The sequence below is a fragment of the Lampris incognitus genome, chromosome 6 (assembly GCF_029633865.1).
Source record: "Lampris incognitus isolate fLamInc1 chromosome 6, fLamInc1.hap2, whole genome shotgun sequence".
NCBI lineage: Eukaryota > Metazoa > Chordata > Actinopteri > Lampriformes > Lampridae > Lampris > Lampris incognitus.
Genome location: NC_079216.1, coordinates 84,890 through 142,593, shown reverse-complemented (window position 1 = coordinate 142,593; position 57,704 = coordinate 84,890). Strand labels below are relative to the sequence as shown.

The 57,704-nt window shown below is 41.8% G+C and overlaps 4 non-coding genes and 8 pseudogenes across 4 annotated transcripts; all 12 read left to right on the top strand.

Annotated features, from left to right (window-relative positions):
• Positions 1-16,874: 16,874 nt before the first annotated feature.
• On the top strand, positions 16,875-17,078 carry LOC130114844 (small nucleolar RNA U3; annotated as a pseudogene).
• A 395-nt stretch (positions 17,079-17,473) lies between these two features.
• On the top strand, positions 17,474-17,647 carry LOC130114850 (small nucleolar RNA U3; annotated as a pseudogene).
• A 1,397-nt stretch (positions 17,648-19,044) lies between these two features.
• Positions 19,045-19,218, top strand: LOC130114848 (small nucleolar RNA U3; annotated as a pseudogene).
• A 393-nt stretch (positions 19,219-19,611) lies between these two features.
• LOC130114847 (small nucleolar RNA U3) lies at positions 19,612-19,779 on the top strand (annotated as a pseudogene).
• Positions 19,780-21,031: 1,252 nt separating this feature from the next.
• On the top strand, positions 21,032-21,262 carry LOC130114851 (small nucleolar RNA U3; annotated as a pseudogene).
• A 400-nt stretch (positions 21,263-21,662) lies between these two features.
• Positions 21,663-21,832, top strand: LOC130114846 (small nucleolar RNA U3; annotated as a pseudogene).
• A 1,383-nt stretch (positions 21,833-23,215) lies between these two features.
• On the top strand, positions 23,216-23,402 carry LOC130114852 (small nucleolar RNA U3; annotated as a pseudogene).
• Positions 23,403-26,315: 2,913 nt separating this feature from the next.
• LOC130114833 (small nucleolar RNA U3) lies at positions 26,316-26,527 on the top strand. The gene has a single exon (XR_008810443.1). It is a non-coding gene; the product is annotated as a small nucleolar RNA U3 (small nucleolar RNA).
• A 4,889-nt stretch (positions 26,528-31,416) lies between these two features.
• LOC130114823 (small nucleolar RNA U3) lies at positions 31,417-31,629 on the top strand. The gene has a single exon (XR_008810434.1). It is a non-coding gene; the product is annotated as a small nucleolar RNA U3 (small nucleolar RNA).
• Positions 31,630-34,669: 3,040 nt separating this feature from the next.
• Positions 34,670-34,890, top strand: LOC130114821 (small nucleolar RNA U3). The gene has a single exon (XR_008810432.1). It is a non-coding gene; the product is annotated as a small nucleolar RNA U3 (small nucleolar RNA).
• Positions 34,891-35,906: 1,016 nt separating this feature from the next.
• On the top strand, positions 35,907-36,084 carry LOC130114841 (small nucleolar RNA U3; annotated as a pseudogene).
• Positions 36,085-40,675: 4,591 nt separating this feature from the next.
• LOC130114824 (small nucleolar RNA U3) lies at positions 40,676-40,888 on the top strand. Its single transcript, XR_008810435.1, has one exon. It is a non-coding gene; the product is annotated as a small nucleolar RNA U3 (small nucleolar RNA).
• Positions 40,889-57,704: the final 16,816 nt, after the last annotated feature.

The window sequence follows — 57,704 nt, the reverse complement described above, 5'->3', positions numbered from 1 at the left end:
CTTCCCCAGTTGACTCCGTGCCAGATGAGGTGCATTTTTAGTTGGATGCGGTGATTCAGCCAGTCCAGAGTCCACCTCGCTATGTTCAAGTCGCTACGCAGAAAGCGGTGAAGTCGCGGCGTGATCAATACAAAGCGGAGGGCTATATTACTCCAGTTGGAGCCAACAGATTAGGATTAACAATATGGTGATTGTTAAACGACCTGACAAGCTGCGGGCATGCGTTGATGCCAAGCGCTGGGGCGATCACATTACTTCATGCCCACGCTAGAGGATGTACTCTACAAGCTTCCTAAGGGGAGGGTTCTCACTTTCGTGGACGCCAGGGATGGCTTCCTTCAATGCCAGCTTGAGCCCAGCAGCTACCCGACGACAACTTTTTGGACGCCCTGGGGTCGAACGCTGGTTGACTCTTCCCTTTGGTGTGTCTGTGGCCCCAGAAGTGTGCCAACGGAAATGGTACGAGCTGCTGGTTAGGTTCAATGGGGCGGAGCATATAGCTGACAACGTTCTCGTCGTGGGCTGTGACGAAACGGATGAAAAGGCAGACCGGGACTATAATACCAAGCTGTCGGCCCTAATGGACGGATGCAGGCAGGTCAAGTGGCGACTTGGCTTAAAGCTCCAATTGAAGGTGCCAGAGGTCTGCTTCCATGGGCTTGAAGGTGAAAGCAATTGGAAATGCCACCCCCATCAAATGTGAAGGCTGTGCAGCGGTTTGTTGGATTTGTCACCTACCTCGCCAAATTCCTGCCACCGTTTTCGGAAGTGTGCGAGCCGTTGAGAAGACTGGTGGACAAGGACGCAGTCTGGCACTGGGTCACAAAGCATGATAGCGGTGAGGGATAAAACAACTGATGACAACGCATGTGTTACTACGACGTGGCAAGGGGGTCATTATTCGGAGTGATTCATTAGCATGACCTGGGCTGCTGCCAGATTCAAGAGGGTCGCTCTGTCGCATTTGCTTCGAGGGCCCTCACACTAACAGAGCAGAATTATGCTCCAATCGAAAAGGAGTGCCTCAGCATTGTTTGCGCGCCAGCGTTTTCGCCATTATCAGTATGGACGCTACAGCAGAGACCAATCGCAAGCCCCTCATCGTCATATTCAGCAAGCCCCTTCTGAGTGCCCCAAAGCGTCGGCAGGGTATGCTGCTGGCTCTGCAGAGCTACAACCTCGGGTGGTGTGTATATTGGTTGGCCTGAATAACCATAAATGATTTAACGCAGAAGAGCCTGTAGGAGTGTCTTCTTAACCATAATAACGAAGCTTCTTGTGCCGTTTACTTAAAGAATAAAAGTTACAAGTGAGGCACTCGTGGCTGTCGACTAGGCATGCTATCAGAACTAACCTAACTGTCGCAGTCTGGATGTTAACATTAACTACCTAAAACAATGAACACTGGTAGTTGTGGTCCTCTAACTAAGCTATGACTATGTAGTCATGGCAGGTCCTACAGAGCCATTTAACGTGCATTGATAAGTAGACACGTTGGTCCTTGACTAACGGGTCGGACCCTTTAGTCGACTGGTTAACGTTGTCTCTTGCGGAGTGGGAGACACAGGTTCGGTTCCTGGGCTGCCCCCAAAGTCGCAACAGTACTTTATTCGTGCTCCGCTAGGCACTACGGTAAATCGGTTTATGGTGACCCCTCTGGGGGTCACTGTCGTAATAATGTAAACTAACCTACGACTCACCAGTACAGTGTAGAAGCTGGGACCAGTGATACACGTGAGACCCTCAGAAGAGCCACTGTCAAACGCACGTGCAGGGTCCATGCACAACGATCACACTGTCTAGTTTAGAGACGGTAGCTGGATGTGGAGCTCATCAACCGGGCTGACTACCGCAATGTCACAGATGGGTGACTCGTACAGATCCGGCAACACACGGACAATGACGAGCACCCCACACTGTGAAATCTGACTCTGCGGCTGCCCTGAAAACAGATGAAGCTCCACTTGCAGCAAGGGAATACTGGCATTTAAGGAGGAGCTCGGTAGTCAAAATGGGGTATTATTCAAAGGTGAAAGGCATTACTCCGCCTCCAAATGTTGGCAAGAGTGCGCTCTAGTCACATAGGAGTCGAGGCATTATAGATGCAAGCTTCATAGAAAGCGTTACCGAAAATTCTTATCCAAAAGGTGGAGATATTCGGACACAGCCAAAACTTGTGCATTAAATCTGCCGGGTGGCTTCTACATCGAGGGCATAATTCAATTTATTGTCATTAAAAACAATGTGCAGGCACATGTTAAAAATGAAATGAGGGCTGTGGCTTCACCAAACAGTGCAAGACAGCGAACACAATATAAGATATATATATACACGCACATGAAGACCAAGCTAAAATAAGTTAAAAACAGAGCTGGAGTACAAAATATTTAAAAATATCTACATTCAGTGGGTAGCCAGGTTCAGGTGGGCAACAGCTTGTGGAAAGGAGCGGTTTTTGAGCGTAATAGTGTGGGCTCTGAGGCTCCTGTAGCGGGGGGGAGAAGTCTATGGTTGGGGTGGTTGGGATCTCTGCTGATGCTCAGACCCCTTCGAAGGCAGCGTTTTTGATAAATCTCTTATGGCTGGGTACCGGTGATATGCTGGGCTGCCTTGATGATCTGCATTAAGGCTCAATGTTTGGATAAATCTTTGCCAGTCTAGCATTAGTAAAATGTACTTTGCTAAACATGGCTTAATGCAACTGAAAGTTGTACAGATGTAGGCAATATGTTTATCAAATCTAAAATGGAGTCCCATTGGTCATCAGTTAAAGGTGTTCCAGGCCAGTTTTAAATTTTCCATGGAATGTTAATGAACTCATAAATCTGGGATGTCGTACCTCTATGGTCTAGTTAATTCCAGGAAATGGTCAACGTGTTTTTTTTTAATGGGTTTGTATAGAAATGTCTTTTGTACAAAACTCCTGATCTGTAAATAACGAAAAGTGGTTCTCTGGTAAGTCACAGACTTTGGGTAATTGAGGAAAAGATGAAAATATGTCTTATGGATTGATCTAATTCCTTTGTTAAACCATAAAGTAAATGCAGTGTTTGTACAAGAGGAATGATTAGACTTAATCGGGCAGAGAATAGAAGTTCCTTGCAGCCCAAAAATGCCTTCTAAACTGAGTCCATATTCTTATTGAGTAATTGACTATTATAGTCAAACTCAGGTTATTGCTAAGAAGGGTCAAGGCTGCACCAACCACTGAGCCCAAATGGTGTTGGCATGAGGAGAACTCTAATCATACCCAGTCTGCCTTTCCTGCAATTGGTTTTTCTTCAAACCAGTGAATTATTTTCTGAATATTGCATGCCCAATCATAAAGGAAATTGGGCAAAGCCAGGCCTCCTGAGTGCATTGGTCTTTGGAGATGGGTTTTTTTGATTCGGCAAGACTTATTCCCTCATGAACGACATACTTTTATCAAGGGTTTTTAAAAAAATATTTCTTTTAAATAGGATGTGGATGTTTTGGATGAAATATAAAAAGTTTGGTAATACTGTCATTGTAAGTTGTCAATATTTCAATAGTTCTTATACGACAATCTGTTTTCAAAAAGCTATTAAGAGTGACAATTACAATTGACTTTAAAGCTGGCTCCTACACCAGCAGTCACATCATGGATAATAAACTTTATTTGTATAGCACCTTTCATACATAAAATGCAGCTTAAAGTGCTTCACATTAAAAATAAGGGAAACGATAAAACTCAACAATACAGTTAAGTTAAAAGTAATAAAACGCAGACCAAGGCAAGAAATAAAACCGCAGTATAAGGTAAAAGACATAAGATGGAATTTATTCAAAGCAAGAGCATAAAAATGGGTCTTGAGCTCATTCTTAAAACTATCTATCGACGTTGTTTCTCTTTGTTGGGAGTCTATTCCAAGCTGTCGGTGCATAAAAACAAAATGCTGCTTCGCCATACTTTTTGTAGTTCATTCTAGGGACATTGAGCAGGCCAGCACCAGAGGATCTAAAAGATCGGCTCGGAACATAATCGGATAAGCAGTCAGATAGGTATGAGGGTGCTAAACCATGTAGAGATGCTGGAAGCTAATCAGCAAGATGCTCGACCGCCAATTGGTGACAGAGGTGTCAAAGTCTCCAGCATGGGACATAATGGTTGAGACAACAGACGTGCATCTCTGTCACCAAACAGTTGGGTCTGGTTGTGAGGCAAGTAAAATGTTCAAATATGACCAAACTGATTCATGGTGCAGCTAGAAAGAGTGACAATAGTGTTACTTGGTTTTCTGCAGCTATCTGGGTCCAGATCAGACTGGAACTGTAGTGATCAAGTCAAAGGTGTTGAATGGCTGGAGACGCAGCGACCCGGACAGTCTTAACCATTCTAACCAGCCAGAGGCACTGGTGACATACCTGTCCAATACCGTCTCCCTCAGAGTGGAGTTGAGGGAGATGGTGAGGTGGCATTCATGGTTCTTGATATGTAATCTTTGGTGAAGTGTCTTTAATAAAAAAAAAAAAAACCTCTGCAAGCGATATTGTTGCTGCAACTGCTGATGTGGCGCTTGGTTAAAAATGTTTAATGCAAACCGAGGCCCCCCATTTTAAAATTGGTTAATGTAAACGGATGCCCCCCATTTTATATTTTGTTGTAAATGTACAGAAAAAAAACACATGCTTGTCAAAGTACAGAAATCTGCTCATAAATTTTCGTTGTGTGTTAGTGTAGATAGCGGGACCGAAAACTAAAGCATTTATGATCCTAATTCTTTTTGGAGGTGATGGGTATTGTCTGAGAGTAAGGGAAAAATCCCAGAAAATTAAAATTATGCATTTTTCTAAAAATGGCTAAAAACCGCTTTTCTCAGCATTTCAGATGATTCTGAGCATCTTTTTTTCAGCTATATATATAAAAAAAATTTCTGGGACTTAGAAATGTTTTGGCAATATGCATTTTTGCAAAAATGCACTTATGATCCTAATTTTTTTTGGAGGTATGTATTGTTCCGGAGAGGACCAGAAATTATAATTGTGCAAAATATGCTTTTTCTAAAAATGGCTAAAAACCACTTCTCGGCATTTCAGATGATTCTGAGCATTAGGGGGGAGGGAGTTGGAGTGGGGGGGGGGTTAGGAGCAGGGGGGAGAGGGTTAGCTGGCAGGATGAAGAGGAAGATTTAGACAGTGGATGACCAAACCGCTACATTGTAGCGGGGTTCTTCTAGTTAATGTCATATTATTGGTAACTGATCTACATCGTGTCCTTGCATTATTACTGGTCACTGTGATCAAGGTACGCTTGGCCAACAGAGGGCGCAGTGAGTCTAGTATTCCCGAAGCATCTGTAGGTTGGTGATTCTAGAAGCTTCGTCAGTACGTCATGAGTGCTGAGCCCACGATAGAAAGGTTCAGCGCTCGGGTAATATTTTGTATTCTCCACTTTTCTGCAAGTAGGTTGATCATGATTATCAGTCTAATAGATGTAATGACGTTGTACACTCGAGTGGATAGTAACGGTAATCATTAAGCAAGGAAATGTCGAGTTGGACCGTAGTTTAGCATGACGACGTTAGACTAGCAACAGCAGTAAAATGGCGACCGCTGACGGAGCGAGTCACGTAAATGTTCACAAAAGACGAGATGTCAATATGATGGAAGCCTTTGTGTGTCTTATTATAATCGGTGCGAGATCGCTGAGTAGCTTAATTATCCGAAGACGATTTGTCCTAGCTTAGCTAACCGCTAGCTTGGAGTACAGTAATACACTGCTGTAGCTAGCCTAGTTTACGGTCACCACGAGGTGGGAGACACTGCGCGTGCTATACGTACTGGTGCTAGTAGAATGGCGACTTAATCTTAACATATCGGCAGCTAGCGAATCAGCGTGTCATCTTTAGACTAATGGGGATTAACAATAAATGGAATCTATTAATGTGATAATAGATTGATAATAGATAAAACACGTAATGGATTAATGTGACTGTGTAGTAATGGGTTGATGACCGTAGCCTTTCTAATTCTGAACTACTCCGGACGTTAGTACAACCTCGTTAGAGTGCAGGCATAGTATGGTGTTCATGCAGAAAGAACACGGTGTATCGGATGAAGTAAACACAGCTCTTTTTAAATAGACATGTTATTCTTAAGAGTTTATCTGCTATTCTTAAGAGAAGTATACTGGTTTTCAAAATAAGAATCGTTTGATTGGTAAATGTTGGCGTATGTTTAATCTACCTCTTCAATGCAATAGTACCAACCTAAGATATTTCAGGGTCATGATATGTTGGAACAGTAAAACGGGTATACAGTCTGTAATGAACAATACATTATATATAGATTGTGTGTATGTAACTTTAGAATACTTGTTTTGTAAACTATAGAGTATAAATTGGTTAACAAACAATGAACGTTATTTACCTCAACTTCTAAGGGGAGGGAAACTTAACCTTTATACTCAACTGGAGTCCTGTAAGAAAGATCTTGAAATCTGTAAACGAAATATGGGTTAATAAGGAAATTGTAATTGAAGAGTAGTAAACTTTGTACTAGGAAGGTACAATTGTATAAGTTAAATGATGGTTGGTTGCCTATTGATGTTACTTGATTGTATTGTTTGAGAATCATCAGTAGGTTGCTGATTCTAGAAACTTTGTCAGTACATGATGCGAGTGATAAGACTACTGCAGAAAGATTCAGTGCTCTGATAATATTTTGTATTCTCTACTTTTCTATAGTTTCCCTACTAAATTACATGTGTTAGACCAAACTGAGCCCCAAGCATCATTTTGTGTCTAACACTGAAAGGATAGTAAAGTCTGGCCATCGAATAGATCTCCTAGCTTTGTTAGTGTTTAAAGCATGGTACAGCCAGGGACTATCTTGTTTTCCTTTAAAATAACGTCTTCTGTCCCCCCCCCCCGCCTTTTAATGTTCCATGTAGGGCTGCGACATCTAGTCCTGAGTCAAGCACCACTACTACCCTTCGTATCAACCCTAAAAAAAAATCGGCAAAGGTAGTTCTTGTTGCTACAGGCACCGTTGTTTCATGAAATGTAGAAGATCCACCCAGTAGTGGAGCTAGAGTTTATACAGGGATTGGCCAAGGCTAATTCAGGAGGTCCGCAGACAATGACAGAAAACTAGTGTATAACCCTAACCTGGCATTTAACGAGTATGAATGAATCCTGTGGTTGCTGATTAGAGGTTGAAGTGATAATTCACTTAGCTCGGAGTGCTTCAATGTGGCACATAGTGTGGTCCACTAGGATTACTTCACTAGAATTCTTTAACATACTATGAGTAGCCAGTGTCTCTACCTCCAGAACTGCATCTCAATTTCTTTGTCACACACTCTGTGCTATACTAATATATGAGACTGGGGTCACTCTGTTTTCATGAATATGTAATCTGGGTCTTAAGTGTTGAACATCCAAAATATTTTCATGAAATAAAGCTCAAGCACCAAGGAGATAAGATGGCATTTGTGTGTGACATAATTTGCATAGTTTATTTATGGAAGTAAATTTACAAATAAACACTGCAATTTGATGTACCATGTATGACCAACTTGTACAGACCTCTCTGATTCCCAAGTCAAACAATGTTTTTTGTTTTGTGAAAACACATATGCTTGCACAAAATATTATCAAGCAGAAATGGACTTAGAAAAAGAAAAATAATTTTGGTGCCCATCAAGGTTACAAACTTAAACAATGTTCCCTGCAATTATTGCAAGGTTTGTTTTTATTCAAAAACATAATTTCTCAAGTAGCTATAATTTCCTATACCTTACGATGGCAAACAGGCCATCTGCAAATTGAGATAATGTTAACAGATTGATAATTGTTCGTTTAGAGTTCAAGAACAAAAATCTGTGTTGATGGATTTCAGGTTGCTAAATGTTAACTTGCTGAACACTTGGTTGTATTAATTATCTAAACACTTGTATATTGTAACTTAAAACAGTTCACTGTCTGTGTGATGTGTATTCCTAGCGCAGATGTAAACATAATGTTAGGCTAAACTGGGAACCTAGCTCTTTCAGCTGATTAACTCTGTTTTGCAGTCAAATGGCCAGTATGCATCTACACAGCCACTCAACTTTCATAAAAGTTGTTCAGGAAACCTAAACTCGATGGTAAAGCTTACTTCAAAATGGTGCTTTCGCCGTAGGTCTGCCATAGTTGTCAGTCGCTTGCGTAACTCGTGAGCTGTGGAAATATTTTCTCATCCTCGATTTTTGAAAAGCAGTGTTGGATGTCAAAATAAACACTTCTTTCAAGAAGAGGTGAGATGTCAATCGGCATCAAACTGCAAATGATAGCGAATGAAGTTTTAGGATGGCATCTGGGCTGGCCAATCAGATGTCAGGGGTGTCCAGTGCCACCCCAGACACCCCTCTGGCTCCACCTTGATTGAGTGGAAGTTTTGTGATTGCACAGGAGCAAATTGTTGTCAGATGTCCAATAAACTGGCTAACCGTTTTTTTTATTTGTTGACCTAGCAAGCACTGTGAGCAGCACTCACTACCTGCTAAACATTTTTAAAGTAGTTTCAAGGTTTTATATTTCATCCAACCTGATGCAGCACGCACTGAGAGATCGCTAATATAAATGGCAGGGAAGCAAGGAAAACTTTAATTCTGCTGTGAGTATTGGGGGAGGATGGAGTGCCCTCTGTTGTCCAGAAACGCACACTGTGCTGAAATGTAGTCGATGAGGTTTTCTTGGTGCAATATGTTTCCATCTGAGTGTCAGCCTACCTGGACTAGCAAATTGCTAATGCTCCTGCATAAAGATAGTTGTATTTAATTTGCAGGTGCCGGAATTGAAGGACTCAACACCCTCTCAGAAGCGACAGCCCACAAGAAAGGTAATTAAAAACTGCTCTCTGTATGAATAAATGTTCCTGAGTTTTGAGCTGCAATTGTTCAGTTAAGCGTTTGGTTTTATGATTGTATGGTTGACGTGTGTACAAAAGGGAAGCACTATAAAAATGCCAATGTACATATCTAATTTATAGGCTCCAGCATCCCCGCGACCCTGAGAGCAGGATAAGCGGTTTGGATAATCGATGCATGGATAACAAAAGAATTCATGCATTGACATATACTTGCATTAATGTAAGCCTTGTCTTGTTCCTTGCGATTAGGTCTTGTCAAAACAGGCAGCAAAATATATGGTACATTCTCTTAAAGAACAACTTGGACGGAGGCCCAAAGACCCAGATCCAAACACAGGCCACCTCTTGATGAGGGGCCGTGCCTATAGTCCCCGGGTCCGATATTCCCCGGGTCCTATGTTCCCCGATCGGGGAACATAGGACCCTTTCGAAAAAAAAGGGTCCCATATTCCCCGTTTTTCCCTAAAAAGGTCCTATAATCCCCGTTGCAATAGACACCGGGGAACATAGGACCCTCTTTTGGAAAAAGGGTCCTATATTCCCCGCTGTTTCCAGGGGAACATAGGACCTTTTTCCAAATAAAGGGTCCTATATTCCCCGCTATTGCCAATCGAGGAACAAACCGGGGAACTTAGAACCCTTTTTGCAAATTATTTCCTTAACGGGTCCAAAATAATCAAAACTGGGGTCATGGCTGAGATGTAGGCTACGACAATCTATTCCTCCGCTGATTAAATTAGGCCGTATTACCATTGTTGGCTGTTGTATATCGCAGGCCACCTTGAGTGCGTATCCAAATCGGGCCTAGAGGAGGCTGTAATTTGCTTTATTGTTATTTCTTACCAATATTTACTGCAGTAGGCCTAGTTAGTTGGCTCTCCGGCTCAGCATGGACAGTCGGCAATCAACGCAAGTTTGTCTTGCAGTAGGCCCACCTACCAGTATAACTTAGCCATTTCCACCTTCGCTCAAAGTTCAATTTGCACAGCACTGGACACTTCAGCCACTTTCTTGTTACTTTGCAGATCGTTTTCCATATTAAATCACTTGGCAGACTTTCTTTCAAAAAGACTTTAATGATGAACTTTTTAGGCAGAGAACTTAGACCAGGACTTGAAATTTAGGACCAGCACAAAGTATCCATCAACGGGGGCCGCTTACCTTACACAATAGGCTAATTGCCTAATAATAATAATATGTGCTTCTCAAAAAACTAAAGGCTTGTGGAGGTGCTAAACCAAAAACATGAATCAAAGACGAACATCAAAGGATGTAAGGTAACACTCACCAAATGGTAAAAAAATAACAGAGGCAGTCCTCTATTTCACCATTTTATTGTTTGGCATCAGTCATTAAGGTTTCTGAAGAAGACCACCCGGCCAAGTTAATGACTGATGCCAAACAATGAAATGGTAAAATAGAGAATTGTCTTTTTTTCATTTGATGAGTGCTACCTTACATCCTTTGATGTTCTTCTTTAATAATAGTAATAGTAATAATCTCAATAATAATAATAAATACATAATAATAATAATAATAATAATTACAGCCTAATAATAATGATAATAATAATAATAGCCTAATTATAAAAGAGGCCTAATAACAAATAACAATTGCAGGCATAATACTATAGTAATGCTGATAATAGGCTATTAATAACAAAATGCTTCTAGTAAAAGCTTGGCTGAAAAAGGGTTGGTCTATGGCAGAAGCCCCCCAGAAAAGGCATGGTCTAAAACAAAAATCTCCAAGGCCTAACTAGGCTAACGTTAAGGCTTTTTTCTTCTTCAAAAAATCAAAATGAGTAGTCCTAGTCCATTAGGCTACTCAGCAAAGAGGGGCTAAAACCCTGGATTTGACATTGCCGACGCTGCAGGACCCTTTGCACATTATAGATCCTTCTGATTGGGACTGTTGGCTCCCTCGCAACTTCTGCAACCACCCCCTGTCGGAATTCTGCACGGTGCACCATTTCTCCGTCAGGGGGATGCACGTGTTCCCCAACATCGTGCACAATAATGTTAGCATCCACGTCCTCCACTTCAGATCTATTTGTGATCAGTGGCACTCTACAGTTTCACCTCCAGCACCTCCATCTAATGGTGTCTTGATTGGTGCCGTGCTTCTGATATCTGAAGTTCTCATGTACCAACACTTTGCCCCCTCGATCACCATCCATAACTATCGCCATTGTTTGTCTTCTTGTAGGCTAGTAAGCACATGACAGTGAGTCCACGAGTTATCACCGATAACAACCGATTGTTGCAAGTTGGCGGGCGGTTTAGACATTGGTGAATTTTGATCATGTGCTTTAGAACGCCAGGAAACTTGCGTGCAGATGACCACACATCCTCGACAAGTCTTAAATATTTCCAAACTCGAAATCATGTGTGCATTTGGCTATTTATAAATTATTTTTCGAGCAATATGTGTTTTGTGATTCAGCTTTAGCGTTGTTGATTAGCCTTTCATTCATATTTTGTCAAAAAGGCGTATTCATTAGCCTAGGCCTATGTCCCGTTATTTCTGTAGCATACAGCATCTTAGAATCTTAAGAGACCAGGCACATATTATTATTTTATTGTTATTACCATGCTATATTAGCCTACTTTATAATTATAAATATTTCAATTATCCAATTTTTAGCATTTCTAATATAAGGCTATATTGTTATTATTATTATTATCATCATCATTATTATTATTGTCATTATTATTATGTTATTATTATTATCATTACAATTATGATGCTTAAAGGGCCTTACTGAGCAGATGGTTTCTATCTAATATCTGTCAGATGCTTTTCCCAATAAGCTGGTGTGGTTATGATGGGAACGACGGCTTTCTAGCGAACATAGAAGAAGTGGGTCGGAATTGGCCTATTGTCGATATCAGCTAGCTTACGCAGGAGTCTATCCCTGGTACAATGCACTAGACCTCTGGGAGATGGACTGCTGAGGACGGAACACAACACCTATCCTCAGCTCCCAGCACTTCTCGCACAATGTGCTACTCATACGCTGAGTTGGCGGCACCCGGGATCGAACTCACGACCTTGCGATCCATAGGCGAGAGCTCTACCGGCTGAGCTACGCCCGGGTACAATTGCCCAAGGAACACAGGCTTACTATATTACATTCAGACACAGACGAGCCAGCTCACCTACTCGGCGAGGAGCATTTTCCTCGGTAAGTGACACATTTCGCGCATAAATATCAGAGAACTACCGGGGTGGGTTATGCGCCCAAATATAGGCTATAGCCTAATAAATTGAATTTGTGTAGTGTCGAAAGTTTCCACATACTTTAGCCAACCTGGACTTTGTGAATTCATTTTTGTGATATAAAAATAGAAATCGTATGATTCATTGTCTTCTTAATAATCTGCCCTAAATAATGCATTATTGAAAATGCACTTTTTGCGCCAAACAGCGTCAAACCTGCTGACCGGGGAACATAGGACCTTTCTTTATAAAAAGGGTCCTATGTTCCCCTAGGGCACCCGGGGAACATAGGACCCTTTTTATAAAGAAAGGTCCTATGTTCCCCTGCACATACAAAACGGGGAACATAGGACCCGGGGACTATAGGGAGGACCCCCTTGATGACAAACTCTGTCACGGATCTCCACAATCAGTCACCAAGAAATGTAAGTAGTTGTAGTACTCTTTAATTGTTTTTTTTTTTTTTTTGGGAGAGTGCACATTAATTAAATCATAAATATGCCAGATTTAGCCTGTCATGTAGTCCTACCTTAGCAATAACCTACAAACTTCATCTGAACACAATTTACTAATTCACTTTCAGTTGGGTATGAATTTGAATGTAATTAAGTGAAAACATCTCACATAAGCAATTACAGCTCTTTTTAAGGCTTGTTTTCTATGATTAAACTATTTGTATTTTTGATACCGGTTTATGCCTACATTCCATTTGCCCCATCTTTTCTGTTCATGGTATAGAGATGAGTGACTTATTTCATATGGCCACATACAGCTCGCTACCCCTGCAGCAGACAGCTATTAAATGTACAAGTACTTGTTCTTATTTGGTTGATGTTGTTAGTTTCAAATAAGACAACTGTACTTATTTAACTGAACTTTATTTGTGTGGCCACAGCTTACCGAACATTTCAACAAGTGCCTTTCACTAACAGCGCACCTTCCTCCTAACAGGAGGGTTACTGTAAAGACTGCAGTAGAAGTGACTAACAAAACAGGCTACTGTATTATAGGCACCAACAAAAGTTAACTTAAACTTAACAGTTTTCTCATTTAGGGCTGCAACTATTTTGACAGTCGAATAACTTATCGATTATTGATACAAATCGATTATTCAGATTATGACTCGCACAGTTACTCAATGGCTCTTATTTATCTGCTTTCAAATGTAGCTTGAGGTTGTTTTAGGCATGCGGTAACGATAAAGATGAGACCTTCATTCAAAAATGTATTTTTTTTTAATGAATGGTTAACTAGGACTAGTTCAGTGAGGGCAGTTGCTTGCTGGGGTGTACAAGTCTGCTTCCTTTGAAGAAAGCCATCCATGGTAGCATTACAAGATCCAACAAACCCACAACTTGTTCCAATTAATTTGAATGCAACCCAAATTGGGCATGCACACATAGACAAGTTGTAGAGATCTTTCACAAATTCAAGTATCAAATCCTCCGGTGTTCTCCAAACTTTTGTATTCGGCAGCAACACCATCTCCAGCCATACATGTCACCATGACAACAATGCGACGTTTAAGCAAAGTATTTCCAAATGGCAGACAGGCTCTGGTTTAACATGGTAAAGTTAGGGCACATATGGAATGTGAACAGGATGGTTGTGAATATGTCCAATGCCATTAATAATTGATTGATCAAGAGAAAATGTATTTCAAAACGGAAAATGTTACAACTCATAACGTGTTGTAACATGGCTTTTAACATTAGCTATACTAGCTAGCCAGCTAGCTTAACGAGACGAGTCTTCATCATGCAGAGAGCCAACGTGCCACCTCTTCAGATTTTGCGTCGCGTTGATCAGTGCATAATTTCCATTGGTTGGTTAGTAGACGTAGCTCGTACTAACGGTCACATTGTGAGATGGTCATCCTAACTTTGTGACACTGTCAGACTTTTGTCCCAGGTTATCTTCGGTCGTAAGACTGGAATTATGGCCATCTTTGAACCTGTCTCGCAGTGCAACGTAAGACCACTTTTAGAACCCCAACCAAACATATCGCCACGGTTACTCATCTGAGACGGCCCAAATCGCATAGTCTATAGGAGAGAGATAATGTTTAGTTACAGAATTTTTTTTTTTAATTTTTCCAAAAAAAACACACCCAAACTCCAAATCTGCTGGGGAGACACCAGAGAGCCAATCGGTAATGAGCAGGACAGCCCTCCCAATGGCACATAAACTGACGATGATGATTGCTGCCTTCAGAAACTGCATTGTCATTGTCAACTATTATGAAAGTAGAGTTGTCATATATGGGGTTTTAAATTTTCAGTTGAGACAAAAACAATGTATTTTACAAGGAAAAGAACTGATAATGAAATAAAACAAATTATGTAATCAAGAACTGGAAAAGTGGAACCCTTTCAGTTTTTAAAGATATGGTTCGATGAAATAATTGCATGCTTATCCATTCAGAAAGTAGTGGACAAATGTAAGAAGGTACTAAATGTAATGGTGTTTAGTTGGAAGTGAATGGGGCCGATGGAACTGCTTTGAAGGCCATATAGAATGGTTTACTTTGGTCAGTATTAGATTATGGCTGTGTAGTGTATGGGTCAGCAGCCAACATTGGGTGAAAAAAATGAGAAGGTACAATATCCGGCTTTGAGATAATGCAAAGGTGCATTTAAAACAAGCCCAACAGCAGCATTACAGGTAGAAATGGGAGACATGCCACTAGAAATGAGAAGGATAGTTATCCTTGAACTACTGGGCTAATTTACAGGGCCATAGTCAGGATCATCCAACACTAGACACTTCAGTCCCTTGTTGGGAAAAGGAGAGAAGGGAAACACAGCTTTGGATGGACAATGACACGGAAAGCAATAGAATTTGAAGTAGATCAATTAAACATTGAGCCAACAGTGCCTTTGCCAGCAATACCACCTCGGATACTTCCAGATTCCTCAATAGATTTCCCATTATTAGAAAAGAACAAATGTAAGGATTTGAATTCTGATTGACATAAAATACAGGCTTACATTGATAATTACACAGTTGCATCCAGATTTATACCAATGCATCAAACGGGTCAGTAAATAATCAAGATGGGAGGTGAATTGTAAAGAAGAAACATCCAAATTTACCGTATCCTTAATCCATCAAACTCTATCCGCATCCCTAATCCTAATTCTGGGGGTATCTCCAAGCCAGCACTGGCGGAGGCCCTCTGGTGACGCATGCTGGCCCGGGCATTCAACCCTTAACTTTCACAACGAGAAGGTCAGTATTATCCATCAGAAATGCCATTGCCATGGTTCGCTTGCCTACTGTGAAGAGTTAGTCTCTGTTGCTGTGGTGATCTTTGTGAGATTGTCTACCTGAGCAAGTAAAATCTTACCCTAACAAAAACCCAACCCAAAGGTGTGGAAAGATCCGGCAATTTTATCGAAAACTCACTCTGAGAAGCTCAAGACTTTACATAAGAAATGCCATTGCCGTCGTTAGCTTGGCTACTGCGAAGTTAGTCTCTTTTGCTGTGGTATTGTCTGCCTGAGCAGATAAATCCCGTACCCTAACCCAACCGAATCATGTAGAAGGAGGCATCTATTAATTTTATCCAAAACTATCACTCTGAGAAGCTCGGTGCTTTCAATTATAAATGCCGTTAGCTTGGCTACCGTGAAGAGTTGCCCTCTGTTGCTGTGGTATTCTGTGCGATTGACTGCCCAAGCTGATAAAACGCTTACACTAATCGAAATATGTAGAAAGAGCCGTCCGTTAATTTTATCCAAAACTTTCATTCCGAGAAGCTTGGTACTTTCCATCCGCATTGCCATAATTAGCTTGGCTACGATGAAGAGTTGGTCTCTGTTGCTGTGGGATTTCTGAGGGATTGTTCAACTAAACGGATAAAACCCTAATTGAAACATGTAGAAAGCACTTCAGTAACTTTATCCAAAACTTTCACTCCGAGAAGCTTGGTACTTTGCATCAGAAATGCCATTGCAGTGGTTGGCTTGGCTACTGCGAAGAGGTAGTCTCTGTTGCTGTGGTATTTTCTGTGCGATTGTCTACCTGAGCTGATAGAACCCTTACTCTAAGCGAAACATGTAGAAAGAGCCGTCCAGTAATTTTATCTAAAACTTTCGCTTCGAGAAGCTTGGTACTTTCCATCAGAAATGCCATTGCCGTGGTTAGCATGGCTACTGCGAAGAGTTAGACTCTGTTGCTGTGGTATTCTCTGTGCGATTGTCTACCTGAGCTGATAAAACTTTTATCCTAAGCGAAACATGTAGAAAGAGCCATCTCGTTCTACATCTTTCGGTCAGGGTTGGCGTAGGGTTATGGTAGGCAACAGAGACTGTCTGCCTGTGCAGATAAAACCCTTATACTAAACCTATCCCAACCCTTAAAAATGTAGGAAGAGCCATCCGTTAATTGTATACAAACCTAAAGCTCCAAGACACTCAGTATTTCCCATCAGAAATGCCATTGCTGTGGTTTGCTTGACTCCTGTTAAGAATTAATCCCACAAAGAATACCATAGTAAGACTGTCTTGGCGGTTGCCAAGCTAACCACTGCAGTGGCGTTTCTGATGGAAAGTACAGAGCTTCTCGGTGTGAAAGGTTTGGATAAAATTAACTGATGGCTCATTCTACACTTTTTTGTTAGACTTGGGGGTAGAACTAGGGTAAGAGGTTTTTTTTTTTTTTTGCTCAGGCAGCCAGCCTCTGCTGTAGTATTGTCTACCCTAGCAGATCAAACCCCAGCCCTAACCGCAAGATCAATCCGTTAAGTTTATCCTAACGCTAACTAAAAGCTGCAGAAGACTATTTTCACCGATCATTTCTGCCTTACTTAACTTGAAATATGTTTCGAAGTGATTCCCGCCAGCCACGATTATGGGCTGTTGTGACTCTTCCTGAGCGGAAAGCGGGTACAGCGAAATTGTTTAATGACAAACTCTGCTTTTATGACCGTTGACTGCTCCTTTATGGAAGCTTTGAGGAAGGAGTGCATTCTGAGGGGTTAAAAAGGGGGGGGAAAGCCAGAAATCCACCAGTTTTATCCAGACCTAAACCTTAGTCCTAACCCTTACCCTAAAAACATTAAATTGCAATAGCAGACAACTTCAAAAAAAAAAAAGCTTATTACCCTAAACCCCACCAACAACTTTCAAGCTTAAAGCAGGGTAAACTAATCAAGATGGAAGACAATGGGAGGTGAATTGTAAAGAAGAAACATCCAAATTTACCGTATCCTTAATCCATCAAACTCTATCCACATCCCTAATTCTGGGGGTATCTCCAAGCCAGCACTCTGGTGACACGTGCTGACCCGGGCATTCAACCCTAAACTTTCACTCCGAGAAGGTCAGTGTTATCCATCAGAAATACCATTGCCGTGGTTTGCTTGCCTACTGCGAAGAGTTAGTCTCTGTTCCTGTGCTGTTCTTGAGAAATGTGTTTCTAAAGTGAGTCCTGCTATCCATGATGATGAGCTGTGATGCTTCTTCCTGAGCATAAAGCAGGTACAGAGAAGTGGTTTAATCACAAGTTCTGTGCTTTTGTGGAAAGAAGCGTGAGAGCTCTGAGTGGTAAAATGCAGAGAGCCATCAATTAATTTTATTTAAACCTAACCCTAAAAACAAACTGCCATAGCAGTGAACTTCAAAAAAAAAACATTTATAATGCTCCAACCCCCACCATCAATTTTTCAAGTTTAAACGGGGTAAACCAATCAAGATACAAGACAGTGGGCGATCAATATTAAAGAAAAAACATCCAAATTGAATCTACCATTAACCCATTAAACTCTCTCCATAACCCTAATCCTGAGGGTTTCTCCAAGCCGGCGCTTAGGCACTGTCCACCTGAGCAGATAAAACTTTACCCAAACCCTACCTAAACCGAAACATGTAGAAAGAACCATCTGTTAATTTGATCCAAAACTTTGACTACGAGAAGCTTGGTATTCTCCTTCAGAAATGACATTGCTGTGGTTAGTTTGGCTCCTGCTAAGAATTAATCCCACAAAGAATACCATAGTAACAGAGACTGTCTTGGCAGTTGCCAAGCTAACCACTGCAGTGGCATTTCTGATGGAAAGTACAGAGCTTCTCGGTGTCAAAGGTTTGGATAAAATTAACGGATAGCTCAGTCTACGTTTTTCTGTTGGAGTTGGCGGTAGAACTAGGGTAAGAGGTGTTTTTTTTTTTTTTGCTCAGGCAGCCAGTCTCTGCTGTAGGATTGTCTGCCCTAACCATAAGATCCATCCGTTAAGTTTATCCAAACCTAATGCTAACCAAAAGCTGCAGAAGACTATTTTCAGTGCTCATTTCTGCCGTTCTTAACTTGAAATGTTTCTACTAGAGGAACCCTGCTGCAATGTAGCGGTTTGGTTATCCACCCGTCTAAATCTTCCTCGTCTTCATCCTGCCAGCTTACCGCCTGCCCCTAAACCCCCCACTCCAACTCCCTTCCCCCAAATGCTCAATCATCTGAAATGCCGTGAAAAGTGGTTTACCCCCCTACTCCAACTCCCTCCCCCCAAATGCTCAGAATCATCTGAAATGCTTAGAAAAGTGGTTTTTAGCCATTTTTAGAAAATGCATATGTATAATTATTAAAATTGTTTTAATTTGATGCTATTTCTCTGGTCCTCTGGAACAATACCTACCACCTCCAAAAAAAATTAGGATCATAAGTGCAGTTTTGCAAAAATGCATTTATTTTGCATAATGCCAAACATTTCTAAGTCCCAGATTTTTATTTTTACATAGGTGAAAAAATGAGATGCTCAATCATCTGAAATGCAGATAAAAGTGGTTTTTAGCCATTTTTAGAAAAATGCATATTTAGGCATAATTTTAATTTTCTGGGATTTTTCCTTTACTCTCAGACAATACCTACCACCTCCAAAAAGAATTAAGATCATAAATGCTTTAGTTTCCGGTCCAGCTATTTACACTAACAGACATATACGCGCGCACACACATTATGAAAACCTATGAGTAGAAAGTGATTCCCGCCAGCCATGATAATGAGCTGTCATGAATCTTCCTGAGCGCAAAGCGGGTTCAGGGAAGTTGTTTAATGACAAACTCTGCTTTTATGACCGTTGCGTTCTCCTTTATGGGAGCTTCGAGGAAGGAGCACATTTTGAGGGGTTAAAAAGGGGGGGGGAAATCCACCAGTTTTATCCATACCTAAACCTTATTCCTAATCCTTACCCTAAAAACATTAAATTGCAATAGCAGACAACTTCAAAAAAAAAAGCTTATTACTCTAAACCCCACAAACAACTTTTGAAGCTTAAAGCAGGGTAAACTAATGAAGATGGAAGACAATGGGAGGTGAATTGTAAGGAAGAAACATCCAAATTTACCGTATCCTTAATCCATCAAACTCTATCTACATCTCTAACCCTAATTCTGGGGGTATCTCCAAGCCGGCACTCTGGTAACATGTGCTGACCCGGGCATTCAACCCTAAACTTTCACTCCGAGAAGGTCAGTATTATCCATCAGAAATACCATTGCCATGGTTCGCTTGCCTATTGCGAAGAGTTAGTCTCTGTTGCTGTGCTGTTCTAGAGAAATGTTTCTAAAGTGAGTCCTGCTACCCACAATGATGAGCTGTGATGCTTCTTCCTGAGCATAAAGCAGGTACAGAGAAGTGGCTTAATCACAATTTCTGTGCTTTTGTGGAAAGAAGCATGCTCTGAGTGGTAAAATGCAGAGAGCCATCAATTAATTTTATTTAAACCTAACCCTAAAAACAAACTGCCATAGCAGTGAACTTCAAAAAAAAAAATCATTTATAATGCTCCAACCTCCACCATCAATTTTTCAAGTTTAAACGGGGTAAACCAATCAAGATACAAGACAGTGGGAGATCAATTGTAAAGAAGAAAAATCCTCCAAATTGAACCTACCATTAACCCATCAAACTCTCCATAACCCTAATCCTGAGGGTTTCTCCAAGCCAGCGCTTAGGCACTGTCCACCTGACCAGATAAAACTTTACCCAAACCCTACCTAAACCGAAACATGTAGAAAGAACCATCTGTTAATTTGATCCAAAACTTTGACTACGAGAAGCTTGGTATTCTCCTTCAGAAATGACATCGCTGTGGTTAGTTTGGCTCCTAAGAATTAATCCCACAAAGAATACCATAGTAACAGAGACTGTCTTGGCAGTTGCCAAGCTAACCACTGCAGTGGCATTTCTGATGGCAAGTACAGAGCTTCTCGGTGTCAAAGGTTTGGATAAAATTAACGGATAGCTCAGTCTACGTTTTTCTGTTGGACTTGGCGGTAGAACTAAGGTAAGAGGTTTTTTTTTTTTGCTCAGGCAGCCAGTCTCTGCTGTAGGATTGTCTGCCCTAACCGTAAGATCCATCCATTAAGTTTATCCAAACCTAACGCTAACCAAAAGCTGCAGAAGACTATTTTCAGTGCTCATTTCTGCCTTTCTTAACTTGAAATGTTTCTACTAGAAGAACCCTGCTGCAATGTAGCGGTTTGGTTATCCACCCATCTAAATCTTCATCCTGCCAGCTAACCGCCGGCCCCTAAACCTCCAACTCCCTTCCCCCAAATGCTCAATCATCTGAAATGCCTAGAAAAGTGGTTTTTAGCCATTTTTAGAAAATGTATATTTTGTATAATTATTAAAATTGTTTTAATTTTCTGCTATTTTTCTGGTCCTCTCTGGAACAATACCTACCACCTCCAAAAAAAAATTAGGATCGTAAGTGCCGTTTTGCAAAAATGCATTTATTTTGCATAATGCCAAACATTTCTAAGTCCCAGATTTTTTTTTTTTACATAGGTGAAAAAATGAAAGGTGCTCAATCTGAAATGCAGATAAAAGTGGTTTTTAGCCATTTTTAGAAAAATGCATAATTTTAATTTTCTGGGATTTTTCCTTTACTCTCTGAGACAATACCTACCACCTCCAAAAAGAATTGGGATCATAAATGCTTTAGTTTTGGGTCCCGCTATCTACACTAACAGACATATACGCGCACACACATATTACGAAAACCTATGAGTAGAAAGTGATTCCCGCCATCCACGATAATGGGCTGTCATGAATCTTCCGGAGCGCAAAGCGGGTACAGGGAAGTTGTTTAATGACAAACTCTGCTTTTATGACCGTTGACTGCTCCTTTATGGGAGCTTCGAGGAAGGAGTGCATTCTGAGGGGTTAAAAAGGGGGAATAATTCAGAAATCCACCAGTTTTATCCAGAACTAAACCTTAGTCCTAATCCTTACCCTAAAAACATTAAATTGCAATAGCAGACAACTTAAAAACAAAAAAAATTATTACTCTAAACCCCACGAACAACTTTTGAAGCTTAAAGCAGGGTAAACTAGTCAACATGGAAGACAATGGGAGGTGAAGTGTAAGGAAGAGACATCCAAATTTACCGTATCCTTAATCCATCAAACTCTATCCACATCTCTAACCCTAATTCTGTGGGTATCTCCAAGCCAGCACTCTGGTGACACGTGCTGACCCGGGCATTCAACCCTAAACTTTCACTCCGAGAAGGTCAGTATTATCCATCAGAAATACCATTGCCATGGTTCGCTTGCCTATTGCGAAGAGTTAGTCTCTGTTGCTGTGCTGTTCTAGAGAAATGTGTTTCTAAAGTGAGTCCTGCTACCCACGATGATGAGCTGTGATGCTTCTTCCTGAGCATAAAGCAGGTACAGAGAAGTGGTTTAATCACAAGTTCTGTGCTTTTGTGGAAAGAAGCATGCTCTGAGTGGTAAAATGCAGAAAGCCATCAATTAATTTTATTTAAACCTAACCCTAAAAACAAACTGCCGTAGCAGTTAACTTAAAAAAAAATCATTTATAATGCTCCAACCCCCACCATCAATTTTTCAAGTTTAAACGGGGTAAACCAATCAAGATACAAGACAGTGGGAGATCAATTGTAAAGAAGAAAAAACATCCAAATTGAACCTACCATTAACCCATTAAACTCTCTCCATAACCCTAATCCTGAGGGTTTCTCCAAGCCGGCGCTTAGGCACTGTCCACCTGAGCAGATAAAACTTTACCCAAACCCTACCTAAACCGAAACGTGTAGAAAGAACCAGCTGTTAATTTGATCCAAAACTTTGACTACGAGAAGCTTGGTATTCTCCTTCAGAAATGACATTGCTGTGGTTAGTTTGGCTCCTGCTAAGAATTAATCCCACAAAGAATACCATAGTAACAGAGACTGTCTTGGCGGTTGCCAAGCTAACCACTGCAGTGGCATTTCTGATGGAAAATACAGAGCTTCTCGGTGTCAAAGGTTTGGATAAAATTAACGGATAGCTCAGTCTACGTTTTTCTGTTTGACTTGGTGGTAGAACTAGGGTAAGAGGTTTTTTTTTTTTTTTTTTTTTTTTTTTTGCTCAGGCAGCCAGTCTCTGCTGTAGGATTGTCTGCCCTAACCGTAAGATCCATCCGTTAAGTTTATCCAAACCTAACGCTAACCAAAAGCTGCAGAAGACTGTATTTTCAGTGCTCATTTCTGCCGTTCTTAATTTGAAACATGTTTCTACTAGAGGAACCCTGCTGCAATGTAGTGGTTTGGTTATCCACCCATCTAAATCTTCATCCTGCCAGCTAACCGCCTGCCCCTAAACCTCCAAATGCTCAGAATCATCTGAAATGCTGAGAAAAGTGGTTTACCCCCCCTACTCCAACTCCCTCCCCCCAAATGCTCAATCATCTGAAATGCCAAGAAAAGTGGTTTTTAGCCATTTTTAGAAAATGCATATTTTGCATAATTATTAAAATTGTTTTAATTTTCTGCTATTTTTCTGGTCCTCTCTGGAACAATACCTACCATCTCCAAAAAAAATTAGGATCATAAGTGCATTTTTGCAAAAATGCACTTATTTTGTATAATGCCAAACATTTCTAAGTCCCAGATTTTTTTTTACATAGTTGAAAAAACGAAAGATACTCAGAATCATCTGAAATGCAGATAAAAGTGGTTTTTAGCCATTTTTAGAAAAATGCATATTTAGCCATAATTTTAATTTTTTGGGATTTTTCCTTTACTCTCTGAGACAATACCTACCACCTCCAAAAAGAATTAGGATCATAAATGCTATAGTTTCCGGTCCCGCTATCTACACTAACTAACCGACATATACGCACACACATTACAAAAACCTATGAGTAGAAAGTGATTCCCGCCAGCCACGATAATGGGCTGTCATGAATCTTCCTCAGCGCAAAGCGGGTACAGGAAAGTTGTTTAATGACAAACTCTGCTTTTATGAACGTTGAGTGCTCCTTTATGGGAGCTTCGAGGAAGGAGTGCATTATGAGGGGTTGAAAAGGGGGAGAAAGCCACCGGTTTTATCCAGACCTAACCCTTAATCTCACATTAAATTGCAATAGCAGACAACTTCAAGAAAAAAAGAGAAGCTTATATTAGTCTAAACCCCAGCAATAACTTTTCAAGCTTAAAGCAGGGTAAACTAATCAAGATGGAAGACAATGGGAGGTGAATTGTAAAGAAGAAACATCCAAATTTACTGTATCCTTAATCCATCAAACTCTATCCACATCCCTAACCCTAATTCTGGGGGTATCTCCAAGCCAGCACTGGCGGAGGCACTCTGGTGACACGTGCTTTCCTGGGCATTCAACCCTAAACTTTCACTGAGAAGGTCAGTATTATCCATCAGAAATGCCATTGCCATGGTTCGCTTGCGTACTGCGAAGAGTTAGTCTCTTGCTGTGGTGTTCTTTGTGGGATTGTCTGCCTGAGCAGCTAAAATCTTGCCCTAACAAAAACCCTACCCCAACCCAAAGGTGTGGAAAGATCCGTCAATTAATTTTATCCAAAACTCTGAGAAGCTCAAGACTTTCCATAATAAAAGCCATTGCCGTGGTTACGTTGGCTACCGCGAAGTTAGTCTGTTGCTGTGGTATTGTTTGCCTGAGCAGATAAATCCCGTACCCTAACTCAACCGAATCATGTAGAAGGAGGCATCCGTTAATTTTATCCAAACTATCACTCTGAGAAGCTCTGTGCTTTCCGTTATAAATACCATTAGCGTGGTTAGCTTGGCTACCGTGAAGACTTGGTCTCTATTGCTGTGGTATTCTCTGTAGGATTGTCTTTCAGAGCAGATAAAACCCTTATCCTACCCCAACCCTAATGGGAAGAAATGGAGCCACCCATTAAGTTTATCCAAAGCTGATCCTACTTTCAAATCAAAGCAACCCTAACCCAATATTACAGATTTGCCTCAGTGGGCTTAATAGCAACACAACATCGTGTCCTTAGACCCTTTCATTGGATAAGGAACTCCCTAGAAAAACTCCTTTAACAGGGAGATAAAATAAGATGTCTCAGGGCGAGCAACAGAGGGATCTACATAATACAACATTTAAACTCTCTCCATAACCCTAATCCTGAGGGTTTCTCCAAGCCGGCGCTTAGGCACTGTCCACCTGAGCAGATAAAACTTTACCTAAACCAAAACATGTAGAAAGAACCATCTGTTAATTTGATCCAAAACTTTGACTACGAGAAGCTAAGTACTCTCCTTCAGAAATGACATTGTTGTGCTTAGTTTTGCGACCGCGAAGAGTTAGTCACTTTCTGTGGAATTATCTGCCTGAGCAGATAGAGCTTTACCCCAACCGAAATGTAGAAAGTCTTTTTTTAACTGGATTCAAAAATTTTACTCGAAGCTCAGTATTTTCCATCAGAAATGCCATTGTCATGGTGAGCTTTGCTACCACGAAGAGTTAGTCTCTGTTGCTGTGGGATTGTCCTCCTGAGCAGGTAAAACACTTACCCTAACTCAACCGAAACATGTAGAAAGAGCCATCTGTTTATTTCATCCAAAACTATCGCGCCGAGAAGCTCTACGTTCCATCCGCAGTGCCATTGCCTTGGTTAGCTTGGGTACGATGAAGAGTTGGTCTCTGTTGCTGTGGGATTTCTGAGGGATTGTCCGCCTAAACGGATAAAACCCTTGCCCTAAGCGAAACATGTAGAAAGCACTCCGTTAATTTCATCCAAAATTTTCATTCCGAGAACCTCTGTTCTTTCCTGCAAAAATGCCATTGCCGTGTTTAGCTTGGCTACTGCGAATAGGTAGTGTCTGTCGCTGTGGGATTGTCTGCCTGAGCAGGTAAAACACTTACCCTAACCCAACCGAAACATAGAGAAAGAACCATCCGTTTATTTTACCCAAAACTATCGCTGCGACAAGCTCGCTACTCTCGATAGAAATGCCATTGCTGTGGTCGGCTTCGGCTACCACCAAGACTGCCTGTTGCTTTGGTATTTCTATGGGATTATCTGGCTGAGCAGATAAAACCCTTACTCTTAAGTGAAACATGTAGAAAGAGTCATCTGTTAATTTCATCCGGAACCATCACTCCGAGAAGCTCGGTGCTTTCCATCATAGATGACTTTGCGGTGGTTAGTTTGGCTACTATGAAGAGTTAGTCTCTGTTGCCGTGGTATTTTCTGTGGGATGGTCTGCCTGAGCAGATACAATTCTTACTGTAACTCTAACCAAAAGATGTGGAACGACCCAACCCTTAATTTTATCCAAAGATTTTATTCCGAGCAGCTCGGTACATTCCATCTGAAATGCAATTACTGTGGTTAGCTTGTCCATCGAAGTTATTCTCTGTTGCAGTGGTATTCTCTGTAGGATTTTCTGCCTTAGCGGGTAAAACCCTATCCCAACCGAAAGAGCAATCCGTTAATTTTATCTGAAACTATCACTCCATATTCAGAAATGCTACTGTGAAGAGGTAGTACCTGTTGATGTGGTATTGTTTGCCTGAGCAGGCAAAACTCTTAGCCTAACTCATCCCTAACCGAAAGATGTAGAAAGAGCAATCTATTAATTTTATCCAAACCTTTCAGTTGGAAAATCTCAGTACTTTCCATCAGAAATGACTTTGTCATGGATATCTTGGCTACTGCTAAGAGTTATTCTGTTTTATTTTATTGTGTGACTGAGCAGATAAGTCCTAACCCAACCTTACCTCAAGTGAAACATGTAGAAAGCGCTCTCCGTTCATTTTATGCAGAACTTTTACTCTGAAAAGCTCAGTACTTTCCATTAGAAATACCATTGCCGTGGTTAGCTTGGCTACTGCGAAGAGTTGGTGTCTTGCTGTGGTATTCTCTGTAGGATTGTGTGCCAGAGCAGATGAAACCCTTGCCCTAACCGAAAGATATAGAGCCATCCGTTACGTTTAGCCAAACCTAATCCTACTTTCGGGGATAAGTTCTTTAGTTTTTATCGCGAGAAATGTTTTTCTTAAGTGAGTCCCGCCACCCACGATGATGAGCTGGGGTGCTTCTTCCTAGCGCTAAGCGGGTACAGATTAGTTGTTTAATCACAAGCTCTGTGCTTTAGATGACGTTCAATGTTCCTTTTATGGGAGCATCAAGAGAAGGGGCATGTTCTGAGTGTAAAAAGGAAAAAAAGTGCAGAAATTCATCAATTTGATCTAATCCTACACCTTAGTCTTAACTCTTAAAACATTAAATTGCAATTGCAGAAAAGTTCAATTTGAAAAGAACAAAACAAACACTTGTATTGTTCCAAACCCCACCAACAACTTTTCAAGTTTAAAACGGGATAAAGTAATCAAGATATAAGACTGGGAGATCAGTTGTAACGAATAAACACCAAATAGCCCCTAGACTTAACCAATCAAACTCTATCCATATCCCTAATCCTGGGGGTATTTATAATCCAGCACTTGGGCATTGGCGGAGGTGCTCAGTTGACATGTGTTGGCTCTGGCATTCAACCCTAACCATAAAGATAACCTAGTATGTTCAGTGTGAAATGCCGTGGTTAGCTTGGCTACCGCGAAGAGTTGGTCTCTTGCTGTGGGGTTTTCTGTGGGACTTGCTGCCTGAGCCGGTAGAACCTTTACCCTAATACAAACCCTAACCCAAACGTGTTGAAAGAGTCGTCTGTTAATTTTATCCAAATTTTGCGTACCGAGAAGCTCTGTACTTCCCATCAGAAATGCTATTGTTGGCTTGGCAACCTCCAAGACAGTCTCTGTTGCTATGGTATTATTTGTGGGATTAATTCTTAGCAGGAGCCAAGCTAACCACGGCAATGGTATTTCTGGTGGAAGATAGTGTTTCGGCGCTTTTTGTTCGGATATAATTAGCGGCTGGCTCTTCATCTTTTTGTAAGGATTGGGTTAGGTTTAGTATAAGGGTTTCATCTGCTTAGGCAGACCGTCTCTGTTGCTGTTGTATTTCTGCGGGATTGTCCGCCTGAACAGATAAAACCCTTACTATAAGTGAAACATTTAGAAAGAGGCATCCATTAATGTTAACCAAAACTTTCACTCCGAGAAGCTTGGTACTTTCCATCAGAAATGCCATTGCGGTGGTTAGCTTGGCTACTGCGAAGAGTTAGTCTCTGTTGCTGTGGTATTCTGTGCGATTGTCTAACTGAACAGGTAAAACCCTTACATCTAAGCGAAACATGTAGGAAGCGCTGTCAATGTTTTCCAAAACTTTCACTCCGAGAAGCTTGGTACTTTTCATCAGGAATGCCATTGCCGTAGTTAGTTTGGCTACTACAAAGAGTTTTTCTCTGTTGCTGTGGTATTTTCTGTGCGATTGACTGCCTGAGCTGATAAAACCCTTACAATTAAGCGAAACATGTAGACAGAGCCGTCGATTAATTTTATCCAAAATTATTACTCCAAGAAACTTGGTACTTTCCTTCAGAAATGCCATTGCCATGGTCAGCTTGGCTACTGCGAAGAGTTGGACTTTGTTGCTTTGGTATTCTCTGTGTGATTGTTTGGCTGAGCTGATAAAACCCTTACAACTAAGCGAAAAATGTAGAAAGAGCCGTCCATTAATTTGATCTAAAACGTATACTCTGAGAGGTTTGGTACTTTCCATCAGAAATGCCATTGCCGTGGTTAGCTTGGCTACGACAGTCTGGTGCTGTTGTATTTCTGCGGGATTGTCCGACTGAACAGATAAAACCCTTACCATAAGTGAAACATGTAGAAAGAGCCGTCCATTAATGTTATCTAAAACTTTCACTCCGAGAAGTTTGGTACTTTCCATCAGAAATGCCATTGCCGTGGTTAGCTTGACTACCACAAAGACTTGGTCTCTGTTGCTATTGTATTTCTGCGGGATTGTCCGACTGAACAGATAAAACCCTTACCATAAGTGAAACATGTAGAAAGTGCCGTTTATTAATGTTATCTAAAACTTTCACTCTGAGAAGCTTGGTACTTTGGATCAGGAATGCCATTGCTGTAGTTAGCCTAGCTACTACGAAGAGTTAGTCTCTGTTGCTGTGGTGTTCTCTGTGCTATTGACTGACTGAGCTGATAAAACCCTTACACTAAGCGAAATATGTAGCAAGAGCTGTCCAGTAATTTTATCCAAAACGTTCACTCGAGAAGCTTGGTACTTTCCATCAGGAATGCCATTGCCGTAGTTAGCTTGGCTACTACGAAGAGTTAGTCTCTGTTGCTGTGGTAATCTCTTTTCGATTGTCTGCCTGAGCTGATAAAACCCTTACAACTAAGCACAACATGTAGACAGAACCGTCAATTTTATCCAAAGCTTTTACTCCGAGAAGCTTCGTACTTTCCATCAGAAATGCCATTGTCGTGGTTAGCTTGGCTACTGGGAAGAGTTAGACTCTGTTGTTGTGGTATTCTCTGTGCCATTGTCTGCCTGAGCTGATAAAAACCCTTACAACTAAGACAAACATGTAGAATGAGCCATCCATTAATTTTAGCTAAAACTTAGTCCGAGAGGTTTGGTACTTTCCATCAGAAATGCCATTGCCGTGGTTAGCCTTGGCTACTGCAAAGAGTTGGTCTCTTTTGCTGTGGTAATCTATGTGCGATTGTCTGCCTGAGCTGATAAAACCCTCACGCTAACCAAACCGAAACATTGTAGGAAGAGCATACGTTAAGATCCAAAACTGTCACTCCCATTCCCATGGTGAGCTTTGATAATGAGAAGATTTAGTCTCTTGCTGTGAGATTGTTTGCCCGAGTAGATAAAACCCTTACCCAAACCCTACCTCAACCAAAACACGAAGAAAGTCATCAGTTAATTTGATACAAAATGGTGACCACGAGAAACTAGGTACTTTATTTCAGAATTGTCATTGCTGTTTAGCTTGCCTACTGCGAAGTGTTAGTCTCTGTTGTTGTGCTATTCTGTGTAGGATTGTCTGCCTGAGCAGGTAAAACCCTTACCCTATCCCACCCGAAACATGTAGAAAGAGCAATCTGTTAGTTTTATCTGAAACTATCTGTGTTCAGAAATGCTACTGCAAAGAGGTAGTCGCTTTTGCTGTTGTATCGTTTGCCTGAGCAGATAAAACTTAGCCAAACTCATCCCTAACCGAAAGATGTAGAAAGAGCAATCTGTTAATTTTATCCAAACCTTTCAGTTGGAAAAGCTCAGTACTTTCCATTAGAAATGACTGTCATGGATAGCTTGGCTACTGCGAAGAGTTATTCTCTGGTGTGGTATTTTTTTGTGGGATTGTTTGAATGAGCAGATAAAACCCTTACGCTTAGCGAAATATGTAGAAAGAGCCGTCCAGTAATTTTATCCAAAACTTTCACTCCGAGAAGCTTGGTACTTTCCATCAGAAATGCCATTGCCGTGGTTAGCTTGGCTACTGCGAAGAGTTAATCTCTGTTGCTGTTGTATTCTCCGTGCAATTGTCTACCTGAGCTGATAAAACCCTTACCCTAACTGAAACCTGTAGAAACGGCCTCCGTGAATTTTTTTCCCGAAACTATCACCCAGAAGCTCGGTACTTGAGAAGAGCAGTGCCATTGCTGTGTTTAGCTTGGCTACGGCGAAGTTAGCCTCTGTTGCTGTGGGATTGTCTGCCTGAGTAGGTAAAAAAAAAACCTTACGCTAACCAAATCGAAACATTGTTGTAAGAGCATATTTAAATAAGATCCAAAACTGTCTCTCCGAGAAGGCTAGTACTTTCCATCAGAAATGCCATTGCCATGGTGAGTCTCTGTTGCTGTGAGATTGTTTGCCTGAGCAGATAAAACCCTTACGCAAACCCTACCTCAACCAAAACATGAAGAAAGTCATCAGTTAATTTGATCCAAAATTGTGTCTACGAGAAAGTCGGTACTTTATTTCAAAATTGTCATTTCTGTGTTTAGCTTGACTACTGCGAAGTGGTAGTCTCTGTCGCTGTGGGATTGTCTGCCTGAGCAGATAAAACGCTTACCCTAACCCAACCGAAACATGTAGAGAGAACCATCAGTTTATTTTACCCAAAACTATCGCTGCGACAAGCTCGCTGCTCTCCATCAGAAATGCCATTGCTGTGGTTGGCTTGGCTACCACCAAGACTGTCTGTTGCTGTGGTATTTCTATGGGATTATCTGGCTGAGCAGATAAAACCCTTGCTCTTAAGTGAAACATGTAGAAAGAGTCATCTGTTAATTTCATCCGGAACTATCACTCCGAGAAGCTCGGTACTTTCCATCAGAAATGACTTTGCTGTGGTTAGTTTGGCTACTATGAAGAGTTTGTCTCTGTTGCCGTGGTATTTTTTGTGGGATTGTCTGCCTGAGCAGATAAAACTCTAACCAAAAGATGTGGAACGACCCAATCCTTAATTTTATCCAAAGATTTTATTCCGAGCAGCTCGGTACATTCCATCTGAAATGCAATTACTGTGGTTAGCTTGTCTATCGAAGTTATTCTCTGTTGCATTGGTATTCTCTGTAGAATTTTTTGCCTTAGCAGGTAAAACCCTATCCCAACCGAAACATCTAGAAAGAGCAATCCGTTAATTTTATCTGAAACTATCACTCCATGTTCAGAAATGCTACTGCGAAGAGGTAGTACCTGTTGATGTTGCATTGCTTGCCTAAGCAGCCAAAACTCTTAGCCTAACTCATCCCTAACCGAAAGATGTAGAAAGAGCAATCTATTAATTTTATCCAAACCTTTCAGTTGGAAAATCTCAGTACTTTCCATCAGAAATGACTTTGTCATGGATAGCTTGGCTACTGCTAAGAGTTATTCTCTGTTGTATTTTTTTTGTGGGATTGTGTGACTGAGCAGATAAGTCCTAACCCAAACCTTACCTCAAGTGAAACATGTAGAAAGCGCTCTCCTTTCATTTTATGCAAAACTTTTACTCTGAAAAGCTCAGTACTTTCCATTAGAAATACAAATTGCCGTGGTTAGCTTGGCTACTGCGACAAGTTGGTGTCTTGCTGTAGGATTGTGTGCCAGAGCAGATGAAACCCTTACCCCAACCCTAACCGAAAGATATAGAGCCATCCGTCACGTTTAGCCAAACCTAATCCTACTTTCGGGGATAAGTTCTTTAGTTTTTATCGTGAGAAATGTTTTTCTAAAGTGAGTCCCGCCACCCACGATGATGAGCTGGGGTGCTTCTTCCTGAGCGCTAAGCGGGTACACAGAAGTTATTTAATCACAAGCTCTGTGCTTTAGGTGACGTTCAATGTTCCTTTTATGGGAGCATCAAGAGAAGGGGCATGTTCTGAGTGGTAAAAAGGAAAAAAGTGCAGAAATTCATCAATTTGATCTAAACCTAATCCTAAAGCTTAGTCTTAACTCTTAAAACATTAAATTGCAATTGCAGAAAAGTTCAATTTGAAAAAAAACACTTGTATTGTTCCAAACCCCACCAACAACTTTTCAAGTTTAAAACGGGATAAAGTAATCAAGATATAAGACGATGGGAGATCAGTTGTAACGAATAAACACCCAAATTGCCCTTAGACTTAACCAATCAAACTCTATCCATATCCCTAACCCTAATTCTGGGGGTATTTCTAGTCCAGCACTTGGGCATTGGCGGTGGTGCTCGGTTGACATGTGTTGGCTCTGGCATTCAACCCTAACCATAAAGTTAACCTAGTATTTTCAATCTGAAATGCCGTCGCCGTGGTTAGCTTGGCTACCGCGAAGAGTTGGTGTCTGTTGCTGTGGGGTTTACTGTGGGATTTGCTGCCTGAGCAGATAAAACCTCTACCCTAATACAAACCCTAACCCAACCCAAACGTGTTGAAAGAGCCACCTGTTAATTTTATCCAAATCTTGCATACCGAGAAGCTCTGTAATTTCCATCAGAAATGCTATTGTTAGCTTGGCAACCTCCAAGACAGTCTCTGTTACTATGGTATTATTTGTGGGATTAATTCTTAGCAGGAGCCAAGCTAACCACGGCAATGGTATTTCTGGTGGAAGATACTGAGTGTTTCGGAGCTTGTGGTTCGGATATAATTAGCGGCTGGCTCTTTCTACGTCTTTTTGTAAGGGTTGGGATAGGTTTAGTATAAGGGTTTTATCTGCTTAGGCAGGCAATCTCTGTTGCTGTTGTATTTCTGCGGGATTGTCCGCCTGAACAGATAAAACCCTTACAACCAGGGATGGGTATCGTTTGGATTTTATCGGTTTGGTACTTTATCGATACTCTTATCGATTCTTAATTATTATGCAAGAAAAAAAGATACTTAAGAACAGAATCGACATTGCTTTATTATTCCATTATATAACTTTATATAAATATAAACAAATATTTATTCAGCAGCAATGTTTTAAATGCGTCTGAATTATAGATTTTATAATCAGCATTCAACAACAACAACTAAGATAAAAAATAAAAGTAGATAAAGAAAAAAATATATATAAAAAATAATTTTTTACAGCAAAAGGCTAACGGAAGTTCAAACAAACAAGAACCTAGAACATTATCCTAACAGCTCTTCTGCAGAAAAATCAACATATCTGCGTTCTCCGGCAGGAGTCGTGATCTCTCCTGACTTAGTGTCCCCGGCTATTAGCCTAGCTAACTCCGTATCTATGGCTTATATATTTGTAGCTAAACAATTAGCTAAGCAATTATATTTTATTTATTGGCCTATTCGTAATTGGTTATTAGCCTAGCTAACTCCGTATCTATGGCTCATACGGCTTACCTGCAGTGGACGTGGATGGAAGCAGTGGAAAACGCCGCATTTCTGCAGATTAATACCATGTTTCGACAAAAGATGTTTCGACAGATTGCTTGTATTGCCACCCTTACTGGCAAATGATTCGTTGCCCTTGTGGCAACGAGCGTTGTTGTCATCGACTTTTGAAAAATATACCCGAACTTTTGAACGTTTAGTTCTCTCCGCCATGATGAGCGCTTGAGCAGAGCTGTGTGAGCGAGTGTGTGGAGCACAGCCCCGCCCCTCGCGCAGTAAGACAGCGAGACAGAGATGGAGAAAACGGCAAACAAGATTATGTTCGCGACGTTTAAATTTCTCGAAAAACACAATTGCCACAATATAAATCTCACTCCATGATTTCTCGAGTACCTACCGACTACCGATAGCAGAACCGAAAACGTCGGATCTTAAAAATGCTCCGGTTTTTACTAATTTAGAACCGGGTTTCGGGGGGCATCCCTACTTAGAACTAAGCGAAACATGTAGAATGAGCCGTCCATTAATGTTATCCAAAACTTTTACTCCGAGAAGTTTGGTACTTTCCATCAGAAATGCCATTGCCGTGGTTAGCTTGGCTACCATGAAGAGTTGGTCTCTGTTGCTATTGTAATATCTGCTGGATTGTCCGCCTGAACAGATAAAATCCTTTGTATAAATGAAACGTTTAGAAAGAGCCGTCCATTAATGTTGTTCAAAACTTTCACTCCGAGAAGCTTGGTAATTTCCATCAGTAATGCCATTGCCGTAGTTAGCTTGGCTACTGTGAAGAGTTAATCTCTGTTGCTGTGGTATTCTCTGTGCGATTGTCTGCCTGAGCTGATAAAACCCTTACTCTAAGTGAAACATGTAGAAACAGCCTCCATGAAATTTTTTTCCGAAACTGTCACTCAAAGTCGGTACTTGAGAAGAGCAGTGCCATTGCTGTGTTTAGCTTGGCTACGACGAAGTTAGTCTCTGTTGTTGTGGGATTGTCTGCCTGAGCAGGTAAAACACTTAAACTAAACCAACCGAAACATGTAGAAAGAGCCATCCGTTTATTTTAGCCAAAACTATCGCTGCGAGAAGCTTGCTACTCCATCAGAAATGCCATTGCCATGGTTGGCTTGGCTACCACCAAGACTGTCTGTTGCTGTGGTATTTCTTTGGGGTTATCTGGCTGAGCAGATAAAACCCTTACTCTTACGTGAAACATGTAGAAAGAGTCGTCTGTTAATTTCATCCGGAACTATCACTCCGAGAAACTCGGTACCTTCCATCAGAAATGACTTTGCTGTGGTTAGTTTGGCTACTATGAAGAGTTGGTCTCTGTTACTGTGGTGTTTTCTTTGGGTTTGTGGGGCTGAGCAGATAAAACCCTTACCCTAACCCAAATCCTACCTCAAGCGAAACCTGTAGAAAGCGCTGTCCGTTAATTTTATGCAAAGCTTTTACTCTGAGAAGCGCTCTACTTTCCATCAGAAATACCATTGCCGTGGTTAGCTTGGCTACTGCGACGAGTTGGTCTTTATTGCTGTGGTATTGTCTGCCAGAACAGATAAAACTCTTACCCCAACCGTAACCAAAAGATATAGAGCCATCCATTGAGTTTATCAAAACCTAATACTAATTTCAGAGATAATTTCTTTAGTTTTTATCTTGAGAAATGTTTTTCTAAAGTGCGAGTCCCGCCACCCACCATGATGAGCCTGGGGTGCTTCTCCCTGAATGCGAAGCAGGTACAGAGAAGTGGTTTAATCACTCACTCTGTGCTTTTGGTGACCGTTCAGTGTTGCTTTTATGGAGTTATCAAGAGGAAGGAGCATGTTCTGTGTGGTAAAAAGGAGGGAAAAAATGTAGAAACTTATCAATTTTATTTAAACCTACCCCTAAAACTTAGTCCAAACCCTAAAAACATGACTATTGTAGAAGTGCAATTCAATAAAAGAAACCCACTTGTATTGCTGCAAACCCCACCAACAACTTTTCAAGTTTAAAACGGGATAAACCAATCAAGAGAGAAGACAATGGGGGATCAAGTGTAAAGAATAAACAACCTCCAAACAGATCCTATACCCAATCCATCAAACTCTCTCCAAATTTGTAACCCTAAACCTGGGGGTATCTGTAAGCCAGTATTTGGGCATTGTTGAGGCGCCTGGTTGACATGTGTTGGCTCTGGCATTCAATTCTAACGCTTACCTTTCACTCGGAGAAGCTTAGTATTTCCCATCAAAAATGCCATTGCCATGGTTGGCGTGGCTAACATGAAGAGTTAATCTCTGTTGCTGTGGGATTTTCTGCCTGAGCAGGTAAACCCTTTACCTTAACACAAACCCTACCCTTACGTGTTGAAAGAGCCGTATGTTGATTTTTATCCAAACCTTTCACACCGAGTAGCTCTGTACTTTCCATCAGAAATGCCATTGCGGTGGTTAGCTTGGCAACCGCCAAGACAGTCTCTGTTGCTATGATATTCTTTGTGGGATTAATTCTTGGCAGAAGTCAAGCTAACCACGGCAATGGTATTTGACGGAAAATACTGTCACGGCGCTTAAGGTTTGGATATAATTAACGGATGGCTCTTTCTACATCTTTCTGTAAGGGTTGGGATAAGTTTAGTATAAGTTTTATCTGCTCAGGCAGACGGTCTGTTGCTGTGGTATTGTCTGTGGAACTACTTTTGAGTAGGAAAAATCCTCACTGTAACCCTACGCAAACCCTGGCCAAAAGATGTAGAAAGAGACGTCCATTAATTTTATCCAAAACTTTCATTTCGAGAAGCTCGGTACTTTCCATCAGAAATGCCATTTCCATCAAATTATGCAAACCTAATCCTAACCAAAAGATTCAGAAGACTACACTTTCAGCGGTCATTTCTGTCGTTCTTGGTTTGAAAAATGTTTCTAAGTGTGAGTCCGCCACCCACGATGATGAGCTGCGGTGGTTCTTCCTGAGCATGAAGCAGGTACAGATAAGTGATTTGATTAGAAGCTCTGTGCTTTTGAGGCAAAGAGCGTGCTCTGAGTGGTAAAAGAAAAAATTGAGACAGCCATCAATTACTTTTATTTTAAACCTAACCCTAAAAACAAACTGCAATAGCAGTGAACTTCAATTAAAAAAAAATCATTTATAATGCTCCAAACCCCACCAACAACTTTTCAAGTTTAAAACAGAATAAACGGTGGATAATCTCAAGTTGTGTGCTTTTGAGTCAAGATGCATCCTCTGATTGGTAAAATGGAGAAATCTATCAATTTTATTGAAACATAACTCTAAAAACAAACTGCCATAGCAAAGAACTTCAATTTTAAAAAAAAACAATCGTTTATAATGCTCCAAACCTCACCAGCAATTTTTCCAAGTTTAACACGGGATAAACTAATCAAGATATAGGACAGTGGCATATCAGTTGTAAAGAAGAAAATTGAACCCATCAATCTCTCCATAACTCTCATATTGGGGTATCGCTAAGCCAGCGCTTGGGCACTGTCCGCCTGAGCAGAAAAACTTGACCCTAAACTCACACTTCGTCAACCAAAACATGTAGCAAGGACCATCCGTTTTTTATCCAAAACGTTTACTACGAGAAGCTTGGTTCTTTCCTTCAGGAATGCAATTGGCGTGGTTAGCTTGGCTACTGCGAAGAGTTAGTCTCTATTGCTGTGATATTCTCTGTGTGATTGTCTGCCTGAGCTGATAAAACTCTTACCATAAGTGAAACATGTAGAAAGAGCCGTCCATTAGTTTTATCCAAAATTTTCACTCCAAGAAGGTAGATACTTTCCATCATAAATGCCATTGCCGTGGTTAGCTTGGCTACTGCGAACAGTTAGTCTACGTTGCTCTGGTATTCTCTGTGCGATTGACTGCCTGAGCTGATAAAACCCTTATACTAATTGAAATATGTTGAAAGAGCCGTTCGGTAAATTTATTCAAAATTTTGTACTAAGAGTACCTCTACTTTCCATCATAAATGCCATTGCCGTGGTTAGCTTGGTTACAATGAAGAGTTAGTCTCTGTTGCTATGGTATTCTCTGTGCGATTATCTGCTTAAACCGGTAACGCACTTACCCTAACCCAACCAAAACATGTAAGAGCCATCCGTTAATTTTGTCCAAAACTTTCACTCCAAGATGCTCGGTTTTTCCTTCAAAAATGCCATTGCCGTGGTTACCTTGGCTACCACGAAGAGTTAGTCTCTGTCGCTGTTGTATTTCTGAGGGATTGTCCGCCTAAACGGATAAAACCCTTACTCTAAGTGAAACATTTAGAAAGCATTCCGTTAATTTCATCCAAAATTTACAGTCCGAGAAGCTCGGTTCTTCACTTCAGAAATGCCATTGCCGTTGTTAGCTTCGCTACTGCGAAGAGACAGTCTCTGTTGCTGTGGTATTCTCTGTGCGATTGTCTGCCTGAGCAGATAATGCCCTTACAACTAAGCGAAATATATAGCAAAAGCCGTCCAGCGATTTTATCCAAAACTTTTACTACGAGTAGCTTGGTACTTTTCATCAGAAATTCCATTTTCGTAGTTAGCTTGGCTACAATGAAGAGTTAGTCTCTGTTGCTGTTGTATTTCTGCGATTGTCTGCTTAAACAGGTAACACTTACCCTAACCCAAACAAAACATGTAGGAAGAGCCGTCTGTTAATTTTATCCAAAACATTCACTCCATGAAGCTCGGTTCTTTGCTTCAGAAATTCCATTGCCGTGGTTAGCTTGGCTACCACGAAGAGTTGGTCTCTGTTGCTGTTGTATTTCTGAGGAATTGTGCGCCTAAACGGATAAAACCCTTACACTAAGCGAATTATGTAAAAAAAAAAAAAAAAAGCCAGGCATTAATTTTACCCAAATCTTTCCCTCCAAAAAGCTTGGTACTTTCCATCAGAAATGCCGTTGCCCTGGTTAGCTTGGCTACCACGAATAGTTAGTCTCTGTTGTTGTTGTATTTCTGTGGGTTTGTCCGCCTGAACAGATAAAACCCTTACCATAAGTGAAACATGTAGAAAGTGCCATCCATTAATGTTATCTAAAACTTTCACTTCGAGAAGCTTGGCACATTCCATCAGGAATGCCATTGCTGCAGTTAGCTTGGCTACTACGAAGAGTCATTCTCTGTTGCTGTGGTGTTCTCTGTGCGATTGTTTGTCTGAGCTGATAAAACCCTTTCGCTTAGCGAAATATGTAGAAAGAGCGGTCCAGTAATTTTATCCAGAATTCACTCCGAGAAGCTTGGTACTTTCTTTCGGAAATGACTTTGCCATAGATAGCCTGGCTACTGCTAAGAATTATTCTTTGTTGTTGTAATTTTTTGTGGGATTGTCTGACTGAGCTGATAAAACCCTTACACTAAGCGAAATCTGTAGGAAGAGCCGATCAGCAATGCGACTACCTAACCCTCTCACTACATGTTCTGTTGCTGTGGTATTGTCTGTTGGATTGTTTGCCTGAGCAGATAAAAATCTTGGCCTAACTCATCCCTAACCGAAAAATGTAGAAAGAGCCCTCCATTAATTTTATCCAAAACTTTCACTCTAAGTAGCTCGGTTTTCTTTCACAAATGACTTTGCCATCGATAGCCTGGCTACTGCTAAGAATTATTCTCTGTATTTTTTTGTGGGATTATCTGACTGAGCTGATAAAACCCTTACAACTAAGCGAAATATGTGGAAAGAGCTGTTCAGCAATGTTATCCAAAAGTTTCACTCTGAGAAGCTTGGTACTTTTCATCAGAAATGCCATTGCCGTAATGAGCTTGGCTACTGTGAAGAGTTAATCTCTGTTGCTGTGGTAGTCTCTGTGCGATTGTCTGCCTGAGCTGATAAAACCCTTACCCTAAGTGAAACATGTGGAGACGGCCTGTCAATTTTTTGCCCCGAAAGTATCACTCAGAAGCTCGGTACTTAAGAGCAGTGCCATTGCTGTGGTTAGCTTGTCTACGACGAAGTAATTCTCTGTTGCTGTGGGATTGTCTGCCTGAGCAGGTAAATCCCTTGCGCCAACCAAACCGAAACATTGTAGAAAGTGCATACGTTAAGATCGAAAAACTGTCACTCCGAGAAGCTTGGTACTTTCCATCTGAAATGTCATTGCCATGGTGAGCTTTGCTACTGCGAAGAGTTAGCCTCTGTTGCTGTGGGATTGTCTGCCTGAGTAGGTAAAACCCTTACGCTAACCAAATCGAAACATTGTTGTAAGAGCGTATTTAAGATCCAAAACTGTCACTCCGAGAAGCCTAGTACTTTTCATCAGAAATGCCATTGCCATGGTGAGCTTTGCTATTGTGAAGAGTTAGTCTCTGTTGCTGTGAGATTGTTTGCCTGAGCAGATAAAACCCTTACGCAAACCCTACCTCAACCAAAACATGAAGTAAGTCATCAGTTAATTTGATCCAAAATTGTCTACGAGAAAGTCGGTACTTTATTTCAAAATTGTCATTTCTGTGTTTAGCTTGGCTACCGCGAAGTGGTAGTCTCTGTCGCTGTGGGATTGTCTGCCTGAGCAGATAAAACACTTACCCTAACCCAACCGAAACATGTAAAGAGAACCATCCGTTTATTTTACCCAAAACTATCGCTGCGACAAGCTCGCTGCTCTCCATCAGAAATGCTATTGCTGTGGTTGGCTTGGCTACCACCAAGACTGTCTGTTGCTGTGGTATTTCTATGGGATTATCTGGCTGAGCAGATAAAACCCTTACTCTTAAGTGAAACATGTAGAAAGAGTCATCTGTTAATTTCATCCGGAACTATCACTCCGAGAAGCTCGGTACTTTCCATCAGAAATGACTTTGCTGTGGTTAGTTTGGCTACTGTGAAGAGTTAGTCTCTGTTGCCGTGGGATTGTCTGCCTGAGCAGATAAAACCCTTACCGTAACTCTACTCTAACCAAAAGATGTGGAACGGCCCAACCCTTAATTTTATCCAAAGATTTTATTCCGAGCAGCTCGGTACATTCCATCTAAAATGCCATTACCGTGGTTAGCTTGTCTATCTAAGTTATTCTCTGTTGCATTGGTATTTTCTGCCTTAGCAGGTAAAACCCTAACCCTATCTCAACCGGAACATCTAGAAAGAGCAATCCGTCAATTTTATCTGAAACTATCACTCCATGTTAAATGCTACTGCGAAGAGGTAGTCCCTGTTGATGTGGTATTGTCTGTTGTATTGTTTGCCTGAGCAGGCAACACTCTTAGCCTAACTCATCCCTAACCGAAAGATGTAGAAAGAGCAATCTGTTAATTTTATCCAAAGCTTTCAGTTGGAAAAGCTCAGTATTTTCCATCAGAAATGACTTTGTCATGGATAGCTTGGCTACTGCCAAGAGTTATTCTGTTTTTTTTTTTTTGTGGGATTGTCTGACTGAGCAGCTAAGCCCTAACCCAAACCTTATCTCAAGTGAAACATGTAGAAGGCTCTCTCCGTTAATTTTATGCGAAACTTTTACTCTGAAAAGCTCAGTACTTTCCATCAGAAATACCATTGCTGTGGTTGGCTTGGCTACTGCGATGAGTTGGAGTCTTGCTGTGGTATTCTCTGTAGGATTGTGTGCCAGAGCAGATGAAACCCTTGCCATACATAACCGAAAGATATAGAGCCATCCGTTAAGTTTAGCCAAACCTAATCCTACTTTCGGGGATAAGTTCTTTAGTTTTTATCGTGAGAAATGTTTTTCTAAAGTGAGTCCCGCCACCCACTATGATGAGCTGGGGTGCTTCTTCCTGAGCGCTTAGCGGGTACAGAGAAGTTGTTTAATCACAAGCTCTGTGCTTTAGATGACGTTCAATGTTCCTTTTATGGGAGCATCAAGAGAAGGGGCATGTTCTGAGTGGTAAAAAGGAAAAAAGTGCAGAAATTCATCAATTTGATCGAAACCTTAGTCTTAAATCTTAAAAAATTACATTGCAATTGCAGAAAAGTTCAATTTGGAAAAAAAAAACAAACGCTTGTATTGTTCCAAACCCCACCAACAACTTTTCAAGTTTAAAACGGGATAAAGTAATCAAGATAAGACTGGGAGATCAGTTGTAACGAATAAACACCCAAATTGCCCCCAGACTTAACCAATCAAACTCTATCCATATCCCTAATCCTGGGGGTATTTCTAATCCAGCACTTGGGCATTGGCGGAGGTGCTCAGTTGACCTGTGTTGGCTCTGGCATTCAACCCTAACCATAAAGTTAACCTAGTATGTTCAGTGTGAAATGCCGGAGCCGTGGTTAGCTTGGCTACCGCGAAGAGTTGGTCTCTTGTTGTGGGATTTGCTGCCTGAGCAGGTAAAACCTCTACCCTAATACAAACCCTAACCCAAACGTGTTGAAAGAGCCGTCTGTTAATTTTATCCAAATTTTGCATACCGAGAAGCTCTGTACTTCCCATCAGAAATGCCACTGCAGTGGTTAGCTTGGCAACTGCCAAGACAGTCTCTGTTGCTATGGTATTATTTGTGGGATTAATTCTTAGCAGGAGCCAAGCTAACCACGGCAATGGTATTTCTGGTGTAAGATACGGAGTGTTTCGGAGCTTGTGGTTTGGATATAATTAGCGGCTGGCTCTTTCTACATGTTTTTGTAAGGATTGGGTTAGGTTTAGTATAAGGGTTTTATCTGCTGAGGCAGACGGTCTCTGTTGCTGTTGTATTTCTGCGGGATTGTCTGCCTGAACAGATAAAACCCTTACCATAAGTGAAACATGTAGAAAGAGGCGTCCATTAATGTTAACCAAAACTGTCACTCCGAGAAGCTTGGTACTTTCCATCAGAAATGCCATTGCGGTGGTGAGCTTGGCTACTGCGAAGAGTTAATCTCTGTTGCTGTGGTATTCTCTGTGCGATTGTCTGACTGAACAGGTAAAACCCTTACATCTAAGCGAAACATGTAGGAAGAGCCATCCATTAAGGTGGTCCAAAACTTTCACTCCGAGAAACTTAGTACTTTCCATCAGGAATGCCATTGCCGTAGTTAGCTTGGCTACTACAAAGTTTTTTTTCTGTTGCGGTGGTATTTTCTGTGCGATTGACTGCCTGAGCTGATAAAACCCTTACAATTAAGTGAAACGTGTAGACGGAGCCTTCCATTAATTTCATCCAAAACTATTGCTTCAAGAAGCTTGGTACTTTCCATCAGAAATGCCATTGCTGTGCTTAGCTTGGCTACTGCGAAGAGTTGGACTTTGTTGCTGTGGTATTCTCTGTGTGATTGTTTGGCTGAGCTGATAAAACCCTTACAACTAAGCGAAAAATGTAGAAAGAGCCGTCCATTAATTTGATCTAAAACGTATACACTCAGAGGCTTGGTACTTTCCATCAGAAATGCCATTGCCGTGGTTAGCTTGGCTATGACGAAGTCTGTTGCTGTTGTATTTCTGCGGGATTGTCCAACTGAACAGGTAAAACCCTTACAATTAAGCGAAACATGTAGACAGAGCCGTCCATTAATTTTATCCAAAACTATTACTCCAAGAAGCTTGGTACTTTCCATCAGAAATGCCATTGCCGTGGTTAGCTTGGCTACTGCGAAGAGTTAGAATCTGTTGCTGTGGTATTCTCTGTGTGATTGTTTGGCTGAGCTGATAAAACCCTTACAACTAAGCGAAACATGTAGAAAGAGCCATCTATTAATTTTATCCAAAACTTTCACTCCGATAAGCTTGGTACTTTCCATCAGAAATGCCATTGCTGTGGTTAGCTTGGCTACCATGAACAGTTGGTCTCTGTTGTTGAGGTATTCTGTGTGGGATTGTCTGTCTGAGCAGGTAAAAACCTTGCCCTATCCAAACCGAAACTTGTAGAAAGAGTGATCCGTTAGTTTTATCTGAAACTATGTTCAGAAATGCTACTGCGAAGAGGTAGTCACTGTTGCTGTGGTATTGTCAGTATGGCTTGTTTGCCTGAGCAGATAAAACTCTTAGCATAACCCATCCCTAACCGAAAGATGTAGAAAGAGCAATCTGTTAATTTTATCCAAACCTTTCAGTTGGAAAAGCTCAGTGCTTTCCATCAGAAATGACTTTGACATGGATAGCTTGGCTACTGCTAAGACTTATTCTCTGTTGTGGTATTTTCTTGTGCGATTGTCTGCCTGAGCTGATAAAACCCTTACCCTAAGCGAAAAGTGTAGAAAGAGCTGTCCAGTAATTTTATCCAAACCTTTCACTCCAATAAGCTTGGTACTTTCCATCAGAAATGCCATTGCCGTGGTTAGCTTGGCTACTGCGAAGAGTTGGATTCTGTTGCTGTGGTATTCTCTGTGCGATTGATTGCCTGAGCTGATAAAACCCTTAGGCTAAGCGATATATGTAGAAAAGCCGTCCATTAATGTTATCCAAAACTTTCACTCCGATAAGCTTGGTACTTTCCATCAGAAATGCCATTGTTGTGGTTACCTTGGCTACCACGAAGAGCTCGTCTCTGTTGCTGTGGTGTTCTGTGCGATTGTCTGCCTGAGCTGATGAAACCCTTACAACTAAGCGAAGCATGTAGAAAGAAACGTCCATTAATTTTAAGCAAAACTTTTACGCCAAGAACTTTGATACTTTCCATTAGAAATGCCATTGCCGTGGTTAGCTTGGCTACCACGAAGAGTTGGTCTTTGTTGCTATTGTATTTCTGCAGGATTGTCCGACTGAACACATAAAACCCTTACCATAAGTGAAACATGTATAAAGTGCCGTCCATTAATGTTATCTAAAACTTTCACTCCGAGAAGCTTGGTACTTTCGATCAGAAATGCCATTGCCGTGGTTAGCTTGGCTACTGCGAAGAGTTCGTCTCTGTTGCTGTGGAATTCTGTGCGATTGTCTGCCTGAGCTGATAAAACCCTTACACTAAGCGAAACATATAAAAAGAGCCGTCCATTAATTCTATCCAAGACTTTCACTCCAAGAAGCTTGGTACTTTCCATCAGAAATGCCACTGCCATGGTTAGCTTGGCTACTGCGAAGAGTTCGTCTCTATTGCTGTGGTATTCTCTGTGCGATTGTCTGCCTGAGCTGATAAAACTCTTAAGCTAAGCGAAACATAGAAAGAGCAGTCCCTTAATTTCATCCGAGACTTTCACTCCGAGAAGCTTGGTACTTTCCATCAGAAATGCCATTGCCATGGTCAGCTGGCTACTGCGAAGAGTTAGTCTCTGTTGCTGTGGTATTCTCTGTGCGATTGTCTGCCTGAGCTGATAAAACTCTTAAGCTAAGCGAAACATAGAAAGAGCCGTCCCTTAATTTCATCCGAGACTTTCGCTCCGAGAAGCTTGGTACTTTCCATCAGAAATGCCATTGCCATGGTCAGCTGGCTACTGCGAAGAGTTAGTCTCTGTTGCTGTGGTATTCTCTGTGCGATTGTCTGCCTGAGCTGATAAAACCCTTACACTTAGCGAATCATGGAAAGATCCATCCATTAATTTTATCCAAGACTTTCACTCCAAGAAGCTTGGTACTTTCCATCAGAAATGCCATTGCCGTGGTTAGCTTGGCTACTGCGAAGAGTTCGTCTCTGTTGCTGTGGAATTCTCTGTGCGATTGTCTGCCTGAGCTTATAAAACCCTTAAGCTAAGCGAAACATAGAAAGAGCCGTCCCTTAATTTCATCCGAGACTTTCACTCCGAGAAGCTTGGTACTTTCCATCAGAAATGCCATTGCCATGGTCAGCTGGCTACTGCGAAGAGTTCGTCTCTGTTGCTGTGGAATTCTCTGTGCGATTGTCTGCCTGAGCTGATAAAACCCTTACACTTAGCGAATCATAGAAAGATCCATCCATTAATTTTATCCAAGACTTTCACTCCAAGAAGCTTGGTACTTTCCATCAGAAATGTCATTGCCGTGGTTAGCTTGGCTACTGCGAAGAGTTCGTCTCTGTTGCTGTGGAATTCTCTGTGCGATTGTCTGCCTGAGCTGATAAATCCCTTACGCTAAGCGTAACATAGAAAGAGCCGTCCATTAATTTTACCCAAGACTTACACTGAGAAGCTTGGTACTTTCCATCAGAAATGCCATTGCCGTGGTTAGCTTGGCTACTGTGAAGAGTTAGTCTCTGTTGCTGTGCGATTGTCTGCCTGAGCTGATAAAACCCTTACACTAAGCGAAACATATAAAAAGAGCCGTCCATTAATTCTATCCAAGACTTTCACTCCGAGAAGCTTGGTACTTTCCATCAGAAATGCCATTGCCGTGGTTAGCTTGGCTACTGCGAAGAGTTCGTCTCTGTTGCTGTGGAATTCTCTGTGCGATTGTCTGCCTGAGCTGATAAAACCCTTACGCTAAGCGAAACATAGAAAGAGCCGTCCCTTAATTTCATCCGAGACTTTCACTCCGACAAGCTTGGTACTTTCCATCAGAAATGCCATTGCCATGGTCAGCTGGCTACTGCGAAGAGTTAGTCTCTGTTGCTGTGGTATTCTCTGTGCGATTGTCTGCCTGAGCTGATAAAACTCTTAAGCTAAGGGAAACATAGAAAGAGCCGTCCCTTAATTTCATCCGAGACTTTCACTCCGAGAAGCTTGGTACTTTCCATCAGAAATGCCATGGTCAGCTGGCTACTGCGAAGAGTTAGTCTCTGTTGCTGTGGTATTCTCTGCGATTGTCTGCCTGAGCTGATAAAACTCTTAAGCTAAGCGAAACATAGAAAGAGCCGTCCCTTAATTTCATCCGAGACTTTCACTCCGAGAAGCTTGGTACTTTCCATCAGAAATGCCATGGTCAGCTGGCTACTGCGAAGAGTTAGTCTCTGTTGCTGTGGTATTCTCTGTGCGATTGTCTGCCTGAGCTGATAAAACCCTTACACTTAGCGAATCATGGAAAGATCCATCCATTAATTTTATCCAAGACTTTCACTCCAAGAAGCTTGGTACTTTCCATCAGAAATGCCATTGCCGTGGTTAGCTTGGCTACTGCGAAGAGTTCGTCTCTGTTGCTGTGGAATTCTCTGTGCGATTGTCTGCCTGAGCTGAAAAATCCCTTACGCTAAGCGTAACATAGAAAGAGCCGTCCATTAATTTTACCCAAGACTTACACTGAGAAGCTTGGTACTTTCCATCAGAAATGCCATTGCCGTGGTTAGCTTGGCTACTGTGAAGAGTTAGTCTCTGTTGCTGTGCGATTGTCTGCCTGAGCTGATAAAACCCTTACACTAAGCGAAACATATAAAAAGAGCCGTCCGTTAATTCTATCCAAGACTTTCACTCCGAGAAGCTTGGTACTTTCCATCAGAAATGCCATTGCCGTGGTTAGCTTGGCTACTGCGAAGAGTTCGTCTCTGTTGCTGTGGAATTCTCTGTGCGATTGTCTGCCTGAGCTTATAAAACCCTTACGCTAAGCGAAACATAGAAAGAGCCGTCCCTTAATTTCATCCGAGACTTTCACTCCGAGAAGCTTGGTACTTTCCATCAGAAATGCCATGGTCAGCTGGCTACTGCGAAGAGTTAGTCTCTGTTGCTGTGGTATTCTCTGTGCGATTGTCTGCCTGAGCTGATAAAACCCTTACACTTAGCGAATCATGGAAAGATCCATCCATTAATTTTATCCAAGACTTTCACTCCAAGAAGCTTGGTACTTTCCATCAGAAATGCCATTGCCGTGGTTAGCTTGGCTACTGCGAAGAGTTCGTCTCTGTTGCTGTGGAATTCTCTGTGCGATTGTCTGCCTGAGCTTATAAAACCCTTACGCTAAGCGAAACATAGAAAGAGCCGTCCCTTAATTTCATCCGAGACTTTCACTCCGAGAAGCTTGGTACTTTCCATCAGAAATGCCATTGCCATGGTCAGCTGGCTACTGCGAAGAGTTAGTCTCTGTTGCTGTGGTATTCTCTGTGCGATTGTCTGCCTGAGCTGATAAAACCCTTACACTTAGCGAATCATAGAAAGATCCATCCATTAATTTTATCCAAGACTTTCACTCCAAGAAGCTTGGTACTTTCCATCAGAAATGTCATTGCCGTGGTTAGCTTGGCTACTGCGAAGAGTTCGTCTCTGTTGCTGTGGAATTCTCTGTGCGATTGTCTGCCTGAGCTGATAAATCCCTTACGCTAAGCGTAACATAGAAAGAGCCGTCCATTAATTTTACCCAAGACTTTCACTCCGAGAAGCTTGGTACTTTCCATCAGAAATGCCATTGCCGTGGTTAGCTTGGCTACTGCGAAGAGTTAGTCTCTGTTGCTGTGGTATTCTCTGTGCGATTGTCTGCCATAGCTGAAAAAATCCTTATGCTAAGCAAAACATATAGAAAGAACCGTCCATTAATTCTATCCAAGACTTTCACTCCGAGAAGCTTGGTACTTTCCATCAGAAATGCCACTGCCATGGTTAGCTTGGCTACTGCGAAGAGTTCGTCTCTATTGCTGTGGTATTCTCTGTGCGATTGTCTGCCTGAGCTGATAAAACTCTTAAGCTAAGCGAAACATAGAAAGAGCAGTCCCTTAATTTCATCCGAGACTTTCACTCCGAGAAGCTTGGTACTTTCCATCAGAAATGCCATTGCCATGGTCAGCTGGCTACTGCGAAGAGTTAGTCTCTGTTGCTGTGGTATTCTCTGTGCGATTGTCTGCCTGAGCTGATAAAACCCTTACACTTAGCGAATCATAGAAAGATCCATCCATTAATTTTATCCAAGACTTTCACTCCAAGAAGCTTGGTACTTTCCATCAGAAATGCCATTGCCGTGGTTAGCTTGGCTACTGTGAAGAGTTAGTCTCTGTTGCTGTGCGATTGTCTGCCTGAGCTGATAAAACCCTTACACTAAGCGAAACATATAAAAAGAGCCGTCCATTAATTCTATCCAAGACTTTCACTCCGAGAAGCTTGGTACTTTCCATCAGAAATGCCATTGCCGTGGTTAGCTTGGCTACTGCGAAGAGTTCGTCTCTGTTGCTGTGGAATTCTGTGCGATTGTCTGCCTGAGCTGATAAAACCCTTACACTAAGCGAAACATATAAAAAGAGCCGTCCATTAATTCTATCCAAGACTTTCACTCCAAGAAGCTTGGTACTTTCCATCAGAAATGCCACTGCCATGGTTAGCTTGGCTACTGCGAAGAGTTCGTCTCTATTGCTGTGGTATTCTCTGTGCGATTGTCTGCCTGAGCTGATAAAACTCTTAAGCTAAGCGAAACATAGAAAGAGCAGTCCCTTAATTTCATCCGAGACTTTCACTCCGAGAAGCTTGGTACTTTCCATCAGAAATGCCATTGCCATGGTCAGCTGGCTACTGCGAAGAGTTAGTCTCTGTTGCTGTGGTATTCTCTGTGCGATTGTCTGCCTGAGCTGATAAAACTCTTAAGCTAAGCGAAACATAGAAAGAGCCGTCCCTTAATTTCATCCGAGACTTTCGCTCCGAGAAGCTTGGTACTTTCCATCAGAAATGCCATTGCCATGGTCAGCTGGCTACTGCGAAGAGTTAGTCTCTGTTGCTGTGGTATTCTCTGTGCGATTGTCTGCCTGAGCTGATAAAACCCTTACACTTAGCGAATCATGGAAAGATCCATCCATTAATTTTATCCAAGACTTTCACTCCAAGAAGCTTGGTACTTTCCATCAGAAATGCCATTGCCGTGGTTAGCTTGGCTACTGCGAAGAGTTCGTCTCTGTTGCTGTGGAATTCTCTGTGCGATTGTCTGCCTGAGCTTATAAAACCCTTAAGCTAAGCGAAACATAGAAAGAGCCGTCCCTTAATTTCATCCGAGACTTTCACTCCGAGAAGCTTGGTACTTTCCATCAGAAATGCCATTGCCATGGTCAGCTGGCTACTGCGAAGAGTTCGTCTCTGTTGCTGTGGAATTCTCTGTGCGATTGTCTGCCTGAGCTGATAAAACCCTTACACTTAGCGAATCATAGAAAGATCCATCCATTAATTTTATCCAAGACTTTCACTCCAAGAAGCTTGGTACTTTCCATCAGAAATGTCATTGCCGTGGTTAGCTTGGCTACTGCGAAGAGTTCGTCTCTGTTGCTGTGGAATTCTCTGTGCGATTGTCTGCCTGAGCTGATAAATCCCTTACGCTAAGCGTAACATAGAAAGAGCCGTCCATTAATTTTACCCAAGACTTACACTGAGAAGCTTGGTACTTTCCATCAGAAATGCCATTGCCGTGGTTAGCTTGGCTACTGTGAAGAGTTAGTCTCTGTTGCTGTGCGATTGTCTGCCTGAGCTGATAAAACCCTTACACTAAGCGAAACATATAAAAAGAGCCGTCCATTAATTCTATCCAAGACTTTCACTCCGAGAAGCTTGGTACTTTCCATCAGAAATGCCATTGCCGTGGTTAGCTTGGCTACTGCGAAGAGTTCGTCTCTGTTGCTGTGGAATTCTCTGTGCGATTGTCTGCCTGAGCTGATAAAACCCTTACGCTAAGCGAAACATAGAAAGAGCCGTCCCTTAATTTCATCCGAGACTTTCACTCCGACAAGCTTGGTACTTTCCATCAGAAATGCCATTGCCATGGTCAGCTGGCTACTGCGAAGAGTTAGTCTCTGTTGCTGTGGTATTCTCTGTGCGATTGTCTGCCTGAGCTGATAAAACTCTTAAGCTAAGGGAAACATAGAAAGAGCCGTCCCTTAATTTCATCCGAGACTTTCACTCCGAGAAGCTTGGTACTTTCCATCAGAAATGCCATGGTCAGCTGGCTACTGCGAAGAGTTAGTCTCTGTTGCTGTGGTATTCTCTGCGATTGTCTGCCTGAGCTGATAAAACTCTTAAGCTAAGCGAAACATAGAAAGAGCCGTCCCTTAATTTCATCCGAGACTTTCACTCCGAGAAGCTTGGTACTTTCCATCAGAAATGCCATGGTCAGCTGGCTACTGCGAAGAGTTAGTCTCTGTTGCTGTGGTATTCTCTGTGCGATTGTCTGCCTGAGCTGATAAAACCCTTACACTTAGCGAATCATGGAAAGATCCATCCATTAATTTTATCCAAGACTTTCACTCCAAGAAGCTTGGTACTTTCCATCAGAAATGCCATTGCCGTGGTTAGCTTGGCTACTGCGAAGAGTTCGTCTCTGTTGCTGTGGAATTCTCTGTGCGATTGTCTGCCTGAGCTTATAAAACCCTTACGCTAAGCGAAACATAGAAAGAGCCGTCCCTTAATTTCATCCGAGACTTTCACTCCGAGAAGCTTGGTACTTTCCATCAGAAATGCCATTGCCATGGTCAGCTGGCTACTGCGAAGAGTTAGTCTCTGTTGCTGTGGTATTCTCTGTGCGATTGTCTGCCTGAGCTGATAAAACCCTTACACTTAGCGAATCATAGAAAGATCCATCCATTAATTTTATCCAAGACTTTCACTCCAAGAAGCTTGGTACTTTCCATCAGAAATGTCATTGCCGTGGTTAGCTTGGCTACTGCGAAGAGTTCGTCTCTGTTGCTGTGGAATTCTCTGTGCGATTGTCTGCCTGAGCTGATAAATCCCTTACGCTAAGCGTAACATAGAAAGAGCCGTCCATTAATTTTACCCAAGACTTTCACTCCGAGAAGCTTGGTACTTTCCATCAGAAATGCCATTGCCGTGGTTAGCTTGGCTACTGCGAAGAGTTAGTCTCTGTTGCTGTGGTATTCTCTGTGCGATTGTCTGCCATAGCTGAAAAAATCCTTATGCTAAGCAAAACATATAGAAAGAACCGTCCATTAATTCTATCCAAGACTTTCACTCCGAGAAGCTTGGTACTTTCCATCAGAAATGCCACTGCCATGGTTAGCTTGGCTACTGCGAAGAGTTCGTCTCTATTGCTGTGGTATTCTCTGTGCGATTGTCTGCCTGAGCTGATAAAACTCTTAAGCTAAGCGAAACATAGAAAGAGCAGTCCCTTAATTTCATCCGAGACTTTCACTCCGAGAAGCTTGGTACTTTCCATCAGAAATGCCATTGCCATGGTCAGCTGGCTACTGCGAAGAGTTAGTCTCTGTTGCTGTGTTATTCTCTGTGCGATTGTCTGCCTGAGCTTATAAAACCCTTACACTTAGCGAATCATAGAAAGATCCATCCATTAATTTTATCCAAGACTTTCACTCCAAGAAGCTTGGTACTTTCCATCAGAAATGTCATTGCCGTGGTTAGCTTGGCTACTGCGAAGAGTTCGTCTCTGTTGCTGTGGAATTCTCTGTGCGATTGTCTGCCTGAGCTGATAAATCCCTTACGCTAAGCGTAACATAGAAAGAGCCGTCCATTAATTTTACCCAAGACTTACACTGAGAAGCTTGGTACTTTCCATCAGAAATGCCGTTGCCGTGGTTAGCTTGGCTACTGTGAAGAGTTAGTCTCTGTTGCTGTGCGATTGTCTGCCTGAGCTGATAAAACCCTTACACTAAGCGAAACATATAAAAAGAGCCGTCCATTAATTCTATCCAAGACTTTCACTCCGAGAAGCTTGGTACTTTCCATCAGAAATGCCATTGCCGTGGTTAGCTTGGCTACTGCGAAGAGTTCGTCTCTGTTGCTGTGGAATTCTGTGCGATTGTCTGCCTGAGCTGATAAAACCCTTACACTAAGCGAAACATATAAAAAGAGCCGTCCATTAATTCTATCCAAGACTTTCACTCCAAGAAGCTTGGTACTTTCCATCAGAAATGCCACTGCCATGGTTAGCTTGGCTACTGCGAAGAGTTCGTCTCTATTGCTGTGGTATTCTCTGTGCGATTGTCTGCCTGAGCTGATAAAACTCTTAAGCTAAGCGAAACATAGAAAGAGCAGTCCCTTAATTTCATCCGAGACTTTCACTCCGAGAAGCTTGGTACTTTCCATCAGAAATGCCATTGCCATGGTCAGCTGGCTACTGCGAAGAGTTAGTCTCTGTTGCTGTGGTATTCTCTGTGCGATTGTCTGCCTGAGCTGATAAAACCCTTACACTTAGCGAATCATAGAAAGATCCATCCATTAATTTTATCCAAGACTTTCACTCCAAGAAGCTTGGTACTTTCCATCAGAAATGCCATTGCCGTGGTTAGCTTGGCTACTGCGAAGAGTTCGTCTCTGTTGCTGTGGAATTCTCTGTGCGATTGTCTGCCTGAGCTGATAAATCCCTTACGCTAAGCGTAACATAGAAAGAGCCGTCCATTAATTTTACCCAAGACTTACACTGAGAAGCTTGGTACTTTCCATCAGAAATGCCATTGCCGTGGTTAGCTTGGCTACTGTGAAGAGTTAGTCTCTGTTGCTGTGCGATTGTCTGCCTGAGCTGATAAAACCCTTACACTAAGCGAAACATATAAAAAGAGCCGTCCATTAATTCTATCCAAGACTTTCACTCCGAGAAGCTTGGTACTTTCCATCAGAAATGCCATTGCCGTGGTTAGCTTGGCTACTGCGAAGAGTTCGTCTCTGTTGCTGTGGAATTCTGTGCGATTGTCTGCCTGAGCTGATAAAACCCTTACACTAAGCGAAACATATAAAAAGAGCCGTCCATTAATTCTATCCAAGACTTTCACTCCAAGAAGCTTGGTACTTTCCATCAGAAATGCCACTGCCATGGTTAGCTTGGCTACTGCGAAGAGTTCGTCTCTATTGCTGTGGTATTCTCTGTGCGATTGTCTGCCTGAGCTGATAAAACTCTTAAGCTAAGCGAAACATAGAAAGAGCAGTCCCTTAATTTCATCCGAGACTTTCACTCCGAGAAGCTTGGTACTTTCCATCAGAAATGCCATTGCCATGGTCAGCTGGCTACTGCGAAGAGTTAGTCTCTGTTGCTGTGGTATTCTCTGTGCGATTGTCTGCCTGAGCTGATAAAACCCTTACACTTAGCGAATCATAGAAAGATCCATCCATTAATTTTATCCAAGACTTTCACTCCAAGAAGCTTGGTACTTTCCATCAGAAATGTCATTGCCGTGGTTAGCTTGGCTACTGCGAAGAGTTCGTCTCTGTTGCTGTGGAATTCTCTGTGCGATTGTCTGCCTGAGCTGATAAATCCCTTACGCTAAGCGTAACATAGAAAGAGCCGTCCATTAATTTTACCCAAGACTTACACTGAGAAGCTTGGTACTTTCCATCAGAAATGCCATTGCCGTGGTTAGCTTGGCTACTGTGAAGAGTTAGTCTCTGTTGCTGTGCGATTGTCTGCCTGAGCTGATAAAACCCTTACACTAAGCGAAACATATAAAAAGAGCCGTCCATTAATTCTATCCAAGACTTTCACTCCGAGAAGCTTGGTACTTTCCATCAGAAATGCCATTGCCGTGGTTAGCTTGGCTACTGCGAAGAGTTCGTCTCTGTTGCTGTGGAATTCTCTGTGCGATTGTCTGCCTGAGCTTATAAAACCCTTACGCTAAGCGAAACATAGAAAGAGCCGTCCCTTAATTTCATCCGAGACTTTCACTCCGAGAAGCTTGGTACTTTCCATCAGAAATGCCATTGCCATGGTCAGCTGGCTACTGCGAAGAGTTAGTCTCTGTTGCTGTGGTATTCTCTGTGCGATTGTCTGCCTGAGCTGATAAAACTCTTAAGCTAAGCGAAACATAGAAAGAGCCGTCCCTTAATTTCATCCGAGACTTTCACTCCGAGAAGCTTGGTACTTTCCATCAGAAATGCCATTGCCATGGTCAGCTGGCTACTGCGAAGAGTTAGTCTCTGTTGCTGTGGTATTCTCTGTGCGATTGTCTGCCTGAGCTGATAAAACCCTTACACTTAGCGAATCATAGAAAGAGCCATCCATTAATTTTATCCAAGACTTTCACTCCAAGAAGCTTGGTACTTTCCATCAGAAATGCCATTGCCATGGTCAGCTGGCTACTGCGAAGAGTTAGTCTCTGTTGCTGTGGTATTCTCTGTGCGATTGTCTGCCTGAGCTGATAAAACTCTTAAGCTAAGCGAAACATAGAAAGAGCAGTCCCTTAATTTCATCCGAGACTTTCACTCCGAGAAGCTTGGTACTTTCCATCAGAAATGCCATTGCCATGGTCAGCTGGCTACTGCGAAGAGTTAGTCTCTGTTGCTGTGGTATTCTCTGTGCGATTGTCTGCCTGAGCTGATAAAACCCTTACACTTAGCGAATCATAGAAAGATCCATCCATTAATTTTATCCAAGACTTTCACTCCAAGAAGCTTGGTATTTTCCATCAGAAATGCCATTGCCGTGGTTGGCTTGGCTACTGCGAAGAGTTAGTCTCTGTTGCTGTGCGATTGTCTGCCTGAGCTGATAAAACCCTTACACTAAGCGAAACATATAAAAAGAGCCGTCCATTAATTCTATCCAAGACTTTCACTCCGAGAAGCTTGGTACTTTCCATCAGAAATGCCATTGCCGTGTTTAGCTTGGCTACTGCAAAGAGTTAGTCTCTGTTGCTGTGGTATTCTCTGTGCGATTGTCTGCCTGAGCTGATAAAACCCTTACACTAAGCGAAACATAGAAAGAGCGGTCCATTAATTTTATCCAAGACTAACTCCGAGAAGCTTGGTACTTTCCATCAGGAATGCCATTGCCGTGGTTAGCTTGGCTACTGCAAAGAGTTAGTCTCTGTTGCTGTGGTATTCTCTGTGCGAAAGTCTTCCTGAGCTGATAAAACCCTTACACTAAGCGAAACGTAGAAAGAGCGGTCCATTAATTTTATCCAAGACTTTCACTCCGAGAAGCTTGGTACTTTCCATCATGAATGCCATTGCCATGGTTAGCTTGGCTACTGCAAAGAGTTAGTCTCTGTTGCTGTGGTATTCTCTGTGCGAAAGTCTTCCTGAGCTGATTAAACCCTTACACTAAGCGAAACATAGAAAGAGCGGTCCATTAATTTTATCCAAGACTTTCACTCCGAGAAGCTTGGTACTTTCCATCAGGAATGCCATTGCCATGGTTAGCTTGGCTACTGCGAAGAGTTAGTCTCTTTTGCTGTGGTATTCTCTGTGCGATTGTCTGCCTCAGCTGATAAAACCCATACTCTAAGCGAAACATGTAGAAAGAGCCATCTTGTTCTATATTTTTCAGTCAAGGTTGGTGTAGGGTTATGGTCAGCAACAAAGACTGTCTGCCTGTGCAGATAAAACCCTTATACTAAATCTATCCCAACCCTTTAAAATGTAGAAAGAGCCATCTGTTAATTGTATACAAAGCTAAAGCTCCAAGACACTCAGTATTTCCCATCAGAAATGCCATTGCTGTGGTTAGCTTGACTCCTGCTAAGAATTAATCCCACAAAGAATACCATAGTAACAGAGACTGTCTTGGAGGTTGCCAAGCTAACCACTGCAGTGGCGTTTCTGGTGGAAAGTACAGAGCTTCTCGGTGTGAAAGGTTTGGATAAAATTAACGGATAGCTCATTCTACATTTGTTTTTTTTGTTTTTTTGCTCCTTTATGGGAGCTTCGCGGAAGGAGCGCATTCTGAGGGGTTAAAAAGGGGGAACATTTCAGAAATCCACCAGTTTTATTCAGACCTAAACCTTAGTCCTAACCCTTACCCTAAAAACATTAAATTGCAATAGCAGACGACTTCTAAAAAAAAGAGAAGCTTATATTACTCTAAACCCCACCAATAACTTTCCAAGTTTAAAGCAGGGTAAACTAATCAAGATGGGAGGTGAATTGTAAAGAAGAAACATCCAAATTTACCGTATCCTTAATCCATCAAACTCTATCCACATCCCTAACCCTATTTCTGGGGATATCTCTAAGCCAGCACTGGCGGAGGCACTCTGGTGACACGCGCTGGCCCGGGCATTCAACCCTTAACTTTCACTCCATGAAGCTCAATATTATCCATCAGAAATGCCATTGCCGTGGTTAGCTTGGCTACTGCGAAGAGTTAGTCTCTGTTGCTGTGGTATTCTCTGTGCGATTTTCTGCCTGAGCTGATAAAGCCCTTACACTAAGCGAAACGTAGGAAGAGCCGTCCATTAATTTTATCCAAGACTTTCACTGCGAGAAGCTTGGTACTTTCCATCAGCAATGCCATTGCCGTTGTTAGCTAGGCTACTGCGAAGAGTTGGTCTCTGCTGCTCTGGTATTCTCTGTGCGATTGTCTGCCTGAGATGATAAAACCCTTACGCTAAGCGAAACATATAGAAAGAAACTTCCATTAATTTTATCCAAGACTTTCACTCCGAGAAGCTTGGTACTTTCCATCAGGAATGCCATTGCCGTGGTTAGCTTGGCTACTGCGAAGAGTTAGTCTCTGTTGCTGTGGTATTCTCTGTGCGATTGTCTGCCTGAGCTGATAAAACCCTTACACTAAGCGAAACATATAGAAAGAGCCGTCCATTAATTCTATCCAAGACTTTCACTCCGAGAAGCTTGGTACTTTCCATCAGAAATGCCATTGCCGTGGTTAGCTTGGCTACTGCGAAGAGTTAGTCTCTTTTGCTGTCGTATTCTCTGTGCGATCGTCTGCCTCAGCTGATAAAACCCATACTCTAAGCGAAACATGTAGAAAGAGCCATCTTGTTCTATATTTTTCAGTCAGGGTTGGTGTAGGGTTATGGTCAGCAACAGAGACTGTCTGCCTGTGCAGATAAAACCCTTATACTAAATCTATCCCAACCCTTTAAAATGTAGAAAGAGCCATCTGTTAATTGTATACAAAGCTAAAGCTCCAAGACACTCAGTATTTCCCATCAGAAATGCCATTGCTGTGGTTAGCTTGACTCCTGCTAAGAATTAATCCCACAAAGAATACCATAGTAACAGAGACTGTCTTGGAGGTTGCCAAGCTAACCACTGCAGTGGCGTTTCTGATGGAAAGTACAGAGCTTCTCGGTGTGAAAGGACTGGATAAAATTAACGGATAGCTCATTCTACATTTGTTTTTTTGCTCCTTTATGGGAGCTTCGCGGAAGGAGCGCATTCTGAGGGGTTAAAAAGGGGGAACATTTCATAAATCCACCAGTTTTATCCAGACCTAAACCTTAGTCCTAACCCTTACCCTAAAAACATTAAATTGCAATAGCAGACGACTTCCAAAAAAAAGAGAAGAAGCTTATATTACTCTAAACCCCACCAATAACTTTTCAAGCTTAAAGCAGGGTAAACTAATCAAGATGGGAGGTGAATTGTAAAGAAGAAACATCCAAATTTACCGTATCCTTAATCCATCAAACTCTATCCACATCCCTAACCCTAATTCTGGGGATATCTCGAAGCCAGCACTGGCGGAGGCACTCTGGTGACACGCGCTGTCCCGGGCATTCAACCCTTAACTTTCACTCCGAGAAGCTCAATATTATCCATCAGAAATACCATTGCCGTGGTTAGCTTGGCTACTGCGAAGAGTTAGTCTCTGTTGCTGTGGTATTCTCTGTGCGATTGTCTGCCTGAGCTGATAAAGCCCTTACACTAAGCGAAACGTAGGAAGAGCCGTCCATTAATTTTATCCAAGACTTTCACTGCGAGAAGCTTGGTACTTTCCATCAGCAATGCCATTGCCGTTGTTAGCTTGGCTACTGCGAAGAGTTGGTCTCTGTTGCTCTGGTATTCTCTGTGCGATTGTCTGCCTGAGATGATAAAACCCTTACGCTAAGCGAAACATAAAGAAAGAAACTTCCATTAATTTTATCCAAGACTTTCACTCTGAGAAGCTTGGTACTTTCCATCAGAAATGCCATTGCCGTGGTTAGCTTGGCTACTGTGAAGAGTTAGTCTCTGTTGCTGTGGTATTTTCTGTGCGATTGTCTGCCTGATCTGATAAAACCCTTACCCTAAGCGAAACATAGAAAGAGCCGTCCAGTAATTTTAGTTAAGACTTTCGCTTTGAGAA